This window comes from Crocuta crocuta, unplaced genomic scaffold (assembly GCF_008692635.1).
Source record: "Crocuta crocuta isolate KB4526 unplaced genomic scaffold, BGI_CrCroc_1.0 scaffold830, whole genome shotgun sequence".
Taxonomy (NCBI): Eukaryota; Metazoa; Chordata; class Mammalia; order Carnivora; family Hyaenidae; genus Crocuta; species Crocuta crocuta.
Window position 1 is genome coordinate 2442343 of NW_027531513.1, and position 62184 is coordinate 2504526.

The window sequence follows — 62184 nt, forward strand, 5'->3', positions numbered from 1 at the left end:
TTCAGACGCTGAATCACTAGGTATAATTTTATTCTTTCCATGATTGAGCAGAACAGCTGAGAAAAATAAAAGATTTTGTCTGCTTTATGTAATAGTATAACCCACAGCACACCAGACAGAGATAATCTTTTATAATGGGTTTGGCAGGCATTTCTTTAACATGTTGGGGTGGGGAAAATAACCTTTATTATAGCTCTTTAAGGTTCTGAGTTGTAAAAACGTGTCTACTGTAACATAAGCATTTCTTTACTTTCATTTTAAAATTTTAAAAATAGCATTCTTTCCAGAACTGCCTTAGGAACACAATAATAATAAAATAGATAAAAATCATATATTTATTCTGGAACATAAAACAGAAAATGATTGGATGTTATCCAATTCTTTGATGAGCTAAACATAACTCCAACACTATAATCCAATAAAGATATGACACACCATTTACAGACAAAACTTACTTATGAATATTAAATATAAAAAGCTGACAATATAAGGAAACATTAATAACCACATAAATTGATTCAATAGGAAAAAATCCTATGATCCTCCCAGTAGATCCTGAAAAGCCACTGGATGATATCAACACCCATTTATAGTCTTTTATTATTATTATTAATTATATTTTTGAGAGAAAAAAGAGCAGGAGTGGGAGAGGGGCAGAGGAAGAGGGAGAGAGTCTCTCCCAATGCAGGGCTCAATCTAACAACCATGAGATCATAACCTGAGTTGAAATCAGGCACTCCAACAGTCATGTATATTCTTAATAAAAATATATTATTATATACAATCAAAATAAACATGAGTATCTATTCCAAATAAAAACCCAGTTATACATAGTACAGCTATATTATCATTACTATTAAATTTTTAATATTTTTATGTCATTTTTAGCCAATATAATGAAGCATGAACTAGAAAGAAGAGAAATAAACAGTAGAAAGGTAAATATAAGAATTTTATGATATTTTTCAGATTATGTAATTGCATAGCAAGAAAATTAGAAAGAAGTAACTTATAGCTATGGGGCGCCGGGGTGGTCAGTTGGTTAAGCGTCGGACTTTGGCTCAGGTCATGATCGTATGGATTTTGGGTTCAAGCTCTGTGTCGGGCTCTGTGCTGACAGCTCAGAGCCTGGGGCCTGGTTCAGAGTCTGTGTTTCTCTCTCTCTCTGACCCTCCCCTCTTCCTGCTGTCTTTCTCTCTCTCTCAATCTCTCAGAAATAAATAAAACATTAAGAAAAAAAGAAGTAACTCATTGCTATTTTTAATAAAAGAAAGCAAATTAAATATTTAATCTGCAAAAATCAATAATATATTTCTGTAAAATCATCAAAATCTGTTTAGAATATATATAAAATAAACCTACCCCCGAGTAAAATTCTTAATGAGTGATATGCATGATCTTTACAAGGAAACCTTCAGTCCTTATTAAGAGATACAAATGGAGACTTAAATAGTGGGGAAAGCATCATATTCTTTCATGAGAAAAATGAGTATCATAAAGATCGTGATTTTTTTCAAATTAATTTATAGGTTTGGTGCAATTTCAATTACGACATTATTTTTGGAGGCCTTAAAAATGATAATAACATTTATAAAAAAAAGAAAACAAAAGATGTTTTATCTGGTAATAAAATACATCACATAATAAACCACATTACCATCAGATAATTAAGTACATTACTATAGTTTAAATCAATGCCTCTGACTAATCTTCCCTGGCTCCTAACGTCCTCAATACTAATAGGAAACTAAGTTCTCCAAGACCTCTGTGTCATCCTGGAGTAGGATCTTGGTAGGTCAAGATTTCTTCTCGTTTTTCCTTTTCCCGTGGTCTGCCATCTGGTGGCCTGAATCAGTAACTTGGTTTCCACTGCTCCAGGACACCCAGGGTTGGCCCTTGCTACTTCCTCCTTTAGTTTACACTTTTTCTGCTTAGCCATGGATTTAGCGGTGAGTGCCTGGGTCAAGGGGCACTAAATGACATTAGTGTTATTTAAAAGCACTCCTATGTGAAATGACATGGTGTCTGCGTTTGCTAAAAATGTTAGTTGCTGTTAGGTGCTTCTTTTGCATGTATTTGCAAATTTGTACAATCAAAAGTTAAAACTAGAAACAAAACAAAGTATTATTGCTCTCACGAATATAAATGGCTGCTATATATATGAACGAATCCTCAATCTCATTAACAATAAAATGGGCAGGGGCGCCTGGATGGTTCAGTTGGTTGAGCGTCTGGCTCTTGATTTTGGCTCAGTCATGATCTCAAGGTTTGTGGATTGAGCCCCACACTGGGCTCTGTGCTGACAGCATGGATCTTGCTTGGGCTTCTCTCTCTCCCTCTCTCTCTTCCCTTCCCCTGCTCATGCTCTATACTTCTCTCTCAAAATAATAAACATTTTAAAAAATTAGGCAAATTAAAACAAGTAAATACTTTTTACCTTTCAGATTAAAAATACTCACTAAGACACTAATAGTTTTTAGTGTTGAAAAGGTGTGGAAAAATAAATACGTAATCTTTTGATGACAGTATCCGTTGATATTGCCTTTTGCAGGGCAATTTGGTAGTACTGATGGAAAATTTTAATGTTCCAAAATGTTTCATATCATTACACTTGGAATTCCACCTCTCTTTTATGAAACTACTCAGGCATTCTTATGCAGAAATAATGTACACTAATGTTCATTGTAGCATTGTTTATAAGAGTAAAATATTGGGCATGAGCATATGTAAGATACTCATTAAATAGAGGCATATCTATATAATGGAATACATGCATCGATTTAAAAGAACAATCTATTGTATTAATATTGAAAGATATTCTTGGAAAATAAGAAAAAGATGCTGTATAAATGGGAATGGTCTTATTTTGGTTGAAGAAGACAATAATAATTGTTAACACGTGCATTTAAAAAATCTGGGGGCACCTGGGTGGCTCATTAGATTAAGTGTCTGACTTTGGCTCTGGTCATGATCTTGTGGTTCGTGGGTTCAATCTCCATGTTGGGCTCTGTACTGACAGCTCAGAGTCAGGAGCCTGCTTTGGATTCTGTGTCTCCCTCTCTCTCTGCCCCTTAACCACTCACACTCTGTGTCTGTCTCTCTCTCAAAAACTCAATAAACATTTGGGGCGCCTGGGTGGCTCAGCTGCTTAAGGGGTCGACTTTAGCTCAGGTCGTGATCTCACAGTTTGTGGGTTTGAGCCCTGCATCGGACACTGTGCTGACAGCTCAGAGCTTGGAGCCCACTTCGGATTCTGTGTCTCCCTCTCTCTCTGACCCTTCCCCACTCATGCTTGCTCGCTCTCTCTCTCTCAAAAATAAACATTTAAAAATTTTTAAAAATCAATAAACATTAAAAAAAATTTTGTTTTTAAATCTGGAGACCAATGACCACACAATTACAGTGGTTTTCTTTAGGTGGTAGGAAAAACAGGAGACTTTCACTTTCTTCATTGTATAGTTCTATAATGTTTGAGCTTTTTTCAATGCACATATATTACTTTTCCAAAAGAAAAAGCAATAAAGACAAACTTTTTAAATGAATAAATAAGGGTTTCTCTGCCAAACTTAAGAAATGTTCCTTTATTATGCCCAATTCCCTACTGCCTCCCACCTCAGCAAGGTTCCCAGATAGGATGGTTCTACCTATTCTGAAGACAGAAGTGGTTTTTATTGCCCTTTCTTATTTGAGTCTTGACCTCAATGACCTTGGCTCCAAATAAGACTCCCAAAATTGTCTTTACTGTTTCTCCCATAATATTCTAAAACGTAATTGAGTAAATAGGATGCTCAGTGCCTTCCTTATAATGAGAGAAGACCAAACTATCAAGTTTATAAAACCCAAACTAGGGGCTTCCACAGTGATACTCAGGAGAAAGTGTCAGCATTTCAACCTATATATTTTTATCTCACCCTTTGTTTATTTCAATTTTTTTCAAGTTGTGTTTTTTAAATTATATATTATACAATTGTTTATATTCACATATGTATATGTGCATGTGTGTAGTTCTTTAGTAAATATATATTTACATATTAAGGGAGAGTATCTAGACATTTTTTACTGATGGACTAACTGGTTGAAAAAAATTAGAGGCCATTCTAGGCTGCCACTGCTTTTAAGAGAATGAAAAACAGATATAAGGCATATAAAAACATGTTCTATGAAATTAGTCATCCTCCCCAAAGCGAATAACAGTTAGAAGAAAACAAAACAGAAAAATAGATGAGAAAACACATGGAAGACAAATTCAAGTGTCAGAATAGTAGGTAATAAAAGGTAGAAGGAAAGAGAAGAAGGAAAAACACATAGGAAAATTAGCTACACACAAACAAATGAAACAGTGAGGGGGAAAACCTATAATGAATAAAGAAAGAGAGATGAAATAAAAAGAAGAAAAGTTACAAAAAGACCCTGAACATTGAGAGATGAAATTAAAAGAAGCAAACTATTAGGCCCCTGGAATTTAGAATGTACCATAAGTAGAGCTCTTTATTCTCAGTGTTGAGTATAGTGGTTGCTACATAGTATGCACTCAATAAATAAAGAAAGGATTCAAATCTAAGCCAATTTATACCAAATATATGTGTTTAGCCATTATTTGAAAAGTCATTGTATTTTATTTGCTGCCTTTCTCTCTTTTTTTTTTTTTTTTTTAGTAGGCTTCATGCCCAGCATAGAGCCCAATGTGGGGCTGGAACTCATGACTGAGATCAAGACCTGAGCTGAGATCAAGAGTCGGACACTCAACCAACTGAGACACCCAGCACTCCTTCTTTGCTATTTTAAATCAAGAAGCTGAATATTTTATAGATTATGAGGAATAGAAAACAGAAGACACCGGAAAGAGAATGAAAAATCTGTGATGCTACACCTGCAAATGTAATAAAAATCTAAGGATTCATTGGAGAACTTGGAAGACATGGTGGGTAATTATTTATTTGCCAACCCAGGGAAACCTCCTCCATCCCTTTGCTGTTACAGAGACCAAATAATCAAGAAAAGATATTTGCAAAGAACCTATAATTTAGAACTTCTAAAAAGTCTTTCTATAGCTAGGATAAAAGCAATTTATAGGATTAAAGCAGTGACCTTTTTTCTTCCCCCTCTCTTTACTTGAAAGCTGAAATAATACCATTTGGAGTAGCGATGTTTGATAAATTACATATGAAGATGACATTTCTATTGCATTTGTATTTTTAAGCCTATTGCTAATAATAACTTAAAACCCCTTGATCTGCACTGCAAGCATGTTTTGTTAATATTTTTTTAAAAAACCCCACAAAACTCTGCTCTGCCAATAGTCATACCTTTACTCTCACTCTCAGGGGCAGAAAAAAAAAAAAAAAACCATGGATTATTCTTAGGCAAATATAAGGCACTATATATGCAGACCATCATTCACATAGTCATCTAATATTCACTGCAGGTCTCTTAGCATTGTGTTGGTGTGGGTGATGTATTTGTGAGATTAAAGAATCTGCTTCTTCCACAATTTCCAATCATTTCTCTGGTCATACTCTGATTGTATTACCAATCTCCAAAGTATCTGGGATATATTTTTGCATGTGTATAGATATGTAGACTCATGGATGTAAAACAATAATAGAAAGGGTAATAAGAATTACTTAGCATTTAACCATTATTATTGCAGAATGCAAAATCTTTCTCTTAAAAAAACCCTTCATAGGTATAGATGTCTTTAAAAAATTGCATACTGTGTGATTTAGCAATTCTTCTTGTAGAAATTCATCTTCAAAATGATAAAGATTGGGTGCAAAGCCTTAGTTACAAGGATGCTCACTGTCGAATTATTTTTTAGTGCAAGAAACGGCCTAGATCAATATGGAATTGTTTCAATAAACAGTGTCATGTTTACACAGTGGGAAAGTAGTAAGTATAGACTGAATTGTTTGTGATTCCTATGTTGATATTCCTAACCCCTAAAGTGATGGTATTAGGAGGTGGGGCCTTTGGCAGATGATTAGGTCATGAGGGTGGAGCCCTCATGAATGGGATTAGTTCTCTAATAAAAGGGATCTGAAGAGAGCTCCCTTTTTTCCACCTGTGAGGGCACATCACAAAGACAGTTATCTATAAACCAAGAAGTAGGCTTCCACCAAACACACCAAATCTGCTGACTCCTTGATTTTGGATTTCCCAGCCTCAGGATCTGTGAAAAATAAATTTCTGTTGTTTACAAGCTACCTAATCTTTGGTGCTCTGTGATAGCCCAAAGTAAGACACTAGATAACATTTTTAAAACTCATGTAAAAAAAATCATGTAGAAATATTTTCATTGTTATGGGAAAATTTCTGCAATATATTATGATATGAAAGTTGGAAGGTACATTGTTGCTTAAGTATCAAGTACAGGGAAGTGTAAGCACTGACTTTGCTTTGACCCTGGGCAAGAAACTCGACCTCCAAAAGTATCAGTTTTCCCACCTGTGGGTCGAATTGTGTCCTTCCCAAATTCATATGTTGAAGTCCTAACTCCCTACCTAAGAATGTGACTGTATTTGGAGATAGGGCCTTAAAATGGGTTAATTAAGTTAAAATGAGGTCATTGGCATGGGGCCCTAATCCAGTATGATTACAGAGGGAAGGAAAAACCTTTTCCTCTACCCTCTTAGGTTTAGTAGTGCGCAAATTAAACTGACAAAAGAATAACAGAGGAGAGAAGGCATACAATTTTATTAATACTTAGCTTTAAGTATGTACATTGTAGGTACATGAGGGCTTCACAAAAAATAAGGGAAAAAAGTCAAAGAGGCAACAGCCTTGGGGGCTTATATATCTTTTTAACAAAAGGTGATAAATTGTAGAGAACTGAACAGACAAAGGAAAGGGGGTTTGGGCTTTTAGAATCCATTAATTGTGTAAAAGTGACTGGGAAATATGTGTGAGGATGAAGATTTCCTAATGTAAGATAAGGGTTATTTTAGTAAAGTCTGTGCAACTTCATCTCAGCATCGACTCCTCGTCTCCAGTGATAAGTGTCTTCTCTTCACCTCTCCTCTTCTTGGTATTGGGGGGAGAGCACCTTTCCCACGGGAAATTTATGCCCTGCGTTTTTGCAGATGGTGAGAGAGCAGTGAGTTCTCACTTGCCTTTGGCTCAAAATAATCAATATCCTGAAAGTGGCATATTTTGGGATATCATATTCGGACTCCCTTTCAACTGATGCCCTTATAAGAAAAGGCAAGTTAGGTACAGATGGTAAAGAGGGAAGACCTTGTGGACCCAGCAAAGCAGCATCTAGGACCCAACAAGAAAGGACTTAGAAGAAAGCAACCCTGCTGACACCTTGATTTCAGACTTCCAGTCTCCAGAACTGTGAGAAAATAAAATTCCGTCATCGAAGCCACCTAGTCTGTCGTACTTTGTTGCAGTAATCCTAGCAGTCCTACAAGATGGGAAAATCTTAATATCATCTTTTCTTAGCTTTCAAAGTTGCACTGAGTCAAACAGATGTAAATCCCTTTGTAAACTACAAAACACTACAAAACATGTGAGTCGTTGTTACTCATTTCATCCCTGAAAAACCTGGGGGAACGCAGTCATCCTGTTGAGACTGGACTCTATAACTCCTTGGTAAGGCAGAGGCTCAGTTCCCATGTAGAGGATGGAAAGAAGCAGATTTCAGCAGAACTGCAGTGAAGAACGCAAATGACTTGGCAGTGAAAGGAGACGGGCAAAAAGAGAATGGTTTCTTACCCCCACGTTGCAAGTGGTTAAAAAAAGAAAACTAGACTATACAAAACAAGAATAGCTAATATGTATTGAGAATTTACTAACTGGGGCGCCTGGGTGGCTAAGTTGGTTAAGCATCCGACTTCGGCTCAGGTCATGACCTCATGGTTCGTGAGTTCAAGCCCCACATTTGGCTCTGGGCTGACAGCTCAGAGTCTGAAGCCTGCTTCGGATTCTGTGTCTCCCTCTCTCTCTGCCCTCCCCTGCTCACACTCTGTCTCTCAAAAATAAATAAATGTTTAAAAATTAAAAAAAAAAATTTACTAACTACCAAGCATGGTCCCAAGAGCTTTTTATTCTTACTTTTTAGAGAGAGAGAGAGAGCATGAGCAGAGTAGAGGGGCAGAGGGAAAAAGAGAGAGAATCCCAAACAGGCTCTACACTCAGCACGGAGCCTGACACAGGGCTTGATCCCATGACTCTGGGATCATGACTTGAGCTGAAATCAAGAGTTGGATTCTTGACTGACTGAGCCACCCAGGCATCCCCCAAGTGCTTTTTATATGTGTTCTATAATTAAACCCCTATCAACCCTAGGGTACAAGTACTGTCGATGTGTGTATGTTTATTGTGTGTGGGATGTATACACATGTCTGTGTGTGTGAAGAGTGTACATATATATTTATGTATGTATGTGTTATCCATTTTGGTTTCACCCAGGTGCCCCACATATCATCCTTTAATTATTACTCCAGTGCATCCACATGGGTTGCCCTGAGTATATGCACTGTTCCTTTGAGTTTGTGTTATTTCACGATGAACACATTGAATATATTTTGTTAAACTGTATAAGCATACTGGCTATAAGAATCCCAACTAGTGAATGAAAAGAAAAGCCTTATACTATGAAGTGAAAGTTGCTATAATAAAATGTTTTGAAATAAATGAGAAAGTTTAAGGCCTGAAGAAATCCTCCTCGCCCACATTCAGGAATAATGCTGAGAAAATAAACAAAAGGAGAGCTTGTGCAACCCAGTTATTGTCTGCTTTTAGTGAAATGGGAGAGCACTGGGAAGAGAATGAAGATGAAGGCTCTGATGCCAAGTAATGCCAAGTGCAGTTGAATAGCACTCTGTGGCCTCTAGGCTCATTAGAAACCATACAAGCAGCTTCTTTATGAAAAGAGGGAACTGGCAGAACAAAAGTGGGATTTCTATTTTAAGCTGGTTTAGAAAACAGAAAAACAGAATAATAAACACCACAGAAAGCCTTGTCTGGTGTCACAATAGTTTAGCCTAAGACTGATGATATCCTTCTTTCCTTTTTACCTCTACTCAGTAATTAAAAAGCCACAACACTTTATCACACCCATTTCCAGCAAGCGGTGTTTGGAACATGGCTATCCACTTAGGAAAATAATTAACTTATAACCTCCATTTAAAGTCTACATGGAAAATACAAAACTTCTATATAGCAAAACGAAGGAACTAAGTGAAAGGACAAATGACAAACATGTCATTGCAACAGGTGTCAAAGGGTATAAAAAGCTCTTACAGATCAATAATAGATAAAAAAGAACATCCCAATAAGAAATGGTCAAAGGATATGGAAAGATAACCTGGGAACAAACGCAAAGGCTAATCAATGTCAAACGATGCTCAATTTCAAATTTAAAAACTAGAAATTAAGATTATGTTTTGTTTTTAACCTAGTAGATTGGCAAAGACCTTTTTCAAAACGATTTTAAGAAGAAGTTCAGTAATTTTCCATTTGGGAATTTATTCAAAGGAAATAATGAGCCTCACGTTCAAAAATATATGTGATGTTCATTACAGAACTGTTTATGAGTTTAAAAAATCGAAGTAATTTAATCTAGTAGTTGAAGATTAGTCAAATAAATCAAGACATATACTTTCATTTAGCAATTCTGCTGGAATCTACCCCCTAGAATAGTCCATAAAATCAACAGTTCTTAAAAAAAAAACAAAAAAAACACAACAGTTCTTAGTGACACAAAGACATTTACTTTAGCAGTTTGTAAGGAAAAAATGGTAGAGTACACCCACTTCAGGGAGGGAGAAAAAGAAAAAGACTACACAGTAATCATATCTCTGCATCCACTAAGATACTGTGTGTGTATGTATACATACACAAGCTAAAAATAGATGAAACAGTAGTTTACAGAATACTATGCAGCTGCAAAGAAAGGAGTTCTGTATTTTGATATGAAAACAGACCTCACAATGAAAAAAGTTCCATGATTATACATATAATATGATCCCATTTATGTAAATATATTGTTAAAAATAAAGCCACAGTCCCCAAATGGTGTCACTTAGGTTAGGCCCCAAGTCGTAAACCAAGACTTAAACTGTAGTTTCAGTCCCCTAGGAATGTAACTTCTAACCAGTTAACATGGGAATTTCTTTCTTTTTTTTTTTTTAATATTTTTATTTATTTCTAGGAGAGAGAGAGACACACACACACACACAGCGTGAGCAGGGGAGGGTCAGAGAGAGAGGGAGATACAGACTCTGAAACAGGCTCCAGGCTCTGAGCTGGCAGTCAGCACAGAGCCCGACGCGGGTCTCGAACCCACAAACCGCGAGATCATGACCCAAGCGAAAGTCGGACGCTTAACCGACTAAGCCACCCAGGCGCCCCTAACATGGGAATTTCTTGGTCAGCATTAGGAAATTTACTGATACATCCCTTCCGTTCCACTTAGGTGACCCTGCCTCAAACTGTGGATTCTTTAGTAACAATTTCCTTTTTTTCTACTTTCTACCTTAAAAACCTTTCATTTCCTGTCGCCCTTTGGAGCTGTCCTCTACTTGCCAGATGAAATGCTGCCTGATTCATGAATATAGCCAATTAGATCTTGAAAGTTTACTGTAACAATATATAGGGCTGTTTTAAGATGTTTTGGGGGGCACCTGGGTGGCTCAGTCGGTTAAGCGTCCGACTTTCGCTTAGGTCATGATCTCACGGTTCGTGGGTTCGAGCCCTGCGTCGGGCTCTGTGCTGACTGCCAGCTCAGAGCCTGGAGCCTGTTTCAGTCTGTGACTCCCTCTCTCTCTGCCCCTCCCCTGTTCATGCTGTCTCTCTCTCTCTCTCAGAAATAAATAAAAAATATTTAAAAAAAAAAGATGTTTTGGGACGCCAAGCACTTTGGCAATGATCTTTGAAGGCCCATTCCATAAAGGAACCTAATTTAAAATTTGAGTTAGTGTTATCTGACATAAGATTTGGTTAGGCAGGGGCAGCTGGATGGCTCAGTCATTAAGCGTGGGGTTTGAGCTCAGATCATGATCCCAGGGTTCCTGAATTCCGCCCCCATCTCGCTTTCTGCTGGGAGCAGAGAGCCACTTCAGATCCTCTGTCCCTCTCCCTCTGCCCTTCCCCTGCTCACACTATCAGTAATGAGAAAACATAAAAATTTTTGGTTATGCACTTATTTAAATGAATATTAACTTCCATTTTGCCCTTGAAAACCCCCTGATTCTAGTGTTTTCTATGTACGCATGATTAAAGACCCACTTGGAGCCCTGAGCTCCAGAGAGAGCCAAGATAGAACCAGAGCTGCATTGCTTATCTTTGTATCTTCAAACAACCCTTTAATTACAAATGCTCTGGGCCAGTGGGTTTGAAAATGAGTGGCACGGAGGTGCTAGGTATACAACGATGAATCGAAGCCTCATAAGCCCTTAAAGAGGGAAGACTACTCACTGCGCGCACCCCACTGCACCATTTCTAAGCCTGAACTCCCACGCCGTTCTAGGAAAAGAGAACGTCTAGATTCCTGCTACGGCCTCCAGCCAATGGCTACACTTCTGCTCTCAGCCCTAGCAACTCCGGGCCAATGGGCGGAAGGCTATCTTTTGATCCAGTACTGTCTTTTCCCAGCCAATCGAAAACGTTGTTCAAAGGCTCCTCTCTGAGACCGGCAGGCTCCAGGGAAGCTGGCTTCACTTCCGGGAGGCTGTCAGGGGCGGCTGCGCGTGTTGCCATAACGACCATTTTACGTTAACTGGTCTGTGGGTTTCGTCCAGGTAGCGGAGCGACTGCGGTAACAACTCTTTCTTCTCCCATTCTGCCTCGGCCCGCTGCGCCGTAGGGCCTTCGCAGGCTCGGGGAGTCTGGCCGAGGGCTCTGCGGCGTCCCACCAAGCGGGATGGCTGCGGAAGAAGAAGATGAGGTGGAATGGGTGGTGGAGAGCATCGCTGGGTTCCTGCGAGGCCCGGACTGGTCCATCCCCATCTTGGACTTTGTGGAGCAGAAATGTGAAGGTAAAAACCAGATGATCCTGAATTGACAACAGCCCTTTCTCGCCTCTCTCTCCCCAGCATCGGCCAGAAGGTGGTCACCACGAATCATCTCTCATCTTTCAGGTCTTTACCCCTGTCGGAGAGGTTTAGCGCTGGTTTTTAGGAGCTATTGCTGTCACTGCGCCAGTCTTCCTTCATGGAACTGAAGACGGGGACGACCCCCCCTTCCCTGGGCCCGAGCACATCCGAAAATCATCAGATTTTAATCCTGTGTTGAGTCTCTCACCCCATCCTGCACGTTTCTTCCTTGGGCAGGTGGACTTTTGGGGTGGGCTTCAACAACTTCCCCAGTGACTTGGGAGAGATGTCAGTTTGTCTATGTTCCTCATTATTGGAGCAGTTGACGGCAAAGGGAGGACATGCTATACTCCAGCAGGCCCAGAGCTGGCGACCCACTGGCCCTGTGTTGCCTTTACTGAGCACTCAAACTCTTTACTGTACAAAAATTTGGGGGAGGGGGAGAGTATTTTCTAACAAATGAAGTATATGAACGTGACATAATATTCCCTGTATGGGAAAAGGACCTCCAGGTCCTTATCGTTCACGCTTAGAGTTGTGCATTCAGTTTTCGGAGACAAATCGGAGCCCATTTACGGAGAAGAAGCTAGAAACCATGTCTTATGGATCAATGTCCAAATGTTACCGTGGTTATTCAGCCAGGCAGGACTTTTAAGGTAGTAATATCCACCAGTCATTTGAACGTCTGCCTTATGTTGGATGGATTAGATTTGTTTTGTAAGGTTCAGTGGGATAGAGCTAGGGTCAGTGGGTACAAGCTACAGACAAATTTCTGTTAAGGAAATGCTCCCTAACAGAATGTATCCCAGTTAAGTTAGCCTACCTCAGGAGGTAATGAGTTCTCTAGGAGCTAGCAGTGTTTAAATGGATTGTTTAAATGGATTTGACTGCAACTTCAGGGAGATGTTATAGAGGGGATTTCAACTATGATTAGTTATCCTGGGTGACCTTTTTTTTTCTTTTTAATGTTTTTAATTTATTTTTTTGAGAGAGAGACAGACAGACAGCTTGAGCAGGGGAAGGTCAGAGAGAGAAGGAGACACAGAATCAGAAACAGGCTCCAGGCTCTGAGATGGCTGTCAGCACAGGGCCGACCCGCGGCTAGAACCCACGAACCATGAGATCATGACCTGAGCCGAAGTCCGACACTTAACCGACTGAGCCACCCAGTCAGCCCCCTTGGGTGACCTTTTAAAAATCCTTCAACCCTGAGATTCCATGATTCTGGTAAACATAAAATTTTATTTGACCATTGGATCTTTTCATTACCATAATCAAAATTATGCCATAATAAAAATTCAGATAATATTTAAGTAATGTTTTTATGGGTCATTTCTAAAGAAGTTAAAAGTAATTTTTATTTGTGATCTTTTTTAAGAATTTAAAATTCTGAGACCAATGAGCATGTGGAATTCTGACCTCTCCTTTAGGAGAATAAAAAATTATGTCACCTTTTGATTCTGTTTACCCCTCTGAGACTAAATGCTGAAATGAAAAAAAAAAAATTCAAGCATCGTTCTTTTTATCCCCAAACATCATAAGTGGCAGCGTCTCGGTAATAATACATCTGATTGTGTAATTTTTCAGGGAAGCAGTAATCCTCAGCCTTATACACATATAAGGTAGTAATTTGGTTTAGAATTAACTGGAAACAGTTTAAGTAGTTGCTATATTGTGTGTATGCCCTGTGTTATTTAGAGCAGATGGCAGTAGAAGTGGAACTAACATCCCAGTGTCAACTGAAATAACAATGTTAATAGTTTAGTGACTTTCAGTGTGCTATTCTTTACCTCAGATAATTTACTGTTTGCTTATTAATTTATTTGAGAGAGAGAAAGAGCATGAGCAGGGGAGGAGCGAGAGAGAGGGAGACACAAAATCCCAAGCAGGCTCCAGGCTCTGAGCTGTCAGCAAAAAGCATGATGTGGGGCTCAAACTCGCGAACTGAGACCATGACCTGATCCGATGTTGGATGCTTAACCAACTGAGCCACCCAGGTGCCCCACCACCTCAGATAAGTTAAAGATTAGTTTTGTACAGCTCGTGATATCAATTTATTGAGTTTATTTATTTAGTGTTTGTGGGGCAGAAGCTGGGGATAGAAAGATGAATTTAAACAAAAACCTAGTGCTTGAGAAGTTTATGATTTAGTGGAGAAGACAGGTCAATGGAATTTAAATCTAAAGTGGCAGGTGTCATAATAAAGAAAGGCATGTGGTGGTATTTTAAGGGTTCAGAGGGAGGGATGTAACCAGCTCAGGAGTTGACAGTGGGTGGCAGGTCTGAGAGAATGTGCCATTTGCAACGTCTTGAAGAATAGTTGGGAGAAGAGGACTGGGTAAAGGCAAAGAGATCTAGGAGCACTTGAGCAAATAAATATACAGGAGTTTGAAGCACCACGTGTGTTATGTTTGGTGGTATTCCAGGTAATTGTGTATATTGAGAGTGCAAAGTTTGGGTTTTGGAGTGGTGGGAGATGAGACTTGGGATCCAATCTTAGAGGTTTCGTTAGGCCTTCTAAGGATTTTGCTTGTATTATCTAGGCAAAGAACAGTCACTGAAGAGCTTTAAATAGAAAATTAAAGGAGTTAGTTTTGCATTTTAGATCATTTAGGGGGAATTTAAAAAGTTTCTTGTTGACAATTCATGAATATGTCCTGTTTCTCTAATTAGATTATATCTTCTTGGGATATATACCTTTCTAATTCACATTGTTTCACATAGATGTTCATTGAACAAACATTAGTTTTGGTTTTATTGATTTTAATTTCATTACTGATTTATATGTAACAAAACTGGCCTAGTCACTTTCAGTAAAATTTGCAACTGCCAAGTTTGAGTATGATAATATAATCCAGAGCCTGCTGTAAACGGAATTAATATTTTAAAACTATTAACAATAGGGGCGCCTGGGTGGCTTAGTCGGTTAAGCGTCCGACTTTCGCTTAGGTCATGATCTCGCGGTTCGTGGGTTCGAGCTCCGCGTCGGGCTCTGTGCTGACTGCCAGCCCAGAGCCTGGAGCCTGTTTCAGTCTGTGACTCCCTCTCTCTCTGACCCTCCTCTGCTCATGCTGTCTCTCTCTCTCCTAGAAATAAATAAAAATATTAAAAAAAAAATTTAAAACTATTAACAATAATAATCCATTAAAAGTTTATAAAGAAATTTATGCTTTTTATTATTGAAAGTAGCAAATTAGCATTTGTCTTATTATGAAGTAGATCATAAGAAGGAAAAGACTTATTTATAATTATGACTGTTATATGTGATATATATACAACATATATTACTACTAATATACATGTATGTGCGTGTACACACACACACACACACACACACACACACACACACAGAGTTTCTTTTTAAATTCAAGACTTCAAAGCCTAAGAGCTAGGTTATAAGAATGAGAGTTCAACGTAAGATGTAAGGAGTGGAATTTTATATTTGCATTAATGAAATGATTTGTTTTTTTTACACTATACAATATTTTTCTTTTAAATTTAGTTTTTGATGATGAAGAAGAAAGCAAATTGACCTATACAGAGATTCATCAGGAATACAAAGAACTAGTAAGTATTTTTCCCACTGATTTTAAAAGGTAATTAGAATAATATTAATTTTAGCTTTTCTAAATTAAAAACATGGATTTTTCCATTTTAAAATTCTTTAATTAAAACAAAATCCCACTTTGAGGAACATGGCTGGCTCAGTCATAGAGCATGAGTTAAGCTTGGGATCATGAGTTTGAGCCCAGTATTAGGCATAGAGCCTACTTAAAAGTTAAAAACAAAAAAACAAAAAAAACCACATACAATCTATCCTATTAGTACTACAGTTCCATCAGGCCGCAAGGCTTCTCTGAGTATTTCACCCTTTTGACTTCTTATCTCTTCTACTCTAGAATCTAAGGAATGGATTTAGAACAACTATTTTAAAGGACTTTGCATCTAATCTTTAAATTTTATTCTTATTCTTCTGATTCATCTAGAGAAGTGTTAATTATCAATTTGACATGATTGTTTTGTGATTTTTAAAAATGTCTCTGAGTAGCAGAAGAGTTGTACCACATTGAACATCATAACTCTGACTTCCATTATTTCAAGTAGAGGAAATAAAATTTCATTTGATTCTCTGCAAAAATTTTAACTTTTTCTTGTTTGGGTTTTTTTTAGTAGACATTGTCATTGCCATATAATATGATTTTCTGTAGATTAATAATTGTAAGCAAGCATTTGATTATCTTTTTCTAAACTCAATACTTAACATGAAAACTGTCTTTTGGAATTTTTCTATGTAAGTTATAAAAGTTAAACTTTCTCTTTTTAGGTTGAAAAGCTGTTGGAAAGTTACCTCAAAGAGATTGGGATTAATGAAGATCAATTTCAAGAAGCATGCACTTCTCCTCTTGCAAAGACACGTACATCACAGGTTTTGCTTTTGTGTTACTCTGCTGACATAGAGTTTTAACAAAAATATCCAGGGGTTCGCTTAAATTTGGCTATGTTTGATTGTCAAAGTATCCCATTTTAGATATTGTAAGAGTAAAAAGCTAATTCATCACATATGGGTTCTTTTTTATAATTACCTCAAGAAACAATAATTAGAGGTATTAATGAGTTAATGCAGTTAAAAAGGAACTTTCCAAAAGCAGAACTATAATAGATGAAAGGTTTTGTCCAAACTAATGTTTTATTTATATAGATCTTGGATAGTTTTTCATATGCCCCCTTTTTATCACAGCAGTTTCATAGTAAACACTTCCTGGGACCTACTTCCCTTAGAACTACTTTTCTTGTCACGTTAGTTCTGCAGTACTGGGTTGAATTCAGTATTATGTATATTTCTAATTAATAGCTCCTGAGGGCTCATGCTAGCTGCTGTTTTAGGCACTTGACATGTATTATAGCAATAATCTTCCTGATGCCTCTTAAGAGTTTGGCCCTTTGGGTACCTGAGTTAGTTGGTTAAGTGTCCAACTTTTGATTTCAGCTTAGGTCATGATCTTCTGTTTCGTGGGTTCAAGCCCGGTGTCAGGCTCTCCACTGACAGCGCAGTACCTGCTTAGGATTCTCTCTCTTCCTGTCTCTCTGACCCTTCTTTGCTCTCTCTGTCTCTCTCTCTCTCTCTCAAAATAAATAAAGAAACTTTAAAAAAATCTAAAAAAATTGAAAAAAAAAGAATTTGGCACTATTTTATTTCCATGTAGAAATGAAAAAAACTAATGCACATACATATTAAACAGATAATGCAAAGTTCATTGCTAAGTAAGTAGTAGTGCCAGGATGCCAGTCCAGGCACGCCAGCTGCAAGCCCTTGCGCAGAGGTTCAGGATGGGGATATGTTGCTACTCCCCAAATAGCCTTCTTAATAAGTTGCTTTAGCTTTCCATTTTCTACTAAATAAACTCCAATTTCTTAGCCAGATGATAGTGAGGATTGTCTATCATATGACCCTAAATTATATTTCCAATCTTCTGCTGTAGTTCTCTAATACGTTATATACTATAGTCATTATAGGCTACTTGTTCTTGTAAGCATCTGTGCATCTGGCTTTGTCCATGCCATTCCCAAACCCTGCAATGTTTGGCCTTCACCTTCCCACCACATTATCTTTTCCTTACCCAAGAATCCCTCTTACATAAGGGCCTTGCTAAAATGTTACTTTTTGTGACAGCTCTCCTGATCCCTCTTATGCTAGGGTAGACTAGCACTCATTCTACCTCACTGGACACTTTTACATTTTTGCTAGAATTACAGTTTCTGAGAAGTCTGTTTGCTTTACTAGATTATAAGTTCTTTAGCTGTTTTGAGACTCTTTGCATTTCCAGTGTCTAGCACAGAGATGAGAATTTAGTTCCTAGTATGAAGTTCTTAATAAATTATCTTCTTATCATGGCCTAGAAGTGGTTGCTTTGACTACTGTTTAATCCAGCACTTCCTACTGTAGTTCTCCTTGCACAAGTTTTGCTTATTTAATGATCATCTCCAATTCTAGAGACAGAGCATCTTTAATATGATTTGACATTTTGAAAAATATATTTAACTATTATTGGTATGCTGCAATAATGTAAATAAACATTTGATTTTAGTTAATAGTGCTGTAAAGCAAAAGTTGTTTTACATTTCAACAATAACTTTTATTCTATATGTACCATAAGTTTACTTTAAGGAATAATAATAGGCATTATTTACTTCTCCTTTATAGTTGAACGGGAATAATTTGAAAATTATTTAGGTTTCTGTTAAGACATTGATATTTGTTTTTATTTTCCTTGTTTTTCAGGAATATTTTTTATTTTGGTTAATAATTGTCAACCTCTTAATTAAGCCCTTGTGAAAGAGCCTGAATTACTTTGTGAATAAAGATGTTTATGCTAATGGTAGACCCATCCATCTTTTGTTTTCATTGTTAGGATAACTTTAAATTATTTGTGAATGAAGATGTTCAGAATTTTAAAATATTGTTTTCAGTGCAAGAGTAATACATCTTTCTCTTTTGTTCTGTCATGTAAGACCTTTTGATTTATTTGGAGTTGATTGGTAATACAGTCTTGTTATGTATTAGGAGACAAGCCTTTTGATATAGACAGACCTAGATTTGAGTCCTAGATCTTTCACTTACTAGCTATAAGACCATGGAGACTGTTGTACTGTTTTCGTTTCTTATCCATTCTGATTCTCAGTTTCCTTATCTGTAAAATATGGGTAGTATCTACTTTGGAAAGTTTTTGCAAAATTTAAGAGATAATCATAAAGCATTTAGCACAATACCTGACATTTATAAAGTGATCTATAAATGGAAGCACCTCCCAATTAATACTGGCTATTTTGGTGGTTGATTAGCAGTGTGCTAATTAGGCCAGGGTCACTGGTTCAATCCCCCGTGGACTAGTTAGCTGTGTTCTCTTCTGGAGCAAACAGTTAGCATTAGATACTGAATAGCAGCAACCTGATTCAGTCAGCACAAGGCCATCACCATTACCAGAAAAACACAGCTCAAAACTATGTTATTTGCTGCTTTGCAGCAATAATCTAATCTTTATACATGAAGATCAGATTGCTGATTATATTATGAGAATGTAGGGTGCCTAAGAATTAATTCAAGAAACGAGTTGCTTGCCCTGGATTACTCAGGAGGTAATTTTTATTTTGGTTTGGTTTGCTTGGTTTGGTTTCAGTTGTTTAAACCAGCTCCCACTGAATTTTACTGCTAAAGCCCACTTAACAAAATTCTTTTCACTGGGTTTGGTCATCATTATACCTAGACCACTGCTTCTGTCATACTCTATTGATGCAGCAGGAGTAGCAAGGAATGCATCAGATGAAGAACTCTAGTTTAAAACAACAACAAAAAACCTGTGAAGAAACGTTTTTCTGTTATGTATGTGATTTTTTTAAAAATGCTTATGAATTAACCTCAGAAAATATGATATAACTACTGAAATATTTATTGTTTCAGTCATCTTCAGTTGAATTTTGTAATTTTGTGGTATTTTCCAACTTAAGTAGGCAAAATTTACTTCCTTTGTTGTGAGTTCCTTGTGATTTTTTGTTGAGGATAAAGTTCATCATTGATTTCTATGTACTGTGTTGCAAAAGACATATATGGCAAGAGACAAACAGTATTTTTTGTTTTTGTTTTTTACTAGATTTGCTTTGACTTTTGTAATATAAAAATTAATACTTTTATATTATGATAGTAATTTGGCAAAATTATACTGTTTTTCCAATAACTTGTATCATTGAAGGGATTATATATGTGATGTAACTTTCATTTTCTAAAATACACATAGGATAATTCACAATATTGTGTATGAGTGCTAGTAAGATTTTTAAAGATTAATAGACTATTTTTTAGAGCAGTTTTAGGTTTACAGAAAATTGAGCAGATAATACAGTGTCCCTTATTTTTTAAAAAATATTTATTTATTTTTTGAGGGAGAGGGAGAGAGTGCAAGTGGAAGAGGGGCAGACAGAGAGGGAGACTTAGAATCTGAAGCAGGCTCCAGGGTCTGAGCTATCAGCACAGACTTGAACTCACGGACTGTGAGATCATGACCTGAGCCAAAGTCAGACACTTAACTGACTGAGCCACCCAGTCGCCCCATAAAATGTCCCTTATTAACATCTTTCATTAGTGTGGTATATTCATAAAAATTGATGAGTCAGCATTGATATATTATTATTGACTATTGTCCACAGTTTATATTAAGGCTTACTTTTTGTGGTTTACATTTCTATGGGTTCTGCCAAATATATTGTCATATATCCACCATTACAGTATGTTACACAATAGTTTTACTGCTTAAAAATCCCCCTGTATCCTACATATTTATTCTTTCCATCCTTGCCTCTGCCAACCACTGCATTTTACTGTCTCTCTAGTTTTGTTTTTTCAGAGTGTCATATAATTGGGATTATGTGGTATGTACCTTTTCAGACTGGCTTCTGTCATTAAGCAATATGAATTTAAGGTTCTTTCATATTTTTGTTGTTTAATAGTTCATTTCTTTTTATTGTTGAGTAATATTCCATTAACTATTAAACTATGGTGGATGTACCATAGTTTATCACTTTACCTTTTGAAGGACATTTTGGTGGCTTCCAGTCTTTGGTAATTATGAAAAGACTACTACAAATATTTGTATTCAGAGATTTTCATGGACATAAAAGTTTTCAACTTATTTGGGCAAATACCTAGAGCAAGACTGGTGGTCATATGGTAAAGTTAAGTTTAGCTTTGTAAGAAATTGCCATACTCTCTTCTAAAGTAGTTGTACCATTTTGCATTTTCACCAGCAATGAATGGGAGCTCCTCTTGCTCTACATCTTCGGCACCACTTGGTATTATCAGTTTTTTTGCAGTTTAGTCATTCTAATTAATACATATGTAGAGGTTTATTTTTGCCCATTTTAAAATTGAGTTGTTTGTTTTCTAGTACTTGAGTTGTAAGACTTCTTATATAAATTTTTGATACAAGTCTTCTTTATCAAATATGTGTTTTGCAAATACTTCACAAAATTTTCTTCCATGACTTATCTTTTCCTTCTCTAACAAAGTGTTTCACAGAGTAGAAGTTTTTGTTTTGTTTTGTTTTGTTTTTTCAGTGAAGTCCACGATCAGTTTTCTTTCATGGATTATGCTTTTGGTGTTGTGTCTTTGGAAGTCATTGCCAAACCCATGGTTATCAAGATTTTTCTATGCTATCTTCTAGAAGTGTTTCGGTTTTGTTTTTTACATTTAAATCTTGTGTTCCATTTTGAGTTAATTTTTATGAAAAGTGTAAGTTTAATGTTTAGATTCATTTTTTGTACGTAGATGTCCAGTTGTTGTAGCACTGTTCGCTAGAAAGGTGATCTTTTCTACGTTGGATTGCCTTCGTTTCTTTGTCATAGGTCAGTTGACTATATTTGTGGTGGTCTGTTTTCAGATTCTTTCTGTTCTGTTAATCTATTTGTATGTTCATTCACCAATACCACACTGTCTTGATTGTGGCAGTTTATTTAAGTTTATATATTTATTTTGAGAGAAAAAGAGTGAATGAACAGGGAAGGGACAGAGAAAGAGAGAGACAGAGACAGACACAGCTGTGCCTAACATGGGGCTCTGAGCTGACAGAACCGTGGGAAAATGACCTGAGCCAATATCAAGAGTTGGACATTTAACTGACTGAGCCAACCAGGTGCCCCTTGATTACTGTAGTTTATAGTAAGTCTTGAAGTCAGGTAGTGTTAGTACTCTGTTTTTTTTAATATTGTGTGGCCATTCTGAGTCTTTTGACTTTTCATGTATATTTTAAAACTGGTTTGTTGATATCTACAAAATAACTTGCTGGATTCTCTTTGGGATTGCATAAATCTACAGATCAAATTAGGAAGGATTGACATGTTAGCAATATTGAGTCTTTTTATCTATGAATGTGGAATATATCTCCATTTATTTAGATTATCTTTGATTTCTTTCATCAGAGTTTTTTAGTTTTCCTCCTATAGATCTGTGCATTTTATTAGGTTTATTCCTAAATACTTATTTTATTGTGGAACTAATGTAAATGTGTTTTTTTGTTTCATATTCCCATTATTCATTGCTGGTGTATAAGAAAGCAATTGATTTTTGTATAGTAGCCTATCCAGCTTTGCTATAATTAATTATTAGTTCTAGTAGTTTCTTTTTTAAAAAAATGTTTATTTATTTATTTTGAGTGCGACAGAGCATGAGCAAGGGAGGGGTAGAGAGAGAGGGAGAGACAGAATCCCAAGCAAACTCCACACCATTAACACAGAGCCCAATGCAGAGCTTGAACTCAGGAACTGCAAGATTATGACCTGAGCCAAAACCAAGAATCGGTTTGGTTAATCGATGCTTAACCAACTGAGCCACACAGGCATCCTCTAGGAGTTTCTTTAAATTGAGTCTTTGGGATAATCTACAGGCAGTCCTGTCATCTGTGAACAAAAACAGTTTTATTTCTTCCTTCCTAATCTTTGTGCCTTTAATTTCCTTTTCTTAATGCATTAACTAGGACTTCCAGTATAATGTGGAATGGGAGTGGGAGAGGGGACTTGTTTCTGATCTTAAAGGGAAAGTGTCTAGTTTCTCACGATTAAGTATGGTGTTAGCTGTCAGGGTTTTTTTTTGTTGTTGTTTGTTTTTTTAATGGTTTTATTTATTTATTTTGCGATTTAAAAAATGTTTATTTTTGATTGAGAGAAAGTGAATGAGGGAGGGTCAGAGGGGAGGGGGACAGAGGATCTGAAGTGGGCTCTGTACTGACAGCAGAGAGCCCTATGCAGGGCTCAAACTCATGAACTGTGAGATCATAACCTGAGCTGAAGTTGGTCACCTAACTGACTGAGCCACCCAGGCTCCCCAGGTGTCAGTTTTTTGTAGATGTTCTTTATCAGGTAAAGGAAATTCCTCTTTATTCCTCATCTGCTGTGAGTATTTATCATGATTGGATGTTGGATTTTGTCAAATGCTTTTTCTACATCTATTGATATGATCATATGATTTTTCTTTTCAGTCTCTTGGTGTGATGGATTACATTAATTCATTCCAGGGTATTGAACCAGCCTTGCATAAGAATAAATCCCACTTGGTCATGGTCTATAATTCTTTTTATACACTGTTGGATTCTATTTGCTGATAAATTTGGGTGTTTTTGTATCTCTGTTCATGGGATTCCTTCTTGTTGTGTTGTTGTCTAGTTTCGGTATTAGTGTAATGCTAGCTACATAAAATAGGTTACCGAATACTCCTGCTTCTGTCTTCTGGAAGAGAGTGTAAAGAATTGGTATAATTTCTTTTTTCTGTTTTTGAGGATTCTTATCTGAGGGCAGTTTTTCAGATGTCTGTTTAAATACATGTAAAATCCTAATCTGAATCATGCAGAGAGGAGTGGTGGAAAAATTGCATAGACATTGAGTAAGTTATATACATAGAAGAGATAGGGAATTTCAAAGTCATACTTTTTTTCTCCTTAATAGTTTGAATCAATAGAAAGTCTTTTACATCTGCTATGATATTTTACTTCTGCAAACAAATATTTAATCGTTATTTTTTGAGAAATAATATGAATGTATAACTTTTCTTTAAAGTTATATATTTTTTTTGTAGAGGATTTTATAATTTCTTCATTTAATGTTTGGTAGAAATTATCAGTGGACCAACCTAGACCTGGTGTTTTCTGTTTTGGAAGGTTATTAATTATTGATTCCTTCTCTTTAATAGATATAGACTTATTCAGATTGTTTATTCTTGTGTGAGTTTGGCATATTGATAAGTTGTATATTCACTTAGTTAGAAATATTTTAGGGGCCCCTGGCTGGCTCAGTTGGTTGAACGTCTAGCTCTTGATTTTGGCTCAGGTTATGATCCCAGGGTCATGGGATCAAACCCCATGTTGGGCTCTGCACTAAGTGTGGAGGCTGCTTAAGATTCTCTTTCTTGTCCCCCAACTCGTGTGCTTTCTCTTAAAAAAAAAAAAAAAGAATTATTTTAAAATTTCTCTTTAAAAGAAATTTCCTTTAAGACTACAGTCGACCTTTTAACAACACAGGTTTGAACTATGTTGGTCCACTTCTACACATATATAAGAAAAAAAAAAAGGTTTTTTAAATGTTTATTCATTTTTGAGAGAGCAAGAGAGAGAGAGAGAGACAGAACATTAGCAGGGGAGGGGCAGAGAGAGAGGGAGGCACAGAATCCGAAGCAGGCTCCAGGCACTGAGCTGTTAGCACAGAGCCCAATGCAGGACTAGAACCCATGAACCACACAAGATGATGACCTGAGCTGAAGTCAGACATTTAACTGACTGAGCCACCAAGGCGCCCTTACACAGATTTTTTTTTTTTTTTATAAATACAGCAGAGTACTGTAAATGTATTTTATCTTCCTTATGATTCTTTTTAAAAATTTTAATTCTAGTATAGTTAACATACCATGTTATATTGGTTTCAGGTGTATAATATAGTGATTCAACAATTTTATACATTACTCACTGCTCATTATGATAGGTTTACTCTTAATCCCCTTCATCTATTTCACCTATACCCTCACCCACCTCCCTTCTGGTAACAATCACTCTATTTTTTATAGTTAAGAATTAGCTACAAGTTAACTATTTTCTGTAGTTTTGGTTGTCTCTTTCTTTGTTTACCTGATTTGTTTCTTAAATTCCACATATGAATGAGATTAAATGGTATTTGTCTTTCTTTCTAGATCCTTCCATGTTGCTTCAGATGGCAAGCTTTCATTCTTTTTTATGGCTAAACAATATTCCAGTGTGTGTGTGGGGGGGGGCCTGTGGTTGTGTGTATCTATACATACACACCAGCTCCTTTTTTTTTTTTTTTTAAGTTTATTTATTTGAGAGAGAGCGAGCTAGGGAGAGGCAGAGAGAGAGGGAGATAGAGAATCCCAAGAAGTCTCTGCACTGTCAGTGTGGAGGCTGATATGGGTCTCAAACCCAAAAACTTGAGAATTGAGCTGAAATCAAGAATTGGATGCTTAACCAACTGAGCCACTCAGATGCCCAACACCTCTTCTTTATTCATCTATTCTTTATCTATTCATCTATCATTGGATACTTGGGCTGTTTCCATAATTTGGCTCTCGTAAATAATGTAAGTAATGCTGCAGTAAATATAGGGTTGCATATATCTTTTTGAATTCTTTTTCATTTCTTTGGGTAAATACCCAGTGGTGGAATTATTGGATCCTATTCCATTTTTAATTTTTTGAGGAAGCTCCATATTATTTTTCCATACCAGCTGCAACAGTTTGCATTCCTACCAACAGTGCCTGAAGGTTCCTTTTTCTCCACATCCTTGTTGTTTCTGGTATTTTTGTGTTTTACTTTTTTGTGTGTTAACACTTGCTGTTTCTTGTGTTTTTGATTTTAGCCATTCTGACAAGTGTGAGGTGATGTATCATTGTGGTTTCAATTTGAATTGCCCTGATGATGAATGATGTTGAGCATCTTTTCATATGTCTTCTTTGGAGAAATGTCTGTTCATCCTCTGCCCAATTTTAATTGGATTATGTGTTTTTTTGGTGTTGAGTTGTGTAAGTTCTTTATGTATTTTGGATACTAACCCTTTATTGGATATGTCCTTTGCAAATATCTTCCCCCATCCAGGAGGTTGCCTTTTAGTTTCCTTATGATTTTCATAATAACATTTTCTTTTCTATAGCTTATTGTAAGAATGCAGTATATAAAACATATAACATATACAATATGTGTTAATTGGTGTAATATGTAATTGGCAAGGATTCTGGTTATCAGTAGGCTATTAGTGGGTGAGCTCGGGGATGTCAAGAATGATATACAGATTTGTGACTGCATAGAGGTCAGTGCCCCAAGCCCCATGTTGTTCAAGGGTCAACTGCACTTTTTTTTTTAAATGTTTATTTATTTCTGAGAGAGAGAGTGTGTGTGTGTGTGCACAAGCGGGGGAGAAGCATAGAGAGGAGACACAGAATCTGAAGTGGGCTCCTGGCTCTGTGCTGTCAGCACAGAGCTTGACATGGGGATCGAACTGGTGAGATCATGACCTGAGCCAAAGTCAGATTCTTAACTGACTAAGCCCCCCAGGTGCCCCTGTACTTCTTCTATCCATGTGTTATTTAGAAGTGTATTGTTTAGTCTGCAAGAATTTTAGTTTTTTTCATCTATCATTCTGTTCCAGATATCTAGTTTAATTCTGTTGTGGTCTGAGAGGACACTTTGTATGATTCCTATTCTTTTAAATTTATTAAGATGTGTTTTAAGGCCCATAATATTGTCTATCTGGGTGAATTTTTCATGTGTGCTTGAGAAGAATGTATATTTTTCTGTTGTTCTAGAAGTATCAATTTGATCCAGTTGGCTGAAGGTACTGTCCTGTTCAACTATGTCCTTACTGATTTCCTGATGGATCAGTCTATTGTTGATGGAGGGTGTTGAAGTCTCCAACTGTAATCATGAATTCATCTGTTTCTTCTTGTAGTTCTATTAATGGAGCAGTGTAAGAACATGAAATCACTGTACCTTTCAAAATATGGTATGGTGAACTCTAAGCAGAGATAACCATAGGGTAATCTTAGGCTAAGTATGAATATATTTGAATGTCTTATAAACTCATTGAAGTCAGATTTTCAAATGCTCAGTGTTCATTTTTTTGTTGATGTGCTTTTCTCAGATAACAGCACATTTACTTTATCTCAGTCTTCTGTCAAAGTAGTTTCACATTTCAGATAATTTAGTGAATATGTGGGGAAGTGTTGTTTTTAAACTAGTTTTTTCTTTTTTTGAGTTAACTCTTGTATTTAGTCCCTCTAACTGCCTTTATTGGAATTTCATGTCCATTTCCTTGAACCAGAAGAACCCTATTGCTATAAAGTTGTTAGGTTTAGTGCACCATTTTTATATTTAACCAGCCTCAATAGGACCAGAACAATTATTTTTTATGGGTACTTTTCAGTTTAAAAAGTGCTTTCTCATCTTACTTAATTTCAGCACCCAGCCAGAAAGTTATTATTATATTTCTTTTATGCTAAAGTGAAAAATTTTCATATTGTAGCATCTCTGAAATAAGAATCCATTTTATAATGAATGACATATTATAATTTAATTGGCAGGTTCTTTTTTCTTGTTGGTACATGAAGTAATGGTTTATTTTACTCATCTTTGGAATCTTAGATTCAACAAAATACTGTATTACTATTATTATTAGAGTATTAATTTACAGAGGAAGAAACTGAAGCTCAGAGGACTAAATGATATGTCCAGAGTCACACAGCTAGTACATGGTTAAGCAGGAAGTGGGCTTATGATATTAAGGGCTCATTTTCTTCCAATGTTTCAATGGTTCTCAAGCTTAATGTTGTAAGAATTATCTGTGGAGATACATGAACACCCATCCTTTAGAAATTTAGACTTATTATGTCTAGGGTAGGTCTTAGGAATATGCATTTCTTAGATGCATCAAGGAACATACTTAAGTATCAACTCAAACTCCGACTTGCTGATAAAAGCTCCAGTTGATACAATGCTATCAGTAGCATTGCCCTCCAAGAGTTTATTAGTGATGAAGATAAAGTCCTTGATATCACTAATAAGTCTAGGAAGCCCCAGAACAACGTTTTGCGGGGGCATAATCCCATAAAGATGTTTTGGCAGACATCACTAATCTATCACAGAGACTATCCACAAGTGTTTTCAACACTGAGCTTTGGGCTGAAACTTTCAGTCAAGCCTATCTGCGATGCTCTGCTGTGGATCTTTTGAACAGTGTATGTGAATTTAATGGGAAAGAATTTTCCATCATTTTTTTTTCCTTCAGTCGACTCCTTATAAATGTCACAGAGAGCTGCTTTTGCATTTTGTTTTGTTTTGCTATGTACTGTGGTTGTTTAGGGTGGGAGCTGGTTGCTGGAAGAAGGGCTCCTTCCTCTTTGCTTAGGACTGCTGGACGGAGGTTTTGTTGAGGTGTCTGACATTATTGCTGCTGCCCACCTGGTAAACAATTGTTGCTTCTGCATGATTTTGTGTATTCATTTTTTCCATTAATATCATGTAAAGCTTGAAATAAGATTTTAGTAAGTGCATAAAATTTGAGTGTTTTGGGTTTTCACACATTTCAAATTTTATTCTACTTATTGTTGATTAGCTTGGGAATTGGTTTGCTCTTTAATACAGCAATAGTTCCCTGTAGTTAAGGAAATGTTAATTTGGGTACTCCAGGTAGACACCTTAGTTTTTCCACTAATTTATCACATTTTTTTTCATCCAGAAAATGATTTCACATTATCATTTCTAACTTAACCTCTATAGAAACTTTCTACATATAGAAGTACAATTGTGTTTTCATATTATTAATACCTCATTATACTTAATATCCAGATTCCATTTTTTGCATTTACTTTTATTTGCCTTGGTACTTTTATTAATTAAGGGATAATTTTGTAATTACTGATTTATTTTTAACTATAAATTTCAAGTGACAGAATAAAAACCAAATAGATACCTTTATTTTGGCTGAAAAACAAATCCAGATATTGAAGTTGTAACTTAAAAAACAGAAGTCCAATTTCTGTGCTGTTTTTCAGAGTTACTCAGCACTGGCTCATTTGGAAAATGTATCATCGCCATCAGCCTTAGCTTCTTGGAGGCGTGGGGGTTGGGAGAGTTAGCCTCTTGAGAGCCTACATTAAAGGCTTTTAGAATCTTAAAATTTTCCTTTTGAGTCATATGACCATAAATAATAATACAGAATTCCTCAGTTGATAGAAATGGTTTGCCATAGAAATGATCTATGTGGAAAATAGTTTTAAAACTTGAATCTTCATTTAACTTCCAGACTTCTTTCCATAGGCCATTTTGCAACCTGTGTTGGCAGCAGAAGATTTTACTATCTTTAAGGCAATGATGGTCCAGAAAAACATTGAAATGCAGCTGCAAGCCATTCGAATAATTCAAGAGAGAAATGGTAAAATTTTGAAATTAGAAATCTAAGTGCTAAATGCATTTTGTTTTGCAGTTTTGACTCTTCTATTATGGTCTTAAATGTAACTGCTTTGTATGAATTTATTTCAAGCTTGAAAATCTGTGGCTGAGTTAAGAGATTCAAGAATGTAGTTTTCCTAATCAGCATGTGTTTGCCCTCTCAAAGAAAGCAGACTAGAATCTGATTCAATGATGCTTTAGGTCTCAAGAGAGCTTGAATTCCTTCTCTTCCTAGCCATTTTGTTAATAAATTCAGTACTTTTGAGTGATCATACTTACAGTTGAGAGAAGGTGACTACTCTTTTCCTTCTGGCTTATCATTGTTAGGACCTTTGTAGGAGACAGTGGCTCTCCAGAGTTAGTGAGCTTTGGAAGTATTTGGAGGATTGTTGAAAGACATATGGCTGTCTCCCATTTCTGATTCAGTAGGTCTGGAGTGGGATTGAATACTTTGCATTTTTAGCAAGTTCCCAGGTGATCATAAAGCTGCTGGTCTTGGGACCAAACTGTTCCAGGGCAGTGGGCAGGTATGCACTACTATCAGGTGGAAAGGGAAAGCCCCAGTAGCCCTCTTTAGTTTTATTTATTCCCCAACTCTCTTGCCTTATCTCAGTTTCTCCCTAGCTTTTCCTGCTTTTATTCACTTTTGAATATTTGAATTACATTTGGCATTTTGACTCAAAACATCTGAGTTTCTAACCATACTTCTTATTATTGTACAATCTCCTTTTCAGTCTAGATTCTTATCTCCTTTCAGATTTCTGGCTCTAATAACCTGGACTTGATACCTATATGTTCCTTTGTTCAATGGACTGCACTGATATTCTTGACCATGCTATATTCTTCTTTGGCAGCAGGACCTTCTTAAAAAAATTGTTTTTTGAACATGTGAGAGCTATAGTTCAGTTGTACTGTTCGTTTTTTTGTTTTTATCTTTGTTTATTTTTGAGAGAGACAGAGAGACAGAGCAAGTGAGGGGGGGCAGGGAGAGAGGGAGACACTTAATCTGAAGCAGGCTCCAGGCTCCAAGCTGTCAGTACAGAGCCCGATGCGGGGCTCGAACCCACGAACTGTGAATTTGTGACCTGAGCTGAAGTTGGATGCTTACCCAACTGAGCCACCCAGGAACCCCCTGTTTTCTTTTAAAGATCTGGAACATGCGGGGTGTCTGGATGGCTCAGTTGGTTAAGCGTCCGACTTGGGCCCAGGTCATGATCTCACAGTTTGTGGGTTCGAGCCCCGCATCGGGCTCTATGCTGACAGCTAGCTCAGAGCCTGGAGCCTGCTTCGAATTCTGTGTCTCCCTCTCTCTCAGACCCTCCCCTGCTCATGCAGTCTGTCTGTCTGTCTGTCTGTCTCTCTCTCTCTCTCAGAAATAAAAAAATTTTTTTTTAAATAAATAAAGATCTGGAACATGCAGCAAGAGGTTTCTATTGTTGCAGGACAAACACTGGGCTGTTGCAGGGCCCCTTGTGGATTCTCCTCTTGTTAGTCTGACGTGAGTATAGACTACCTCTTAGAGCTAACCACCACCATAACTATCCTGTAAGATCCTAGAATACTTATACAGCAGGTGAAAGAGGTGATGTCTGTGGGTAGGAGATAACACCATCCTAACCCTGAACTACACATGACACTGTGCTGTGAATTTAATGTAAAGAAACTCTTTCTTTGTCTTTGTACCATGGTTTACTTTATAAAATCCTTTTCTCTGAATGTTCCTGCAATTATGCTTTCTTATGACCTGTTGGATAGAGAATGTGAATAATAATTTTATGTTAGTTAAAATTGTTTTGGGGAGAGCAGTTTTGATAAAAGAGATAGTGGACTTGATATTGGCACTCTATAGTGTTCAGTTTGGAATTCAACTGGAAACTCATTTAGATTTTAATATAAGGAAAGGGAACAAGTATACTGGCTGGATGCCTCAGGCTGCCACTAGCAGGAAGCCTCAGCAAAAATGTCCTAAGCAATAAGAAATTATCATCTCCCGGAATGAGAAGTTCAGAAAAAGAAGGAAAGGAAGATGGTGCATGTTGGTTAAGTTAAAGACTTAGTGATATTATCAAGAATGCTGACACTTTCCATCTTTATACTCTGCTATTGTCAGGATCTTCTCTCATAACTGTACTCTGAATGCAGTGAATAAGACTCAGCAATGTCTTATGAAGAAAAGGGGTGTTTCTTCCTGTACATTTCTTTTTGTGAGCAAGACAGCCCTTGCATGGAAGCCTCGTAGGAGTTTCCCCCTCAGGTCCTATTGATCAGGATTTGGGTCACATGGCTTTCTTAAACCATCTGGCAGGGGAAATGAGACCATTATGATTGGCTTAAGTCATATGAATCACTCTCCTGCGGTGGCATAGGGCTCTGCCTCTAAGTACTTGGCTACCTGCTAATTAAACAAATCTGCCTTATATTCGCAAGGGAGGGTGAGACAATGATGCAGACTAATGCTGGTGTCAAACCACAGGGTGAGACTGTTTGCTTACTTTTAGGTAAAAATTAAGACTTAGATTCTGCCACAGCATTTTTAGTACTTGGATTTAAGAATGTTGCTTAGTTTAGATCCGGGGGCTAGTACCTTATATCAATGTTGATTGTACTAACAACTGCAGACCATTTGAAAATTGTCTTTGTGGTAAGAAAAATTCAAAGGCTCTCTGGATTCTTGCTTGTATTTTATCAAAGAATTTTTTTGGGAAATGCAAATCAGAGCATTATTTAGATGGCTTTGAAGTATTGCATACTGTTGCATTATTCTTTCCTTAGTTCTTTTCATTTTCGTTAGAAATATTATTAGAGAATACTAATTGTATATCTTTTGACTGAGCAAAAATGCATTAATGTGTTTTATCGATGTCAGTTTTCTGGTTGTGACACTATACTATAATTTGCAAGATGTTACCATTAGGGGAAAACTGAAAAAAGGTGCATGCATAGCATTTCGCTCTCTTATTTCTTAAAACTGCATGTGAATCTGCAATTATCTCAAAATAAAAAGTTTAATTAAAAATGTATTTAAACATCAAGGGGATTCAAACCATAAAGCTACTTTAATTTAGAGCTGATCCAAAATCTCATAGTCATTTGTGAACAGAAGGTAGAAATGGAAGGTAAAAATTAAGAGACATGCTGCTGATGTGGGAATATACTAATTATAGATATGAACAGAACACTAATTACCAGTCTACCTGCTTATCCGGAAGATAAAGGTAATAAAGCAAATTCAACCAATTCTTAAAATTACTTGCCATGAACTATTATTTGCTCGGACTGAAGTTGGTATTGCCCTGGTTTATAGTTATTGGCCCGATATCTGGATAGAAGCTCTGAGGGTGGAGATTGTTTTATTCATCTTTATATTGCCCCTGAGTGCTTAGCACTGTGATTTTTCCCATGTAGTAAGCAGGGCCCCTTTCAGTAGCATTTGCTGTAGTATGAATGAAGAGTATTAACATACTGTTTCAATTAACAAAGTATTTTGTATTTTGTTTTGTAAACTCTTTTCACACTCAAGGGATACTTTTGAGAGCATAGTTCCATTTTTAGGAGCTTAATGATTTCAGTGGTATATCCTCAGACAGTATGTGGTTAGGGGTGGTGATGGTTTATATTAACTAATTTCAATTGCTATATTACGGTTATTTTAAATAGGCAATACAAATAACAACTAAGAGAATTTCTAGGTAAAATTGTGGGTGTTTTGGTGGGGCTGATTTTCTAAAACAAGAAAAAGTTAAAAGACTATAATAATTAGAGAATAGCTTAGAACATTTTTTAAGTGAAAGATATGAGTAAACTGGTTTGTACTCCTTGGTGAGTTAGAGTAATGAGAAATAAATGTTTTCAGTTGAGTTCATATTCTTTTGTGTGGTCTTTGGTTTTGAACAGGTGTATTACCTGACTGCTTAACAGATGGTTCTGATGTGGTCAGTGATCTTGAACAGGAAGAGATGAAAATCCTGAGGGAAGTCCTTAGGTATCCTTCTTTAATTATTTTTTGAATGAATCATTAGTAATAGTATGATAAGGATCTGTTTATATATTTTCTATCCCCAAAATATTATGAACTAGAGAAAAAGATCTTTATTCTCTACTGAAAACCATAAAAATGATTTATCATTGTACTTGTTTATAACCACGTAAAACATTTTTTAATTGACAGAAAAGATGATTTTCACATGCCTCATACCATAACAGGCCAAACGGAAGGGTCTTTTACTCATCTCATCATGGGAACAGGAAACTAGCCACCAATGAGAAAAGTTGCAGTAGACCCAGCCTGATGCCTGGAAAGGGGTGTAGTGGCCTGAGTGAGGAAGTCACTCCATGCCTTCTGGACCTTGGTATTAGAGGTGGCTCATTCTAGGTGTCTACCAGTAGGAGGCGGGACATTCAGACTCCACAGACTGAATAGCTGACTGGGCAGGTACCCTGTAAGGGAAAAGTAGACAGTGGGAAGTGCCCATCCCAGATGACTGTCTTGCTGGTCTCTTCCTTGCCCCAGTTACATGATTCTCTGCCGGATGCCTGGCATGGAGTGTGCAGCACACTAAAGGAGCAGTTCTTTCTTCCTTGGGTCTATTGTCTCTTGACCCCTCTGGGAGATTTGGAAGGGAGTAGCAATTGCAGCACCTAATTTTTAAATCTCCTTTGAGAATGTATAGGTTTAGGGCAAAAAGATTCGTGCAGCCAGTGTGTCACCTACAGAATGGGGCCTTGTCCTTTGAGGGCCCTTCCTTTCTCTTCAGCCATAACGACACACGTGACCGTCTCCTACCATCCTGTAGTTCCACACCTACCCACTTTGTCCTCAGCTTCAAAGAGCAGAAGGGAGGACAGGCATGATGGTCGTTAGGAGGAGGGGCCTAGTGGGGAACTATGGAAGGAGCTTCATGACTTAATGCTCATTTCCAGAGGATTTGAGTGGTGGTGGGAGGGAGGCAGATATGCAGGTAAACCCAGCCTCTTCTGGCCGTGTCGTACTTTCCACAGCAGGGGCAGATGGGAGCCTGAGAAAATACAGAATGCATTGAGTTTATAGGTTTGAAGAGTTAAGGATATTGGTAATAGGTTTAGAGGACTGGTAGCTTGACTTATACTGATTGCTTCTGTTGGTTGATTTGTGGTCTGAAAATTGATCAGCATTGTACTTTTAGATTTTATTTTCTAAAAAGCCCTTAGGCTTTTGAGGGAGATATTCTACTATAAAGTAGTAGACCTTAGTTATGAACATGTATGAGAGTTGACTTGGTTACTTTCCTAAATCAGAGGGCCTCAGTGAGCATTTTATAAACGCTAAAAGGCTTTGGCATAATAACATCAGGAGAGCTTTGTGGTAGCTCTGATGCCATTGGAAAAACTAGAATGGGGGGAGAGATGGATCTTATCACTTTAAAGTGAGAGAGCAGATTTGCCATTCACGTTTGAGTTTGGGATTTCAAATCTATAGATCTTTGGTTAGTTAAGGGTCATTCACATATCCGGAAGAAATGAGTAAACATGTAGTTTATGTTACTGTTTTATGCTGTATATGCCTATGTATGTTTTTCTCAGTTGACTGTAATCTGCTTTAAGAAAAGCCTGATTATACCCATCTTGGTTTCCAAGATTCCTTACACATGTTGTGAGCTTAGTTTAGCATGTTGTTTGTTGAGTATTTGTTCTTTGACCAAAAAGAAAATTTAATTCTCTACCTTATTTTTGTATATTTCAGAAAATCAAAAGAGGAATATGACCAGGAAGAAGAAAGGAAGAGAAAAAAACAGGTACCCACAGAACATATTAGTATAACAGAAGTATTTCATTCCTGTTATCTCTCTCTCTTTCTCTCTCTTTTATTTTATTTTTTTTTATAGTAAACTTGCCCAACATGAGACTCGAACACTTGACCCCACGCTCGTAAGTTCCATGTTCTACCTACTGAGCCAGCCAGGTGCCTCTCATTGCTGTTATCTCTTAAGTTTATATGGCACAGTTTTGCTGCTTATGTGGAACCACACAGCTCCTCAGAGTATCATATTCTTTTGGAAATTCTAAGCATTTATATGTAACTTTATAATCATACTCATTTTATAACCCATCCAGCAACCTACCTTTTAAATACCCAATAAACACTGAGGTTATTAACTCCCCAAAACTGTAATATCATTTATATTTTGGAAGACTCCTTGAAAAATTCCCCCTAATTTTATGAATGGAGACAATTAAGAAAAATACTTTACTTTTCCACTCTCTTTGATTCCTTTACTGTTTCTAAACAGCAACTATAGTTACTCCTGTGGGTCTCCTTAAGATTTTAACATAATCAGTCTGAAGCAGGATGGTTTAGTTATTATATTTCCTGGCATACTGTTCTTCCATTAAGAACTATTTCCATAAAGTGCCTAATCTTTCCTAAGGATAAATTAAATATGTATCTGGATGAGGTGAAGGAAGCTAATATTTATTCTTTCCTCTTCCCTCTCCTAGCTGCTTTTCTTTCTACACTTTCCCCAAATCTCTCTGAAGGGAAAGGGAAACTGAATATAAATTCTCAGTCATTCAAAAGTCATCTTCATTTTTTTCCTTCAATCACTATGATACATGCTTGTGTATCATGCACTGTCTTTGAAAAACCTATTTTGCTCCCAAGGTACCTAATGAAGAGCAGAAGAAATAGAGATGTTTTAGGATTAAGAGGTGATTTATTGATCTTTAAGTAAATCTCCTTTTAGTAAACAGGGGTGCAGTTCATAGATACTAATATTTTTAATGTACGGGTATAGAACAGAAATCATATCAAAACTGCTATCAAAAGACATTAGTATAAACTCTTGGTTTATAAGGAAACTATATTTGGCTTCTTGAATAATCTTATGTTTTAGGGGTACATTTATGGGTTTTTTATAAGTTTTCTTAGAGTGTTTATTATGAAAATTTTCAAACACACAAAAGTTGAGACGATAGTATGATAATGAATCTTCCTGTGTCCATTACCAGCAATAGGGGCTTTTGACATGAGCTTCCTTCCTAATACATGTGATTAGATTTTCCTGTTTTTAAGAAAAACAAATGATCAGTTTACTAAGTTCTTTCTAAGATATAAATCATTTATTTTAGAAATGGAAATAAACCAGTCTGTGGTTTCTTCAAGCATAACATGGTTGTGGTGTATAGATTATTTTAAGTGGGAAAGCACCTTATAATTTAGTGGATTTATTTCACTTAGAGTACTGTTGGTGTCCTCATCAAGGTCACATGAGTAGTAAGGGATGAGACCTGGATTTGAACCTAACTTCTTGCTAAGTCTGAAGTACTAAGCATTCTAGTTAGTTACTCTTAGCATATCATGATTTGAAATGAGAATGTTGATCTACCTCAAAAAATAAGATATAAAATACTGGAAACATCTTAAAACCTTTGGAAAGTTCTCTTGTTCATTATCAGCTTAGTAGACAATATTCAGTGACATCTTCGGATACTATAAGTAGTGAATGAGTCAAAATTAATCTAACATTTTTTAATTGTATTATGTATTTTTGAAGTTATCAGAGACTAAAACAGAAGATTCTCCAGTGTGTGCTAATGAAACTGCAAAAATGAATTCCCAAGGGGATGGTGAACATTTTGCACACCCACCGTCAGGTAAGGTTGAAGTTGTACTGAGCTTTTCTCTATTAATATGAATACATAAACATTATAAGAGTGTGTTACTTTCTCATACATACTTAACCTTCAAAATCCCTAGGAGGGAGACTAAATGGCCATCGGTATTTAAAATTCTTTTTTAATTTAGCTATGGAAGTTGCAGGTAGGAAACACTCAGCTGACAGAGAGAGTGTAATCCCCAGATTTCTAAGTGAACCCTGGAACCCAGAGGAGGGAGTCAGATTCCTTGAGGGAGACACTGGCCTTTGTACCATGGCTACAGCATCCAACACATGTTCACATCACATCTGTTCTCTTCCTTGACTGCAGTTATATAGTGTCTGTGAATTGGAAGCTGAACTTGGAAAAGTAATACTATTTTCCTAATGAATTCAAGCATAACTAGAAAACAAGAAGTAGCCAGTTTATCCAGATGTTTAGTCAGGAAATATCATTGAAACTATAATTGATGAGAATCCTTGTGGGAAGTTACTGGATGAACTTGCTCAATATAAAGCAAATCTATTTTCACTATATTCTGATTTCTTTTATAAGAACACAAGTAAGTCTGAAACAGAAGTTGTCATGAGCATGAATTTGGTTCATTTTGTTTACATTTCTATGGTTTTAAATAAATGTCCTTTTCTTATTTAAAAAACCATACAACTGTGAGGTAGATATTATGATCCTTATTTTTCTGTTGTCTTATTATTACTGTGTTACAAGAAATTCAGGGAAGTTGAGTGACTTGTCCAAAATCAGTGAGCTCTTAAATGGTAAAGCTGTACCTTACCTTGGTCTTCTGCCTCCAAATCTTGTGTTTATAATTGGGGCACATGGGTGGCTCAGTTGGTTAAGCATTTGACTCTGGATTTCGGTTCAGGTCATGATCTCACAGTTTGTGGGTTCGAGCCCATCAACCCCTATGGTGTCAGCGCTGAGCCTGCTTGGAATTTTCTCTTCCTCTCTCTCTGTCCTTCTGCTACTTGCACATGCATGCGCACGCTCTCTCTCTCAAAGTAAATAAATAAACTTGAGAAAAAGAAGAACTTTATAATTGAGATAGGATGGGTTTGAGGTACCTGGGTGGCTCAGTTGGTTAAGTGGCTGACTTCGGCTCAGGTCATGATCTCATGGTTTGTGAGTTCTAGCCCCATGTCGGGCTCTGTGCTAACAGCTTAGAGCCTGGAGCCTGCTTCAGATTCTGTGTCTCCCTCTCTCTCTACCCCTCTGCTGCTTGCACTGTCTCTCTCTCAAAAATAAAATAAAACATTAAAAAAAATTTTAAAAGAATGGGTTTGATGTTTACTCATTGATTTTAGGAACTGTACTCTTAGTTGACAAAACAATGAGGCATATGATACAGAAGCAGGTTTATAAAATTGCCTTGCTTTTTTCTTCCTAGCAAATTTAACCATCTTTCTTTTGTCATATTCAGATTCTAGGTAGAATAACTTCATTTGAATTATATTTATGAAAGTACCTGCTTTATATTTGTCTGAGTTCTTTTTTAATTTGCTGGCCTAAATTCAACTTTCTGTTTTATGCAGGCCTAAGTACATATTGCTTCAGTCTTGTGTTTGACATAATTTGAATTTGCTCTGTCTGGTTCTTTATCTTTTTTTTTTTTTTAATTTTCTTAATGTTTACTTATTTTTGATGGGGAGAGAAAGAGCGTGCACCCGTAGGAGGGGCAGAGAGAGACAGAGGAAGACACAGAATCTGAAGCAGATTCCAGGCCCTGAGCCTCAGCACAGAGCCCAATGCTGGGCTCGAACTTACAAACTGTGAGATCATGACTTGAGCAAGGTCATATGCTTAACCAACTGAGCCCCCCGGGTGCTCCTCTAGTTCCTTATCTATTATGTGAAGTTATAGAAAACCTAATCTCAAACCACATATAACTCAAGTATGCACATAAGTAGCACAGAAAAAATGGCAGATCATTTCTAAAGTAATGAATTTAGTTTTGAAAACCTATTCTATTTTTAAAAAATGAATATATCTGGTATTCCAGGAAATCGTTTTATGCAAAGCGATAGAAACCCATTTTGAAGACCTAATTTGGGAAGAATCAAAAAGCAGTGTGACTTCCTTTTTAATCCTTTTGTTCATGTGTTTCCTTGGTTCCTGCTAGAAATGGATAAGCATCTGTTCTCAGATAGATGCAGAGTTGCCACAGATAAGATGATCTTTCTTTTAGCTTCTTGGTTTTCTGATTGTCTATTCGTAGAAATAGAGAAGCTAAGTATTTTGGTTTCAAGTACTTTCCTCTCTAGGTCTGAGTTAGAATATACAAGATGTTCCTAACAAACTCAAGAAAAGAACTGTCCAGAGCAAGAACGTGAATTGAATATAAATGCTTATGTGCGTGGGTGCCTGGGTGGCTCAGCTGATTAAATGTCTGACTTCGGCTCAGGTCATGATCTTGCGGTTCCATGAGTTTGATCCCCATACTGGGCTCTCTGCTGTCAGCATGGAGCCCACTTTAGATCCTCTGTCTCCCTCTCTCTGCCCTTCCCCTGCTCATGCATGTGCACACTCTCTCTCATAGATAAAAAATATAAATACTTATGTGCCTGGGTTTCCCCTCCTCAGAACTTCCTCACCTCATTGCTTCCATGTCTGGGGGCCAAGCATACCTCCGTGTAAAGTCACCATTAGTAAGAATGACATGTTTAACTCTTGTCAGCAAATCACAACCAATTTGTTGAAGTGGGTCATTTCTGTCTAAGTTAGTTTTGTAGCTCCCTGTCTAGGTTGGTTGGAGTGTTAGCTCCAGCCTCAGCTCTTTGGAGGCTTCCCTTACTGTCCGAGAGTCTGAAGAGCTTTTCTTTTTCCAACCTCCCTGGCCATGCCAGCATTCCACTTGCTCCATTCTACATCAGTGGTCCTTCGGGAAGTTTTTTGTTCATACGGAGACTTATTTCTGGTTTTACTGAACTGTCATGATTTTTAAGCATTTTGAGACATGCAGATCATGTTTTCCCATCCTGCTTTCAGTTCTCAGTATGATTTTTATCTGAGTCGGTTTCTTCTCTCACTCTGCTTTCATGGTTCATATACTTAGCCTGAACATGTTTTATTTAAAAAAATCACCTTATAATAACAAATGGCGTAGAAAGGCAATTAACATGCTAATCCTCTTATTCTTAGAGGTCACCAAATAACTGGAAAATAGTGAGTGCTCTGTTTTATCTGCTTGAGTTCTACTTAACTTTAAAATCTTTACATTTTATTAAAGTATTGTTAGGTTTATAGTGCTCTTCAGTATGCATTACAAATAAAAATTATTGATATTACTGGTACGCACTCTTTCAATACAAAAATGTAGCTTTAAGTTCACTGTTTTGAAAATATAGGTTCACTTAAGTTTTTACCTGCAAGCAGAAGCTTGCCTACCAATTACATTACCAAGAAGGGGCTTTAATGTGCTGTTTATTTAGCTTGTGTGTCAATCTTGTATTATATTATAGTGGTGATTCTTTTTTTTTTTTTTTTAAATTTTTTTGTTTTATTTCTGAGAGAGGGAGAGAGAGAGAGTGAGCATGAGCAGGGGAAGGTCAGAAAGAGAGGGAGTCACAGACTCTGAAACAGGCTCCAGGCTCTGAGCTGGCAGTCAGCACAGAGCCCGACGCGGGGCTTGAACCCACGAACCGCGAGATCATGACCTAAGCGAAAGTCGGCCGCTTAACCAACTAAGCCACCCAGGCGCCCCTATAGTGGTGATTCTTATCTTTAGACAAGAACTTTACTTCTTATAGCTGTAGGACCAGACAGCAGGAGCTTGGTATTTGTTGCAATGTCATCATTCATGAGAAACAGTAGGTCAAGCTCCTTGAGGACAGAAACCATGTTTATTACTCTCACCAGGTATATGACACAATATAGGCACTGAATCAGTGTGTGTTGATTGAAAATAAGAAAAAAGTCTGAGAAAAAAAACTAGCTCATTTTGGCGAACCTAGTCTCATACTTAATATTTCTTATAGTATTCTAATTGGTCTCTATCTTATTACTGCCAGAAGTTAAAGTGCATTTTGCTAATCAGTCAGTACAACAACCTTCAGCAAGAAAGCTGGAAATGCTGCCTGAAACTTCCTCCTTCCCACAAAAAGGCCTGAAGATTCCTGGCTTAGAACATGCAAGCATGGAAGGACCAATAGCAGTTAAGTAAAAGGCACTACTTTTTAAGAACTATGAGCAAAATGACAAAGTACTAGGAATAAACAATATAAACTTCCATACACTTGGCTTTTGTTATGATCTTAAACTCAATTTTGAGTTCGGTCAGCCAGTGCCTATCTGTGCCACTTATTGTGCAGACTTGAATTTAAATAGCTTCTTCTCATTTTTGACCCAGAATTTATCAACACTTGGAACAGAAGAGCTCAGGCAACGAGAGCGCTATCTCAAGCAGAAGCGTGATCAGTTGATGTCCATGAGAAAGGATATGAGGACTAAGCAGATACAAAATTCTGAGCAGAAAGGAAAACCTGCTGGGGAAGCAGAGGTATGGCTGGCTTTAGTGTATCAAAATTTGCAAATACAGAGGTGGAATTCTCAAAATCAGAATGTGTGCAATACAGCCCTGATAATGAATGTTGCTTGTAGGTCCATCCATTGATATGAAGATTTTGTGAGGTTGTTTGTTTTTCTTTACTTGACTTGCTCTGAGTGCTTAAGGGTCAGCAGTCTACTTTACCTAAGCCTTTTGAAGTGCTTTAATCACAAAGCAACAATACCCTGGCCACAAACTCCCAACAGGCTTTCTTCTCTAAGAAGAGATTTTTGCCAAGAAGAGATTTAGGAAACCCAGTCCACATGTGGCTTTTTAAATTTTTACTTACTCAAAGTGCTCTTTGAGGCAGTATGTTGGGAATTTTAGACAAATGAACCCATCTTATACTATAGCCAATTTTTTCTTTTCTTTTGTTTTTGTTTTGTTTTTTGTTTTTTAAGGAAATGACAGAGAAACCAGAAATGACAGCAGAGGAGAAGCAAACATTACTAAAGAGGAGATTGCTTGCAGAGAAACTTAAAGAAGAAGTTATTAATAAGTAATTTTAAAAACAACTTAGCATAACTTAAGTTCAAATTTTCTTAAAAATAAATTATTTAATCCTTAAACTGAGCCTGATAGTTTCAAATACTTGTGTTTGTAAATGTAAATATAAGCTCATCATTACTGCTTTATTAAACTTTTGAGGTAAAGGGTGGTGGGGAAGGGCAGCTCCTTGGGCTGTGAGGGTATAGAAACTTAATTGCTAGTACATTTATTTACTCAAACTTGGCTACCTATTTGTGCCAAGCACTGTGCTGAGTGCCAGGGATACAGTGGTCAGCTAGATTGTCAGGGCCCCTGCCTTCATGGGGCTAGTGAAGAAGGCCCAAAGAGCAAAGCGTTTGAAGGGAAAGGTGCAATGTTCTAAGCAGGGCTGGCCAAGCCTCCTGGAAGAGGCACTGTTGAAGCTGATAAGTCTGGGTACAGAAATGGAAGGAACAACTCTGGTCCCGCTGCGAAGAATGAAGCACCTGTGAGGAGCAGGCAATATGGTGAGTCTACAGAGAATGAGGGGAGAGGGCCTTGTAGGGAATGTGAGAATTTTAAATTTTGTAATAGCAGTGGGAAATCACTGAAAAGTTTTAAAGCAGGAAGTTACAGATCATCAAAATGTTTGGTTAAAAAACATGTGGCTGCTGTACAGACACTACTGGGTAAGTTAAGAGTAGTTGTGAGTATACCAGGTATAAGGAAATTTAATCAAAAGACTAATGACCATGGGCAGTGCTAAGATAGTTTTTGGCATTTACATGTGAGGCAGGAGCAAGTGGGACTTGGAAAATGGATGTGGGAGATGTTAAAAATACGTATTCTTTCTAGGAAGCTTACCATTAAAAAAGATAAAGGGAATAATCGACTGAGCCTCAAGGGGGGGGATACGGCCCTGGGTAGGTCTTTAGTGTGAAGTGACCCTGGGTGGTCTTCTGTAGTTGTTCACAGATACCCAGAAGTAGTAGAAGACCTTTCTTTCAGAAACTTCCTGTATTGTGTCATCCAACAGGCACCCCCTTTTCTAGTTGCCCCTGAGATTTAATTTATAATTCCACTTTATCTCTTATTAAAACTACAGTTATAAACTTTTAAAAAGGAATACCAAAATTTGCTTAGCTCCAGTCTTCAACCTGCAGAGAAAAACCAGCATTACTTAACATTTGTTACATTTTCATCACTTCGAAGGACAAGAGGAAAAACTAGTGATTGAAACACAGAAATCTGTTTCATGTAACTTTTTATTAAAAATAGTTTTTATGCTGGATACATGTTTACAGATATATTTTAAGAGAACCTCAGGCATACAAATGTGGGCTCTGGCTTGCTTCAAGGAGTGAAGATATAAAAATCCTGATCTGCCTGAGGGTAGTCATTAAGACAGTAGCTAGCATGTAGAAACTTATATTCTTTCAAGGGATACTTTAAGTCCTGGTTTCATATCATTGTGGGTGAGCATAGGTACCATGAATAAAGACTTATCCTGTAAGTCAACAAAACTTTCACATTTCTGCTATAAGAATGGTTCCTATCTATGATGATGACGATTTAAATGTTTGACTCGTGGCAATTCTTCAGAAAGGAAAATGAAAGAAACTCTTCATAAGGTATTGAGATAGTATTTCCTACTAGAACCTTAAAATTACTTAACCAGGAAGAGTAAATTAGGGAAATGCTTTAGACCTGGGCTTCTTGGATGACAAGAGGAAATTTATTAAGAGCTAAGATGAGTGAAAGGGGGTTCATAGAATTTAACTGAAAGAAAATGTATTCAGATGGTAATTTTACTGATATTAAATTATCCTGAGTCACTTGCCTCTTAAAAGTAGAAGGTCTTTTACATTATATGTACCCTTTAATCAAAGAGATGAGATTAGTCCCATGCTGTGATGTTTTGGTGCTGGGACTTTATTCGTCCAAGGCACACCTGTAAGCAGAATCAGTAATACTTAAAGTGCAGTCAGTCTTCATTTGTTAGAATTATTTCATTCAGATTGGTGTATGACTTAGTGGTTTATAATAAATATATATGGATAATTTATTGGCTTTTAAAAGATACTATAAAATGGACATATCTCAAAATGGAGTTAACTTATATTTACAACAAACCAAACAAAAGCAACAATCATAGAATTACAGGGTCACATTTTAATTCCTGAATTTTACAGTTCAGCATTAATATCACCACATGTATACAAATGGTGTAAAACAAGTACAGTGGTATTTTTTAATACAAAATAAACATCTGTTTTATGGAAAAACTATACTTCATATCTACACAGACAGCCCATCTTTTCCAAACAATAGCCAAAATTAAAATTAACTACAAAATCTCCAAAACAGGGGAAACTGCTTCAGTTTAAGCTATTACAGGAAAAATGGACCCATAACACATTACAAGGGTGATCTGAAGATTGTAGCTGTAGCTGGAATTACTATTTTTCATTTTTTTCCCAATGCATTAAATTGTAGTTTGGGGGACGTTTTTCTCACTTCAGCATGATCTCAGATCATAGATGAGCAAAACTAACATTAAAATATTTACAGTTAACTTGCTGTTCTAAAAATAAAACTTCTTAACTGTTTGCCTCAACTTACTATTTTAAGTTCATTTACATACATGGAATGTGCTTTTACTCTTTAAAAAAAGCAGCTTTCATATTACACCCTTGTTTGTTTACGGAAAAACTTCATGTGCTGCATACTGACTTTGATACTGAAGTAACTTCTTGGATCAAAATGGCCTCTAGATATTAAATGCCACTTAATTCAGCACTATTCTTTCTATGGGAGTCTTTATAAATTAAACTTTAAAACTTGCTTGTGGCTCTGGACAGAGACAACTTTACCAACAAAACAGAAAGTGACTTCAAAGTATCCTCCATCAAAGACTGACTGGGAGGGAGACACTTGGGAAACATTCCATTCAACCCACTCCCAAGTTTCTAGAGAAAATTAGTTTGAAATACTATTGTACTGACACTTGGCATCAGTTATCTCTAAAAGTGCTGATTTTAAAGTTCTACTGACAAAACTGTCCATTTTGAATCCAGCTTGTGTCCATCAAAATACATACTGAAAATTCCTGGCGTAGAAAACTCAACATGTACTGTAACAACAGAGTGTACTTCCCTCAAATAAGGCTGAATTTCTGTTAAATCTTCAAAAAATGGTCCCAACAGCATAACTTCACTTTTATGATAGTTGAATTTGTTTTCCATAAAAATTTTTTTTAAAAAGAGGCAACTGATTAAAAGAACAACATGGCCAGCACCATTATACAAGTAATGTTATTGGGTTTGTAACTAAAGTTTTGTAATTGTTTCTAGATTGGATACCCCCCACCCCCACCCCCGGAGCAACCCTGCATTTAATATTATTTTATCAACCTTGTCCCTCCCCCAAGCCATCCCCAAACCTGAGAGTTCCCTCACTGAGAAGCTATCTCCCAGGTTCAGGTTACTAACCTTTTTTTTGACAGCCTGAAAGGCAAACCCCCCTTAATTACTAGCAAGCAATCAAGTTCCTGGGAAGCCTTTTTTTTTTTTTCTTTTTACAGAACTAAACTCTCCTAGCTGATATACTGAGTATCTTTTGCTACTCTTTGTATATTTATAAGTTCAAGTGAAAAAGCTTTCTGATTCAGATTTTCAGCTCACTGAACAGATGCAGCATTTTAGTAAGACCACACGTTTGAGGGTCTCCAGTAAGTATTTTATGAGCCAAGACGAGGTCTTTTTCTGGGAGATGTTTCTTCTTCTTCATCTTCTTCTTCATCATCTGGATAATCCACTAAACCAACCAAACTTCCCTATTGAAGAATAGAAAGACTTTTTTAACATACATAACTTAAGGAAAAAAAACTTACTAGTGTAGTTGCTTTTAATGACATCACAAATAAGTTTTCTAATATATATCTCAAACATACATTTGAATTGGATACAGGAACTGCTTGAAAATTATGAATGCTTGGTACCAGTTGGTGACACTCTAAGTTTTACCCTCAACCTTTTTAATTAGCTCTTGGATTTTTAATGGCATTTTATGAGTAATGGATCCCTTTGAAAATACTATTAAAGCCCTAGACACTCTACCCAGAAAATCACATGTCCTCAGGTCTGTGCTCATTTTGTACTGATCCCATGAAGTTTGTATGTACGTCCCACAGGTTAAAAGGGCTACTGTAAACAATGAATTTAGTTTAAACCCTTTACAACTCAAGGGGATAAACAAATACAACAGAAATAATTCCTATTTCAAACCTAAATAGCTTCATATCTAAAGAACCCAGACATCTAGCAGTAACACTCTGCCAAAATATAACTGAACCACTGACATTTTAATCAACAATGGCCTCTGAACAGCTAGAGTTATCAGAAAGTCTGGGGATTAAATCAAACTTTTTGTAACATATACTTACGTGAGCATCCTTCTGCTGCCTTCTTAGCTTAGTAACACACAAGTCTTAAGTTTGATAAGCAAGAGGTAGCATGGCTAAACTGTTAAGAATGTATTCCACCTACAGTCTGCCCGACTTCAAATTCCAATGCCACCATTTTTTAGGTACATGACCTATGAGTGGTATGTAGTTAGTGTTCAATAATTGCTATTAGCTGCTATTATTAATATCATTCTTATTTATTTGGTTTGCAAGTCAAACAAGTTAGATGAGAGGAGACAGAAGACATTAATTACCTTATAAAAAAACACCAGTCTGACATACACAAAGATGACAAGTTATCGAGGAAAGCTTTAATTATGCTTAGGAATTACAGATCATATGTCATAATGTACAAACATTTCAGTTTCCAGTGAGTAACCTTTAAAATGTCTTTTTAAGAAATAGTCTGAAACACTCACCTACATAATTTCATCTCTATTATCTATACATATATATCATAAATTCCTACACATTAAAAAACTGTTTAAAGAACAGGAATATAAAATGTGAAATATTAGAAGGAAAAAGGCCTGTAATCCAGAAAAAAACCCTGTAAACAATTTGACCAATTCTAGACTTAAACTATTAATAAAATTCATGTTAAAAAATTCTAAGGAGAATTCAAGAATTATCCTCTATGCAAAAATCAAACGATAGATCTTCCATAAACATGATTAATAAAATTTTTAAAAATCAGCAGAAGTGATAGTTTTCACATCTTCTAATTTTTATAGGTTCAATTTCTTTATCTCACCTAACTGGACTGGCTAATACCCAGGAATAATGGTAAAATAACAGCAATCATACTGGTATCCTACCTTTTTCCCAACTCTGGTAGGAACACTTCTAATTATTTCCTTAAGTATAAAGCTAGCTTTTGGTATCAGCCACATATACCATGTTAAGAAACTACCTACTTATTTCCATTTTACTGAGTAAATTTGATAATAGTGATCAAAACTCTAAATGTACATTCTTTGCAGAAATACACATGCATAAGGAGGTGCCTGGGCGGTTCAGTCAGTTAAGTGTCCGACTTTGGACAGGTCATGATCTCCTGGTTCATGTGTTCAAGCTCTACTTTGGGCTATGTGCTGACAGCTGAGAGCCTGGAGCTTGCTTCGGATCCTGTGTCTCCCTCTCTCTCTCTGCCCCTCTCCTGCTCGCACTCTCTCAAAACTAAATAAACATAAAACTAAAAAATTTAAAAAATACACATGTATATGAAATATTTTGTGTAGAAAATCACATACAATTGTTTTAACTGCAAAAAGCTGGAAACAAGTTTAAAATGCATCAATTGTGGGGGCCCCTGGGTGGCTCAGTTGGTTAAGCCTCTGACTTCATCCAGGTCACGATATCATGGTTTGAGTTCAAACCCTGCGTTGGGCTCTGTGCTCAGAACCGGGAGTCTGCTTCAGATTCTCTCTCTCTTGCCCTCCCTCCATCTCTCCCTCAAAAATAAACATTAAAAAAATTTTAAATGCATCAGTAGGGTTAATTATAAATTGAAGTGTATCATACGCTGGAATTCTATGGAGGAAGTTCTTTTATGTCCTGATACGGAAAACTCACCCAGATAAGTGTGTTATGTGAAAAAGCAAAAGCAGTTCTCTTCTGTTAATCTGTTGCAAAAGAAGTGTTTGTTTTAGTGCCCACTAATGGCTTCCCATTCTGATTTTGTGTTTTCTTGTTTTTGGTAACTATTTTTCTTCAAGGAAAATGCACATTTTTATAGCTCTACAACTAAAAAAAAAAACAACAAAAAAAACTAAAAAAACGAAAACTTTGTAATTTCATTAGTAGCTAAGGTCTCATTAGCCTTGAGAACTATCAAGTTTTCAAAGAATGCAATTTTTTAAAATGTTTTAAATTTATTTCTGAGAGACAGAGAGAACACATGAAAGGGAGGGGCAGAGAGAGAGAGAGACAAAGGATCCAAAGCTAATTCTGTCCTGACTGCACAAAGTGGGGCTGGAACTCATGAACTGTGAGATCATGAGCTGAAGCTGGACGCTTAACCAACTGAGCCTGAGCCACCCAGGCACCCCTCAAAGAATGCAAGTTTTAAAAATATATTAGAACTTTAGGATCCCTTGCAAAGAATTAGAAAAGTTCACACCTGATCTAAGAACCAATCAATTTGATTACAGCAATCAACAGATAATGAAAATGGTTAAAGGGTCACTGCTGATAAAGAACCTGCCACCACTTACAAATGTGGCCACACTTTGTTGAAAAAGGTTGAGAGCCAATTTAATTAGTGTTTTACTTCTGTGAACTCCTATCTGGCTTAATTTCCAACTTTTGTCATAATCTAGAGTGACTGAACAATTTATTTTTCAAAAACAATCAGTTTCCTCTTTGCCCCCCTAAAAATGTAGAACAAATATGGCAATCTGCTGTTAGTGTCAAAAAGGGTAAAATATGTGTTAGTGCTTGGATTTGATTTTGCTCAGTCATAAGTAAAACATTATCTGAAAGGATAAGAAATTAAGAACATCAAGGTATCACCCAGAAAGTAGAACAAGAATATTTTTAAACAATGAGTAATAAGAGAGAAAAATTGTAAGAACATCAAGGTATAACCCAGAAAGTAGAACAAGAATATTTTTAAAAAATGAGTAATAAGAGAGAAAAATTGTAAGATAAACCTATAAGGCTCAACATCGAAACAGTAAGTTATAGTGAAATAGCACAAAATGTCCTCAAACTGAGGACATGACTGTTTGGCTGCTTCCAAGAAGAAAATAAAATAGCACACACAAAGGATCATAAATAAGAATGTCTTTAGATTACTTGGTAGCAGTAACTTCAAATTTTTAAAAGAAAATTATTTCAATCTGGTTCTACATTTAATTAAACTGTAAGTCAAGTAATGAGGGCAGAATCAACATATTTTCACACATGAAGATCTCAAACTTTACCTCTCATGGTATTTTTTTTTTTTTAAGAAAATGATGTTTTCTTAAACATTAGAGGATATGTTCCACCAAAATGGGAGGGAAAATCAAGAAAGAGTCCAGAGACATGAGACCCAAGAAACAATCAATCCAAGAAAAAGCGAGGCAAAAGGAGTACTAGAATGATGCCTGAGGCAGCCGTAACACAAGAACTGTGCAGCCAATCTAGAGCAGCTGATTGGCCTAGGCTGGAATTGGAAGGGAGACTTCAAGACAGATGTCTCCACAGGGGATACTATGTGCAGACTAACCTGAGAAGTACTGAAAGAACTAGTGACAGGCACATAACTTCTGCAAGAAATGAAAAAATCGTGGCCATTACTTACTCTAGAAACAGAAAAGTTATCAAGAAAAATACAGTATAGGAAAAAAGACCAGGAAAAAATTCGCAAATATTTATGTCGTCATCACAGCTATAAAATTATCAACTATTATTTAACCAAAAGTTGTGATACAGGGAGAAATAAGGGTGAGGGTGAGAGTGTGGTAAGGACTGTTCACATACTAAATTCTTACCTACCAGAATAAGCGTTTAATAAATTGGGTCCAAACTTGGTAAAACAATACAGAAGTATTAACATATTATTTAGAAATAGAAGGTACAAGAATTTTAAGCTATCTCCGTGGAAAGGAGAAAAGGGCTGATTTTTTTTCAACATTATATTATACTTTGACTTCTGACAGTAAGTACATGTATTGCTTTCATTAAAAAGAAAAGCTAGTCTATATTGATAGGGTGCAAATAGTATTCTAAGCTCTTGTATGAAAACATTCTTTTATGCATCTATCCAAGAAAGTAACTTAAAATGCAACAACACCAGTAGTCCCATCAATGAAACAGCAGAATCAACTTATGTGCTCCAAAATAGTACTTGGTGTGTTGCTTACAAATATTATGATATAGATAAATAAAATGAAATTCTGTGGTCATCAACAATGTTTTAGTAACACAGAAAAATTCTTTTAACAAATAAATAAAAGCAGGATACATAACTTTGTTCAGAGAAAGACCTCAATTGCATGTCTGATAAACCCATATACCTAAAGGAGAATCAAATGTTAGCAGTCATGTTCTCTGATGACAGCGAGCACCATTTTTTCTTCTTTGACATTATTTTTATTATCCAAATTTTCTTTAGTAAACATGAAATAATTTTAAAGATGGAAAAAGCAAAGTTTGTGTATAGAATAGTTTCACATACCTTGGTGGCTGTTACTGATGTGGCCAAGTTTGTAGTTTTGGAAGAGGATCCATTAGAACTTGCTGGTGGTGTCTGAGCCACTACAGATTTACTGTTTGTACTGTTTGTTCCATTAGCAGCACTGGCAGAGTGGGAGAAAGTAAATTTGAAGCCACTAGATGATGTCCTTTTGGGAAGGTTTTCTTTGTCTTCACTTTCTTTTGCTAAAGCAAAATTTTGATCTTTTTTAGTAAAGATTCCTAAGCAAAGCATCTGAAAAGAACAGTAACTTAAAAATTTGTAAGAGTGCCTCAGCACAGAAATAAAACCAAGATTATTCACAGAAGACAATGTATTAAGTAGACTATTTCTAAACAGCAAATGAAGGGCAACACAAAATGGCAATTTTCAAGAAAGACATTTTAAACATGAAAATAAGTCCCAGATATACAAAAAGATGTGGAAATTTTAGAAGGTCATGTTTCACTATAAGATTCATGTCTTTCGTGCTTTATATACTATGACCAGATCTTTACAGGCAATTGAATAATTTCTGTATTTAATATGATGCAGTATTCAAAAACTTAAAATTTTAATACCTTTTTTGGTCTCCATAAATTTTTCGTAAGTATCTGGAAAATCATCTTCTGGTTTAGATTTTTCTACTGGTGCCACAACTGCTTTTCCTTCCTCCTCTTCATCTTCATTAAACCACATTTCTTCATCCTCTTCCAAGGCTTTTGCATCTCTGCGAAATCTGTTACTACGCAATATAGATGGTACACTGTAAGAAACATATCACAAATGCTGAGTAATGACTTAAAAGTTTGTAACCAGATTAAATTTGAGAATAAATATGTATAAACCAAGGGGAGCTAAAGTGATTTTAACTGAGTATAATTTATATCATCAACACCTCAACTGTGATACAAGATGTAACCAGAGAATACTCCAAAATATTTAAGGATATTGCAAACTAAACTAAAAATTTATCTTGAGTTATGATATGGAGCAGTCATTTTTCATATAAAAGATTCCGGTAAAGAGAATATCCTACCCTCTATAAGACCCTGTACTATCTAATGATGGAAAGAATGCTCCTGGGCAACTTTCTTATGGCAGATCCAAACAAAAGATGATTTTGGATATAACTGTATAAACGATAGATGCAATATACTTAAACAATACCTGTTCAGTTTCTGATTTTGTCTGTCTTTTTCTTGCTCATATTTAGTCTTCAATCCTTTGAATGTCTGAACATATTCAATTGATTCAAGTGCTTTATAAAAGTTTTCAACTATATGTGCAGTAAGAGACTTGATATCTTCCTGTAAAAGGACAAAATTTACAATTCAAATATAATTCAATGACTGTTAGGAGAAAAACTTAAAAGAACTATTTTATAGTTCCAAAGCTAATCAAAAAAGATTTTTCAAAATCACATTCCAAAAATAAATGCCCTGATTTCTTTATACATGAGCCAGGCCTCCTCAGAAAACTTGGAATAAAAAAGAAGCCTTTTTGGGGGGCTACAAAACATCTGAAAGTAAATAGTTAATGTCTTCTGTTTATTTTTTGCATTTATATAGCAATTTACAATTGCTTTAAAGTTGACAACTTTACAATTTAAAAAGCACTTTAGTATAAACTTTCACTTGATCCTCCTACAATTCTATGAAATAGGTTTTATTACTCTCATTTTACAGAAAAGGAAAATTAGAGAACTGAGAGGTTGGATGATCTGATCAAGAGCACACAGCCAGTTAGAAAATTCCATTTTTTTAAAATTATATTTTCAACAAAATGTTAGGTGTTACTTAATGACTCCTTGTTTAACTGATAGCAAGTTAAGGAGATAACTTGATAAGCTGGTGCACCTGGGTGGCTCAGTCCGTTAAGTGTCCAACTTCAGCTCAGGTCATGATCTCACGGTTTATGAGCTCAAGGTCTGTTTTGAGCTCTGTGCTGACAGCTTAGAGCTTGGAGCCTGCTTCAGATTCTGTGTTTCCTCCTCTCTCTGACCCTCCCATGCTCATGCTCTGTCTCTCAATAATAAGTAAATGTTTAAAAAAAATTTTTTTTTTTTTAATTTTTAATGTTTTATTTATTTCTAGGAGAGAGAGAGAGACAGCTTGAGCAGGGGAGGGTCAGAGAGAGAGGGAGTCACAGACTGAAACAGGCTCCAGGCTCTGAGCTGGCAGTCAGCACAGAGCCCGATGCGGGGCTCGAACCCACGAACCGCGAGATCATGACCTAAGCGAAAGTCGGACGCTTAACCGACTAAGCCACCCAGGCGCCCCTAAAAATTTTTTTTTAAATGAGATAAGCCTTACCTACATAACAGACTCCTTTGACTATATTACATATACAGATATGATAAACTGTTAAATTTCACCTACTTCCAGTCTTCCAGTGGTATAATTTTTGTGAAATACATGGAGTAATAATTTGTAAATTCTATATGAACCATTCTAAATAATCATTCCAAATACCTCAGTGCAAAGCAGGCTCAATTAAAAAAAGTATTTATTTATAATCTTGAGAGAGAGAGTGTGCCTGCAAGTGGGGGAGGCAGTGAGAGAGGGAAGGAAGAGAGAGAGAAACTCAACCATGTGCCTGAATATTATTATTATTATTATTAATAATTGAAGTTGTGATTCAGAAAATTAGTATTAGTAAGAAATATACATGCCACTTCTTTAAAAGATACACCATAATAGGGACACCTGGGTGGCTCAGTCAGTTAAGCACCCGACTCTTGATTCTCACGGTTCCTGAGATCAAGCCCCAAGTTGGGATCCATGCTGACAGCACAGAACCCACTTGGATTCTCTCTCTCTGCCCCTCTCCTGCTCATTCTCTATGCCTCTTGCTTTCAAAATAAACTAGGGAAAAACAAAAAGATATACCACAAACTGCTTCTATCAAGGAGTTTAAGTCTTTAAATTAGTTCTCATATTAAGACACATTAGAAACCCAGGTAAAATGGTTCTCTGCTGTACACTGAATGAAAAGATGAGTTAAGTTTTAATGTACGTTTATCAACTACCACATTATTTTCTGAAAAACAAATTCAATCATAGGAATAGGGATGGGGTTGTTTACCCTACAACTCATTTTATCAGTATCTCACCAAAAATTTTAAGAAAAAAAACTGTAAAAGTCAATCTCTATTCATTGTAAGAGAGCACTGTGAACCAGGGTTCAGATACTTGGTGAGTTAGTTATGTTCCCTCTTTTCTAAGGCTAAAGAGTACTTCTATCCTCTTCATCTTTTTGAAAACCATACTCTTGGCAAGTGACTATTACAAAAGTAATCCAGTTAGCCAAATCATCTTTATATGAGAACAGTATGTCATGAGCAGAAATTTGATTTGTAACAGATAAAACTAGACAATGAATTTCCAGCTGATTTTTTTTTCAAATTCTTTCTAACCATGTGGCCATTTCCCCTGGTGAAATAATTTCAGTGTGTAGGAGAGGGTAAATATATTGTATTAGTTCTACAGTTACTGTAGAACTTATCCCTATTGCTCATATAGAGTTCTCTCCAGATCTTTTTATGACAAATCTTATGTCACCCCAAAGCAAGCTATGACCTGTCTTCAAGCTCTGACTGTGCTCCTAACCAAATGGATGCTCTTGAACCAATCACTCCATCAGTTTGGATGACACAAGTACCTCATCTATAAAATAAGGCAGTTGGAGTGGTCCACCTACTTCCTGGTCACTTCAACTTAAAATTCCATGATAACAGCTACCTTTTATGTATGTATTAAAGTTTACCAAAGTAATTATTTTCAACCTTTCTAGATTTATCAATACCCCTAACAACAGATCATAGAGATCACATCACTGAATGGCATGCTTGACTAAAAAGTCTACATATATATAATCCTGAAACATTTGGCCAATAAAAATAATACACAGTAAACATGGGTTAAAATATTATGCTAAATTTCATAATTTAGAATATTAACATCGCTAAACATATAATTATTTTATTAAGAATCCTTTAGCATAAACTTACCACTCTTATGAATTCAAATAACTCAATCACAGCTGAATTCAACAGATTGTACCGAGTTCCGTTATCCAGGAGAGCATTTACAACCGGCTCAAAAAGATTTCCCTTCGTGATGTAACGGTTATAAAATTCATCTTTAAGGCCAATTATCCGCCTCATAAAACGAAGAGCACCTAATTAAAAATAATACAGGGAACAATTTGATAATTTATTGATAATAATTACTGTGAAGGTATTTTTATATAAAGAATGTATATTTTCTTCTAAAATAAAAAGTAAAACCTGTGCATTGAAAATTATTGGGTTTTGAGGCAATAAAAAAGTTTGGGGGCGATCACTTAAAACTTGTATAACTTCTATGGCAGAGTAACAGAAAGTCCAATAATTGGTATTTGGGAGATAAACTACTCAGGCAGGTAGCTCCATGATACAGAGATTAAAAGAGAATAGAGAAAGCATAAGCTGCTGATGCTGGCAGTACTAGGCACAGTGCTGGCAGACATGCAGACAGTCCAGTGCCGGCAGCTCAGGACCAGTGCAGGGCTGGCCGTCATGAAGGTGGGCGCAGGAGTGGTACAGCCTGCCAAGACCACCTTGCTTCTCTGCAGGAGGGAGCTCTGGAGGTAGGTACTTCTTTTCGATTTTCTGAAAATAAAGCCAAAGGGGTTCCTGCTGCCAGCCTAACAGGAGGGCTGAAGGTCTTTTGCTTTTCTTATGAAGGCTTACAGTTTCATTCCCACTATTTCAATTATAATGTCATTCCCTTTTATACCAAGTGTTTATGAGCTTTTTTGCCTTTGGTAAACATGTACTATGGCAGATCAGGCTGTATTTGAAAAGAACAATAGAGTAACAAATAAGCAGTATCATGTGGCTTTTCACATTTTAGAATGCTGAAAATAAATGTTCAGTCTCTCATTTCAACCCACTGTTCACAGATGGAAGTCATTAAAAGAAGTTGTGTCTGTCAAAAGAGGTTCCAAACATTATCTGAGAATAAAACAGAAACAGGACATGGGAGGTATAAATGTAGGATAACTATAACACTAAACAAGTGTGAAGAGAAGTGCCAGACTTCTAATATCACCTCTTTTTGTAGCACAACAAGAAATAGTTAAGATTAAAAAGACTGAAGCACTGGTAAAGATGTGAGCACTCTCATACACTGCTGGTGAATAGTAGGATAGTTACAACTATAGTGCTTATTATAATGGAAATCTTGAAGCAATGTAAACATCTAAATACTGGAGATTTGTTCAATTATGGCATATCCACATAAGAAATGGCTCTGCAGTCATCCCAAAGGATTAGTTACAGAAGGCCAGATAGGAACACCTATCATGAGAACATCCATCTTCCTGAAATTAATATAAAATTTTAAAGTAAATCTAATCAGGATGAACAGGATAAAATTACTTTTAAGTTACTGTGGAAGAAGAAATGTCCAAGAACCAAGAAAATTATGAAAAGGAAAAGTGAGGGATTTAGCAGATAATAAACTTTATACCAGAGATGCCATAGTAGACTAAGAATAAACGTTCCCATTTATTTCATCTAGTAAAATAAAAGATTTGGAAATAATAGTCCAGGAATAAGACACAAGATATATATGGTAACTTATTGCATAACAGAAGAGAAATTTAATTAAGAAAAAAAGAGTTTATTTAATAAGAGGATGGGCACAACTGGCTATCCATCTAGAAGAAAACAAAGCAAGGCTCTCCAAACCATATACAAAGCAAACCTCAAATGTATTACATATCTAAGTAAAAAATGAAATAATAAAAATATCAGAAGTAAAATGAGGATATTTTATCTGTATAATCTTAGGACATAAGAGATGTTCCTAAGCAAGACAAAATCCTCAAAACTCATAAAAGGAAGACACATATTTTTCATCATGGAGAATTTAAAAACTGTTGTATCAAAAAATACCATAAAGGTAAATGTGAAAGACAAATGAGACTGGGACATCTTTTCCCCCCAAATGTGATAAATTATTGATACTTCTATAAAATGAGCTCTAAGAAAAAGGGAACAGACAATCCACGACAGATAAAATTCAAAAACATGAAACATACATGCAAGTAAGGTTCCAAAGAAAATATATATTAAGACACAAGTGGAATACCACATTTTTCATCATCCACCTCCTAACATTTTAGGAGGCAGTTAACACTGCTGCCAGAGTGTCAAGTGCTCCAATCTTCTGGGAAAGTTGCATGGAGGCTGTATGTTAAACTCAAATTTAAAGGTATATATTAAAACTATATAAACTATATTAAAACTATATAAACATTTTGTTCTGGCAATAGAATTATTGAGAATCTATACTATGGAAATAAACCAGTACTTACAAAATTTATATACTACACTATTTACTACAATGTTGTTTGGAGTGGCAAAATACCAAATCAACCCCATACTTTGTGCACTGCAGAATGGCAGAATAAATTGTGGAAGAGCCACTCCATAAAATGGTACTCAGCTACATTTAGGAGAACAATTTAGTTGAGACTATATTCAATCACCTAGAGTAATACTAAGGGACTGAGAAGTATGTTAGTATGATCCTGTTTTTGATAAAAATAAAAATACCTGTAACTGTATAAATAAGGATACAGAAAAAAAGAACAGAAAAAAGTTGTGCAGGATGTTAATGGTGGCTACTTTTAAGGCCTTAAAAGTACTAGTAGTAGTTTGGAGATTAATCTTTTCTCTATACATTAAATGTTTAAATTTTCTATGATTTTTATGCTCAGAATAAACACAGAAAGCTCTTTTTACTTAGAGGGAGGAGGTTGTTAGTTTAGCTCTATTTGCAAGTAAAATTATGAAGAGGAAATGAAAGTTAAAAATTTGCCAAAAATCAAAACTGAAGCAAATATTGGCATTTAAGTTTATTACCGGTTCAACTGGTCTACTGAGGGGGACTCCTAAGTTATTTTACAAGTTCAATAAATAATACGAGTTACAGAAAAACATTTCAAGGCCATATCTCAAAAGTATAAAAAAAAGTCACCAATGAATGACAGTGTGATGAAGCAGATGTAAAAGACAGCAGGACTTTTTCTATTAGTGAAATGCTGTCATTGTACATGCTATTTTGTCACCAGAGTTAAGCTAATTCAATCCAAAGTGAGTAATATGTGGGTAGGAAGCACCATGACCTACTTCTCGTGTCCTTTAAATATTAGTCCTTTTCATAATCATCTATTTGATAGCAATATATACTGCTAAAAAATAAAGTCCAATAAGTAACTTCAAGGCTTATCTCTATTAAAAAATATTGTTCCTTAAAATGTCTTACAAGAACATTCATTTAAATTGTTACTTACACAAGGCCAGGAAAGTGTGCTTTGAATTCATCAAGACCAAGACTCTTCTTAGTAAGTCCTTGTTCATAATATAGTTTTTTATGTGATATGTGTGATGTTCCACACAAAATGTGAGTAGTTCTAAAATTAAGGCAAGCAGCTGTGCTGTTTGATAATTATCTACAAAGAAAGTCATCATATGAAAATAAGTATCACAATTCATCTAAATAAAGAGAATAAAGCTTATGTCCCAAAATTTAGTGCAACAGTAAAATTCTATTTCCTCATTTTTTATCAGTTAAAGCAGCTATGGATTTTTACTTGTTTATTAGCAGACTCCCCAATAGTGTTATCAGTTTTACTGACTAAATGGATACTTCCTAAAGCTCTGGTATTAAGAGGAAAGAAAGTCTAAATAAAAATCTACAAACATGATTAAGAAAACTGGCATTGCACTAAGATCTTCTGGGTAGTGTTTCCTTAATATGTGCTATTACTGTTAATATTAATCTATAAAAGGAGTAAGGAGCTTAAACTTTTTGCCCATCATGGCACAGTACAAATTTCCCCAGCAAAATAGCTACTTTTTAAAAATTCATTTTTGAGAGAGAGAGAGAGCGTGCATTCATGGGATATGGATGAGCACAGAGGGAGATAGATGATCTGAAGCAGACTCTGCGTTGACAGAAGCAAGCCTGACACGGGGCTTGAACTCATGAACCAGGAGATGATGACCTGAGCCGAAGTCAGACACTCAACCAACTGAGCCACCCAGGCACCCCAATATGCTTTCTTAAAGACATCTTTAAGGAAAGGACATTTTTGGCTATTTGAATATCAAGTGAAAAATATTACATCAATATATTTTTTAACAATCTTTTTAAACATCAAATCATGATATCCATGAGATGTCTACTGAAATAAACTACATTTTCCCCCTCAAGAGGCTTTGGTGTATACATTCATGAGATTTCAAATTGTTTCCTGAACATCAAAATTGAATGTATGTCAAAGACTCATGTCAACAATTACCCACACCTATTACAAATGTTTTAGGAAAGAAATATTAAACCATGAGGAAATTTGTAATCAATAAGATACTATTCAGAATAAATCAGCATTCTTTTGATAACAGAATAGTCATGAAAAACTGAGGCACCTAGGTAGTTCAGTTGGTTAAGTGGCTTGATTCTTGATTTTGGCTCAGGTCATAATCTCACATTTCATGTGATCGGAGTCCTATGTTGGGATCTGTCTTGTGAGTGCAGAGCCTGCTTGGGATTCTCTCTTTCCCTTTCTCTGCCCCTCCCCAACCCTCAAAATTAATACAAAATACAGTTCTGGTATTTGAAAGATCCTTCCTACTTTAAATGGAAGTAAAGAGTTTTACTTGCTTCAGAGCAATCTGTGTAACTGCCAAAACCACAGCCAATATATGAACTAGTCCCTCACCATTAAAAACAACAAATCTCTTAATCTCTCAATTCCCAAATTTTATTTACAAAGATTTTTTAACAATGATCTGCAGTGTTAATAACTGTCTTGTTTTCACTTTCTCAAATTAGGACATGAAATTATTCATGACATCTTGAATCCAATCTCTGAATTATTTCCTCATTTGAAACTGGCTCTCCTAGACCTTTGATGAGCCTGGTAGAAAAGACAGGATCCTAGGGACACACAGCATATTTCCTACTCTCCCAGCCCCATACCTGCTAAGTATGTTCCAAGTAGAAGCAACAGTGTTTACACTCACATTCATAAACAATACCTAAGAATAATGCTGTCATCAACACTAGTTCCTAACTGGATTTCAAAATTAAGAATGAGCTATAATCCTCAATTTTCAGATGTCTTCTCAAAAAATTATCAGAAAACAAGCTCTAAATTTGAAGTAAAAAACAAGGGCGCCTGGGTGGCTCAGTCGGTTAAGCGTCCAACTTCTGCTCAGGTCATAATCTCGCAGTTCGTGGGTTCGAGTCCCGCATTGGGCTCTGTGCTGACACCCAACTCAGAGCCTGGAGCCTGCTTCAGATTCTGTGTCTCCCTCTCTCTCTGACCCTCCCCTGCTCATGCTGTTTCTCTCTCAGAAATAAATAAAACGTTAGTTAATAAATAAACAAATTTGAAGTAAAAAAACAAAAATTCCAACTGGTTTTCTTTTATATTGGAGAAAGTGGACTTTTTCTTTATAATAAAGAAAAAAAAGGAAATTTTTTTTTTTGGATTTCATTTGTTTGAAAATATGCCTCTCCTAGCCTTGTATAAATAAAAGCATTATACTCTGAGGAAAAAAAACTTTCACTTTGTATTAGCTCATAAGATAAGAATTTATACTTACCAGGGCAAATCGTGCTGTTTTTGTTAGATCCAACTATATTATCTAATAAAAAAAGTTAAAGTCAGTTATTTCAGTAATAATTAGATCACACTTTCCTAGTACTTTACAAAAAACAAAGTATGTCATTGTTCATTATCTCATTTTATCTGGAATTAACCATTAAGAATTAGTTGTGAGAGGAGAGTGAGGGATTGGACAAAACGAATAAAGGGAGATACAGGGTTCCAGTTATGCAATGTATGTCCTAGGGATAAAAGGTACAGCACAGGGAACATAGTCAATGGTACTGTAACAGCACTGTATGGTGACAGATGGTAGCTACAACTTGTGATGTGCATAGCTTAATGTATAGACTTGTCAACTACCATGCTGTACACTGAAACTAATGTAGCACTGTGTGTCAATTATATTTCAATTTAAAAAACTCAGTTACTTCAGTCAAATATACCTGTATCTTCATTTGTTTATAGAACTGTGTGCAGATGAGGAATTATTAAAAAACAGTATCACAAATATTCTGAAAAAAAAAAGTGAGGTTACAACCAGAGAAAAGAATGACACTTCTTTTACTTCTCTCAGTCATCCTCCAAAAATTAGGACAAGTCTGTTCTCTCCATGTAGGAGTTTCTTAAACTCCAGAATAACACATATGTTAACAATTAGTCATTTATGCCTTGAATTTTGAAAAAAATGAGGAAGACATTGTTAAGTTGATTTCTAGGCAAATGGCTTAGAGCACATATATGTAGGAAAAAAATAAGAATGTCTATCACACAGCATTTTGTATAATCAAAAATCTAGAAACAAATAAATGTACATTAGAGGCAGAATGGCTAAGTTAAAGCATACTCATACAAGAGAAGTATGTAGGGGTTAAAAATGAATAAGAAATCTAGGTATCAATAGGGACAGATTTCAAAAAAGCACTGAGTAAAAGAAAAAACTGCAGAATAATATGAACAACGGAAATCAATTCTTATCAAGTTTGAAAACATGAAGAATAATACATTATACATGTCATAATAACATGTAAACAGACATGGGGTGATAAACTTCAAATTTAGCATTCCTTGAGGGATGGGGGAGAAGTGAGAACATGAGTGGGGGAATAGTAAACTCCCAACACATCTCCAATTTATTTTCTTTTCAAAAATATTTGGTTATGTGGAAACTAATTTGACAATAAACTATTAAAAAAAAAATATTTGGAAAAATACTTCAAGTTAGTTTTGATAAAGCCAATAGGAAACATATGGGTGTCTGTTATTATCTAAATATTTCTGTACGCTAGAAGTGTTTTATTTTAAAATAAAGATTAAAATATATTTATTTTAATTTATACAAATGAAACCATTCTGCATGAAAACATTCTGCAACATGTTTTACCCAACTATGTATTTTTGAGAACTAGTCAGCTGAGTCTACGGCCATACCACCCTGAACGCGCCCAATCTCGTCTGATCTCGGAAGCTAAGCAGGGTCGGGCCTGGTTAGTACTTGGATGGGAGAGAACTAGTCAGCTGATAGATCAAAATTCAATTATTTTAACTGCTATATCGTATTCCATTATATGAATATTCCACACATTCTTCATTTTCCTACCATGAGAATGCACCAACATTCTTGTACCTATCATGCACATGCATAAATGTTCCCTAGGGAAATACAAATCAAAGCCACAATGAGATACCACCTCACATGTGTCAGAATGGCTTAAATTAACATCACAAGAAACAGGTGCTGGTGAGCATGAGGAGAAAGTGGAATCCTCTTGCACCGCTGGTGGGAGTACAAACTGGTGCAGCCATTCTGGAAAAACAGTATGGAGGTTCCTCAAAAAACTAAATATACAACTACCCTAGGATCCAGTAATTGCACTATCAGGTACTTACTCAAAGGATACAGAACTATAGATTCAAAGGGGTACATGCACCCTAATGATTACAGCAGCATTATAAAACACAGAAAAACTATGGAGAGAGCCCAAATGTCCACTGACTGATGAATGGATAAAGAAGATGTGGTGTGTGTGCGAGCATGTATGTACGTATAATGCACATACATGCACAGAATGTTATGACTGAATATTACTTAACCATCAAAAAGAATGAAATCTTGCCTGACATGATACTCTACATAGAAAACCCGACAGACTCTACCAGAGCCTACTAGAACTGATCCAAGAATTCAGACAAGTTGCAGGGTA

The 62184-nt window shown here is 36.2% G+C and overlaps 2 protein-coding genes across 3 annotated transcripts; one reads left to right on the forward strand and one right to left on the reverse strand.

The window, feature by feature from the left end:
• The first annotated feature begins 11664 nt into the window (after positions 1–11664).
• On the forward strand, positions 11665–41789 carry CFAP36 (cilia and flagella associated protein 36). Its single transcript, XM_077772342.1, has 10 exons — positions 11665–11981; positions 15541–15605; positions 16363–16464; positions 28892–29006; positions 32918–33005; positions 34743–34794; positions 36553–36652; positions 40681–40823; positions 41019–41168; positions 41618–41789. Exons 1-10 carry the CDS (start codon positions 11867–11869, stop codon positions 41717–41719), a joined length of 1032 nt encoding a protein of 343 aa, XP_077628468.1. The 5' UTR covers positions 11665–11866; the 3' UTR covers positions 41720–41789.
• A 2047-nt stretch (positions 41790–43836) lies between these two features.
• Positions 43837–60080, reverse strand: LOC144238544 (serine/threonine-protein phosphatase 4 regulatory subunit 3B-like). 2 transcript variants are annotated; one of them, XM_077772340.1, is made up of 7 exons: positions 59979–60080; positions 57659–57817; positions 54324–54493; positions 51482–51621; positions 50893–51056; positions 50315–50517; positions 43837–45519 (listed from the first exon to the last, which is right to left on the reverse strand). In XM_077772340.1, exons 2-7 carry the CDS (start codon positions 57723–57725, stop codon positions 45424–45426), a joined length of 840 nt encoding a protein of 279 aa, XP_077628466.1. In that variant the 5' UTR covers positions 57726–57817; positions 59979–60080; the 3' UTR covers positions 43837–45423. The 2 variants fall into 2 exon arrangements, with proteins under 2 accessions (XP_077628466.1, XP_077628465.1); XM_077772339.1 differs by having other exon boundaries at positions 50893–51077.
• Positions 60081–62184: the final 2104 nt, after the last annotated feature.

What these genes read in the sequence shown, in the direction of transcription:
- CFAP36 (XM_077772342.1), top strand. Translation starts at nt 11,867, where the DNA reads ATGGCTGCGGAAGAAGAAGATGAGGTGGAATGGGTGGTGGAGAGCATC. An exon ending in AATAATTCAAGAGAGAAATG is followed by an intron (nt 29,007 to 32,917) that starts GTAAAATTTTGA and finishes GGTTTTGAACAG; the next exon opens with GTGTATTACCTGACTGCTTA. An exon ending in AACCTGCTGGGGAAGCAGAG is followed by an intron (nt 41,169 to 41,617) that starts GTATGGCTGGCT and finishes TTGTTTTTTAAG; the next exon opens with GAAATGACAGAGAAACCAGA.
- LOC144238544 (XM_077772339.1), bottom strand. Translation starts at nt 57,725, where the DNA reads ATGAACAAGGACTTACTAAGAAGAGTCTTGGTCTTGATGAATTCAAAG. An exon ending in ATTTATGGAGACCAAAAAAG is followed by an intron (nt 50,518 to 50,892) that starts GTATTAAAATTT and finishes ATTTTGCTTTAG; the next exon opens with CAAAAGAAAGTGAAGACAAA. An exon ending in CATCAGTAACAGCCACCAAG is followed by an intron (nt 45,520 to 50,314) that starts GTATGTGAAACT and finishes ATTCTTCAATAG; the next exon opens with GGAAGTTTGGTTGGTTTAGT.